Source organism: Eumetopias jubatus, unplaced genomic scaffold (genome assembly GCF_037043125.1).
Source record: "Eumetopias jubatus isolate StellerSeaLion01/CBP00866 unplaced genomic scaffold, mEumJub1_p1.0 scaffold_4, whole genome shotgun sequence".
Taxonomy (NCBI): Eukaryota; Metazoa; Chordata; class Mammalia; order Carnivora; family Otariidae; genus Eumetopias; species Eumetopias jubatus.
Genome location: NW_028274810.1, coordinates 184,206,107 through 184,278,195, shown reverse-complemented (window position 1 = coordinate 184,278,195; position 72,089 = coordinate 184,206,107). Strand labels below are relative to the sequence as shown.

At 38.8% G+C, this 72,089-nt stretch overlaps 1 protein-coding gene across 1 annotated transcript; it reads left to right on the top strand.

Moving 5' to 3' along the window:
• The first annotated feature begins 44,756 nt into the window (after nucleotides 1-44,756).
• NPBWR1 (neuropeptides B and W receptor 1) lies at nucleotides 44,757-45,776 on the top strand. The gene has a single exon (XM_028118965.2). The coding sequence runs from the start codon at nucleotides 44,778-44,780 to the stop codon at nucleotides 45,774-45,776; it is 999 nt and encodes a 332-aa protein (XP_027974766.1). The 5' UTR covers nucleotides 44,757-44,777.
• The last annotated feature ends 26,313 nt before the right edge of the window (nucleotides 45,777-72,089 follow it).

Here is a 72,089-nt window from a genome sequence, read left to right as displayed (position 1 = left end):
AATAGTTACCCTGAATGTAAATGGGCTAAATGCCCCAATCAAAAGACACAGGCTATCAGATTGAATTAAAAGACAAGACCCATTAATATGCTTCCTGCAAGAGACTCATTTTAGACCCAAAGACACCCCCAGATTGAAAGTGAGGGGGTGGAAAACCATTTATCATGCTAATGGACACCAAAAGAAAGCTGGGGTGGCAATCCTTCTATCAGACAAATTAGATTTCAAATCAAAGACTGTAATAAGAGATGAGGAAGGACATTGTATCCCACTTAAAGGGTCTATCCAACAAGAAGATCTAACAATTGTAAATATGTATGCCCCTAACATGAGAGCAGCCAATTATATAAGGCAATTAATAATAAAAGTGAAGAAACACATTGACAACAATACAATAATAGTGGGAGACTTTAACATCCCCCCTGACTGAAATGGACAGATCATCTAAGCAAAAGATCAGCAAGGAAATAAAGACTTTAAATGACACACTGGACCAAATGGACTTCACAGACATATTCAGAACATTCCATCCCAAAGAATGGAATACACATTCTTCTCTAGTGCCCATGGAACATTCTCTAGAATTGATCACATCCTACGTCACAAATCAGGTCTCAACCGGTACCAAAAGATTCGGTTGATTCCCTGCATATTTTCAGACCACAGTGCTTTGAAACTAGAACTCAATCACAAGAGGAAAGTCAGAAAGAACTCAAATACATGGAGGCTAAAGAGCATCCTACTAAAGAATGAATGGGTCAACCAGGAAATTAAAGAAGAATTAAAAAAATTCATGGGAACAAATGAAAATGAAAACACAACTGTTCAAAATCTTTGGGATACAGCAAAGGCAGTCCTGAGAAGAAAGTAAATAGCAATACAAGCCTTTCTCAAGAAACAAGAAAAGTCTCAAATACACAACCTAACCGTACACCTAAAGGAGCTGGAGAAAGAACAGCAAATAAAGCCTAAACCCAGCAGGAGAAGAGAAATGATAAAGAGCACAGCAGAAATCAATGAACTAGAAACCAAAAGAACAGTAGAACAGATCAACAAAGCTAGGAGCTGGTTCTTTGAAAGAATTAACAAGATTGATAAACCCCTGGCCAGACTTATCAAAAAGAAAAGAGAAATGACCCAAATCAACAAAATCATGAATGAAAGAGGAGAGATCACAACCAACACCAAAGAAATACAAACAATTATAAGAACATATTATGAACAACTCTATGCCAGCAAATTAGATAACCTGGAAGAAATGGGTGCATTCCTAGAGAAGTATCAACAACCAAAATTGAATCAGGAAGAAATAGAAAACCTGAACAGACCTATAGCCACAAAGGAAACTGAAGCAGTCAACAAAAATCTCCCCAGAAACAAAAGCCCAGGGCCAGATGGCTTCCCAGGGGATTTCTATCAGACATTTAAAGAAGAATTAATACCTATTCTCCTGAAACCGTTCCAAGAAATAGAAATGGAAGGAAAACTTCCAAACTCATTTTATGAGACCACCATTACCTTGATTCCAAAATCAGACAAAGACCTCATCTAAAAGGAGAATTACAGATCAATATCCCTGATGAACATGGATGCCAAAATTCTCACCAAAATACTAGCCAATAGGATCCAACAGTACATTAAAAGGATTATTCACCACGACCAAGTGGGATTTATCCCTGGGCTGCAAGGATGGTTCAACATCCGCAAATCAATCAACGTGATACAATACATTAACAAAAGAAAGAACAAGAATCATATGATCCTCTCAATAGATGCAGAAAAAGTATTTGACAAAGGACAGCATCCTTTCTTGATCAAAACTCTTCAGAGTATAGGGATAGAGGGTACATACCTCAATATCATAAAAGCCATTTATGAAAAACCTACAGCGAATATCATTCTCAATGGAGAAAAGCTGAGAGCTTTTCCCCTAAGGTCAGGAATGTGGCAGGGATGTCCACTATCACCACTGCTATTCAACATAGTATTAGAAGTCCTAGCCACAGCAATCAGAAAACAAAAAGAAATCAAAGCTATCCAAATCAGCAAAAAGGAAGTCAAACTCTCACTCTTTGCAGATGATATGATACCGTATGTGGAAAACCCAAAAGACTCCACCCCAAAACTGCTAGAACTCATACAGGAATTCAGTAAAGTAGCAGGATATAAAATCAATGCACAGAAATCAGTGGCATTCCTATACACCAACAACAAGACAGAAGAGAGACAAATCAAGGAGTCGGTCCCATTTACAATTGCACCCAAACCCTAAGATACCTAGGAATAAGATTAACCAAAGAGGCAAAGAATCTATACTCAGAAAACTATAAAATTCTCATGAAAGAAATTGAAGAAGACACAAAGAAATGGAAAAACGTTCCATGCTCATGGATTGGGAGAACCAACATTGTGAAGATGTCAATGCTACCTCGAGCAATCTGTACATTCAATACAATCCCCATCAAAATACCATCCACTTTTTTCAAAGAAATGGAACAAATAATCCTAAAATTTGTATGGAACCAGAAGAGACCCCGAATAGCCAGAGGAATGTTGAAAAAGAAAAGCAAAGCTGGCGGCATCACAATTCCGGACTTCCAGCTCTATTACAAAGCTGTCATCATCAAGACAGTATGGTACTGGCACAAAAACAGACACATAGATCAATGGAACAGAATCGAGAGCCCAGAAATGGACCCTCAACTCTATGGTCAACTCATCTTCGACAAAGCAGGAAAGAATGTCCAATGGAAAAAAGACAGTCTCTTCAACAAATGGTGTTGGGAAAATTGGACAGCCACATGCAGAAGAATGAAACTGGACCATTTCCTTACACCACACACAAAAATAGACTCCAAATGGTTGAAAGACCTAAACATGAGACAGGAGTCCATCAAAATCCTAAAGGAGAACACAGGCAGCAACCTCTTCGACCTCAGCCATAGCAACTTCTTCCTAGAAACATCACCAAATGCAAGGGAAGCAAGGGCAAAAATGAACTATTGGGATTTGATCAAGATAAAAAGCTTTTGCACAGCAAAAGAAACAGTCCACAAAACCAAAAGACAACCGACAGGACGGGAGAAAATATTTGCAAATGACATATCAGATAAAGGGCTAGTATCCAAAATCTATAAAGAACTTATCAAACTCAACGCCCAAAGAAGAAATAATCCAATCAAGAAATGGGCAGAAGTCATGAACAGACATTTTTCCAAAGAAGACATCCAAATGGCCAAGAGACACATGAAAAAGTCCTCAACATCGCTCGGCATCAGAGAAATCCAAATCAAAACCTCAATGAGTTACCACCTCACATCAGTCAGAATGGCTAAAATTAACAAGTCAGGAAATGACAGATGTTGGCGAGGATTTGGAGAAAGGGGAACCCTCCTACACTGTTGGTGGGAATGCAAGCTGGTGCAACCCCTCTGGAAAACAGTATGGAGGTTCCTCAAACAGTTGAAAATAGAGCTACCATACGATCCAGCAATTGCACTACTGGGTATTTACCACAAATTACAAATTTAGGGATCCGAAGTGGTACGTGCACCCCATTGTTTATTGCAGCAATGTCCGTAATAGCCAAACTGTGGAAAGAGCCAAGATGTCCATCGACAGATAAATAGATAAGGAAGATGTGGTATATATACACAATGGAATATTATGCAGCCATAAAAAGGAATGAGATCTTGCCATTTGCAACGACGTGGATGGAACTGGAGGGTGTTATGCTGAGTGAAATAAGTCAATCAGAGAAAGACATGTATCCTATGACCTCACTGATATGAGGAATTCTTAATCTCAGGAAACAAACTGAGTGTTGCTGGAGTGGTGAGGGGTGGGAGGGATGGGGTGGCTGGGTGATAGACATTGGGTAGGGTATGTGTTATGGTGAGCGCTGTGAATTGTGCAAGACTGTTGAATCACAGATCTGTACTTCTGAAACAAATAATGCAACATTTGTTAAGAAAAAAGAAAAAGAAGAAGACAGCAGGAGGGAAAGAATGAAGGGGGTAACTGGAGGGGAAGATGAACCATGAGAGACGATGGACTCTGAAAAACAAACTGAGGGTTCTAGAGGGGAGGAGGGTAGGGGGATGGGTTAGCCTGGTGATGGGTATTAAAGAGGTCACGTTCTGCATGGAGCCCTGGGTGTTATGCACAAACAATGAATCATGGAACACTACATCAAAAACTAATGATGTAATATATGGTGATTAACATAACAATAAAAAACTTAAAAAAATACTATTGAAATCGCTTTGGTTTTTCAGAGTACTCTTACATACTTCTAGGACAGTGTTGTCTTATGACAACATGCTTTGGTGCTCAGGTCTCTTTAGGGGGCAGCCAAGGTCTTGTGTGCCTGGCACCATCTTTGATTCTTTGATGCAATATTTTAAAAGGTCAGAGTTGTCTGAGGACAGCCTACTTAGCACAGCCCCATAACTCTTTCTAATCACAGCAAAGAGGGAGGGGAAAAATCCCATTTTATAGATGGTAAATTCTGTTTCATAAATTACCATATATATATAACAATGGTTATTATGCCATCTTCTACCTTTCCAGTTGTACATTCCAGTACTATATTCTAAGTACCTAAATAAGAACCTCACGAATTACTAATATTACCTCTGTGTTTCTCACATAGAGCCATAAAAGAAACCAGATGAATGATAATAGTCTTTAGTTTTTTTATTAAAGTTCTGTGACCTTTAAGTTGTAGGAACTTGGGCTATACATAAATTTCCTGCAAGCCAAGCTGACAGAGTTAAGCTATAAAAATGGTCAATTGTACAGACAACCTCACAAATTACTAGGCTGGACAAGAATAATGATGGAAAAACCATAAATAATGATGCACAGCTAGGACTACTTCTAAGTGTATGCAATAAAGATAGCACATAGTGGCTTGATTTGAGAGCCAACAGAGGCATCCTTGTAGCAAATATTCCTCAACTAGCCCCCTCAATAACTGAAAATCTGAAGACTTTCCTTGGGTTGAAATATCTTTTTTGAAATACTTAAAACAACAAGCATTACCTGAGAAGGTTCATGATTAACTCAGAAGTATCTTTTAGTATAGTAACTTGAGTTTATTGTTTCATTCATTAAACATTTATTGAGCACCTATCATGTGCTTGGCATTGAAAATACAGAGGAAGGCAACTACACCCACCTCCTTCAGTCAGCACCCTGTCTAGCCAGAAATGTGAAAGAGTAATCAAACATCAGAGTCCAGGGTGCAGAAGGCTATGGAGAAGATGTTAAAATGCCATGGGGACACAGAGGAGGGACCCCTAAACTTGTAAGGAGTTAAGTATGGATGATGGGTTAAGGTGTTTGAATTCTCTCTTACAGTAATCAATTCAACTGAAAGATTTTCACATTCGGGTTTGAGAACTGTTACCCAAGCAACACATAAAATAGTGATTAGGGCCCTGGGGCTGGTGAAGTAGAAATAAGGAATCCAGGAAGTTACTGTGATTCTCTGTGTAAGATATGATAAAGACCTGAAACTGCACTAGGTTAGTAGAAAATTAAAAGGGATTGGATTCAGGAGGTATTTAGGAGTTAGGATCAGCAGGAGTTCTGATTTGATATTTAGATAAGAGAAAAGGTTTCTGGCTAGTGTGACTGGATATGCATGTTGGTGCCATCATAGAGAATTTGATGATCATGTTTGAGGGATGGGGAAGGGGACCAGTAAGGCTGTGGAAAGCTGAGTTGAAGTTACCTACGGATGCGCCAAAGGAGGTAGACACCAGGCACTTGGATGTAGATGCATGGACTTGGCAAAAGAGATCTGGGCTGAAGGGCAGAGCTACGTGCATCACCAATATGGAGAAGTAGCCAGAGCCATGAGTATTAAGTCCTTTTAATGTTATATTACCAAAAAAGGTGACAAAGTCTGGATAGTAAATAACATGTGCTACAAATGCAGTTACAAACATCATTTTATGAAAATATGAACACATTTTCTTATAATATAGAATTTACGGGAAATTATTTTTTCTATTTTTTTTAAAGAAAAACTGTGATAACTTAAAAACAAATAAAATGTAAGAGTTTGGAAAAAGACTATATGCATATTCCCCACAGTTTAACCATAGTGTTTTCTGATGATTTTGTTAATGCCATCTAGGACTCTTGAAGCTTAATGCTATATTATAAAACTCCATATTTCTCTATATTTACTATCTTTACTTCTAACTATTCTAAGGGATTCTAACTTAGTTAATCCTTTAAAATTTACTATCTATTCATTCACATTGTAAGCAGTCAAGGTATATGATTCAGCTATGATGACTTCCAATAGAAACAGCCATTTCTACTTCAAGACTATGTGTATAATTACATGATTCATTGAAAATATGTCTCTTTTCCTCCTGGAAAGAAGTCCTCTTTCTTAGGGCTCCATGTTAAAAAGGGACAAGTGCTATTTTACAGAATATTGTAAGTGCAGAAGTTACAGATTATAACTTTTAGTTATTTTTGTATGTTTCTTAAGTATAACCCTGAAGCAAAATATACAACCAGTGTGCCCTGAAAAGACAATTTGCTTGTACTTATAAGGTTCATTTACTAAAATTTAGTTGGTTATATCAGGATCTTAACCAGTATAAAAATATATATATAATTTAAAAGGCATAATCAAATCAGAAAATAAAGTTTCTAAAACTATTTTTATTAAAAATATTCTTATTTTGACAATTTTTGGTGGGCCCACCAAGTTAAAATTTGATATGGATTATTTTCATTGATATTCTCATTGTTAGGCATACAAATGTGCTCTTTCTTGTTTTCTCTGTGAAGACATGGAGTTTCATATAATTCCCAGAATAATTCTAAGGGACTTTTGGAAAGCATCCTCAAGGTTGGATTTAGATTGGCTTTTGTTAGTTGCTGTATGTTAATGCTCTCACCCTTGAAAAAATATCACCATATATAAAAATTACATATTCATAAAAAGCTGGAGGAGATCAATGAAATTATTCTAGTTGAAATATTATAGATAAAAAATCATAAGATAAAAACATTAAAAACTGTCTATAATTAGACAATTAGAATTCACTATCTCTTATCCTTATTCATAAAACATATGGCTGAATTTTTTGAAACATTAGACAGCAGAAAAATGAATAGTTAATAATTATTTGTACATATTTATTTTCTTCTATGTTATAAATGTATTGAGTAAAATGGTACCAAGAAATCCTATAAAATCACACATTTATCCAAAAAATATCTATTGAAGGCCTATTCCAAGCATTCTTCTGGCTAGATGTCCAGGACAAGTCCCTGCTCTCCTGGGGCTTACATTCTAATACATCAGCCAGACAATAAACTCAAAACAAACAATATAGTATAATGTTAGGTGGAAAAAAAGAGTAGGCTAAGGAGAGAGAGAGATGTAGAGAAGTTTAATATAGATAGAATGTCCAGAGAAGGCCTCTTTTGGGAGGAGATATTGGAGTCAAATTTGAATAAAACCCACTGAAAGAATTTGGGAAAGGCATCATAGGGAGAGAAAATACCAAACCCAAGTACCAAGAGAAGGGCTAAGCTTGGGTGTCTGAGGAATATCAAGAAGACCTACAATGTAGTGGAGTGAAACAGATGAAGTAGGTGATTAAAGATGAAGGTGTGGAGGGACAGAGGCCAGACCATAGAAGGTCTTATTGGTCTTGCAGAGGAATATATCTTTTAGTTCCATTATAAAAGGAAGACTTCAGAAGCTTTTGAGTGAGGGAAGACTTTATATGATTTATATTTTTATTTTATTTTATTTTTTTATTATGTTCAGTTAGCCACTGTATAGTACATCATTAGTTTTTGATGTAGTGTTTCAATGATTCATTAGTTAAAGGGTCACACTAGCTGCTATAAAATGCAGACTCAAGAGCAGTGATTCTCAATGGTGTGTGTGTGTGTGTGTGTGTGTGTGTGTGTGTGTGTGTGTGTGTGATTTTGTCCCAAAGAGATATTAAGCTATACCAGGACTTTGTCTGGGATATTTTTGGTTCTCACAAATGCAGGAGTGTGGGGATGCTACCAGCATCTATTGAATAGAATCCAGGGATGCTGATAAACATCCTACAAATTACAAGACAGTTCCCCATGACAAGGAATTATCTGGCCCAAAATGTCAAATGTGCTGCTGTTGAGAAACCCTGCTCTAGAAAGACAAAGGCAAGGTGAGGAGATCAATTACAAAGCTATTGTAATAACAAAGGTGTAAAGTGATGATGGCTTAGCTGAAAAAGTGAAGGATCGTGGGATTTACATTATATTTTGAGAGTAGAATCATTAGGACTGGCTTATAATATGTATATGTGCTGAGAAGACAAGAGTGTCCTTAGATTTTGGCTTGAGAAATTGGTCAAGTTGTGCTCTTATTTACTAAGATGTGTCCAGATGGGCTAGAAGCAAATTTGGGGCTAGAGAGAATCAAATCAAGACTTGATTTTGTAAATGTTAAATTTGAAGGACCTCTTGTAAGGTAAGGGTGTTGAGGCTAACCAGAGATTCTCAAACCCAAGAGGGAAACACTGGAGATGTAAAAGCCATCAGGGTAGAGGTGACATTGGAAACCATGAGACTGGATAATGTCACATAGCAAGTGAGTATAGATGAGGAAGAATGACAACTGGGAGGTGAGAGAATCCAACACCGAGGCTCAGGAAAGGAAGAGCCAGGAAATATGGCCAAAGACATGCAGCCAGTGAGGCAGGAGGAGAACTAACACAGCAGGGTGGTACACAATCCAAGAGAAGAAAATATTTCAAGAAGGCAGTAGGAGTCAACAGTGTTAAATTGCTATGGAAACGTGCATGCTAAAAGCAGTCTGATCATATTTCTTTTTTATATCAGTTCTGAAAATCAAATGCATAAGCATTAGAAGATGTGTTTCTCTACATTTTAAAGTAAGTATTACTATTAAATCAGGAAGGTCATGAAGTGGAGTAAATTACATGTGGGGCTACTGAACCATAGAGATACAGAAATGTAGGGGAATGGGGGAAAAAAGAAATATAGCTCAACTAAATACAATAGGACTCTATGACAAATGGTAATGAATAGTGTCATTTAAAGTGGAAGCCAGTCATCAGTTTTTAACAGCAAAAGCGTTTATTAAAAACCAGCTTTGCATATAGCATTGCAAGCAAAATGGAAAACTTACATTATATTGTGGTTAGATAATATTGGTCATTGACTTTATCTTCTCTTTTATTCTCCAGATTTTTTGGTGCATTGATCTAAACTTCAAGGGTTGTCTATTTCAGCGTGTGTGTGTGGACAGGGAGGGTGGTATATGTTGTAGTCTAGGAAGTTCTCAGGAAGGCTTAATTTGGTCCTCATGAATTAGGCAGGTACTATGGAAGAATCTCTATGATTAAGTTTTATTTTTTGTGTGTTTTTTTTTGTAGCCATATTCTCTCTCTATATTTTTTTTTAAATTTTATTTTACTATGTTATGTTAGTCACCATACAATACATCATTAGTTTTTGATGTAGTGATCCACGATTCATTGTTTTCATATGATACCCAGTGCTCCATGCAGTACGTGCCCTCCTTAATACCCATCACTGGGCTAACCCATCCCCCCAACCCCTCCCCTCTAAAACCCTGTTTGTTTCTCAAAGTCCATAGTCTCTCATGGTTTATCTCTCCCTCCAATCCCCCCCTCATTTTTCCCTTCCTTCTCCTAATGTCCTCCATGCTATTCCTTATGTTCCACAAATAAGTGAAACCATATGATAATTGACTTTCTCTGCTTGACTTATTTCACTTAGCATAATCTCCTCCAGTCCCATCCATGTTGATGTAAAAGTTGGGTATTCAACCTTTCTGATGGCTGAGTAATATTCCATTGTATATATGGACCACATCTTCTTTATCCATTCATCTGTTAAAGGGCATCTCAGCTCTTTCCAAAGTTTGGCTATTGTGGACATTGCTGCTATGAACATTGGGGTGCATATGGCTCCTCTTTTCACTACATCTGTGTCTTTGGGGTAAATACCCAGTAGTGTGATTGCTGGGTCATAGGGCAGCTCTATTTTTAAATTTTTGATGAACATCCACACTGTTTTCCAGGGTGGTTGTACCAACTTACATTCCCACCAACAGTGTAAGAGGGTTCCCCTTTCTCCACAACCTCTCCAACATTTGTTGTTTCTTGCTCTGTCAATTTTTGCCATTCTAACTGGTATAAGGTGGTATCTTAATGTGGTTTTAATTTGAATTTCCCTGATGGCTAATGATGATGAACATTTTTTCATGTCTGTTAGCCATTTGTATGTCTTCAGAGAAGTGCCCGTTCATGTCTTCTGCCCATTTTTTGACTTATTTGTTTTTGGGGTGTTGAGTTTGAGAAACTCTTTATAGATCTTGGATACCAGCCCTTAATCTGTAGTGTCATTTGCAAATATCTTCTCCCATTCTGTGGGTTGCCTCTTTGTTTTATTGACTGTTTCCTTTGCTGTGCAGAAGCTTTTTATCTTGATGAAGTCTCAAAAGTTCATTTTTGCTTTTGTTTCACTAGCCTTTGGAGATGTATCTTGAAAGAAGTTGCTGTGGCTGATGTCAAAGAGGTTATTGCCTATGTTCTCCTCTAGGATTTTGATGGATTCCTGTCTCACATTGAGGTCTTCCATCCATTTTGAGCTTATCTTTGTGTGTGGTGTAAGAAGATAGATCTGGATCTATGATTAAGTTTTTACTATTTGTTTTAGCATCCATGAATTTGCAAGATTCTGGATTTAACCCAATTTTCCCCTTGATATCTCAAATAAATCCATTCTCTTCAGTGAGAAGTTAAAATGCCTCTCTTCTTTTCTGATTCTCTCCAACACTCATCAAAATACCTTCTATCACTTTGTAAAATCTCCAGTAAGATATTTAAAAAAACAAACAATCAAGGAAGGAGTTTAACTAAATTATGGATTCTTTCAAATGGAATATGATAGATATTAAAATTATACAATGAAAAATATATAGCAACATAGAAAAACATCTATTATATATTATTAAGAGAAAAAAGCAGAATAGAAAATTCAATCTGTATCATTATATGTGACTGTTCCTTTTGTTTCAATGCAGGTTTATAAAGTGAAAATTTCTTTGTATGAGGTAAATAAATGGGGGGATAAAATTATGAAAATGCAAAATCTGTTAACTCATACGTGATTTTTCATGGGGTGATTATACTCTATGCTATCAAGTAACAATAGTATATGCATAATACGCTATAATATATGGTATAATGAAACAATTATAATTATATATTATAATTATATTACATATTAGTTATAATTATATATATTATCTATAATATAATAAAAAATAAATGCAAAAAATACTAACCATAGGAATGAAGGACTCTAAGAAACAGCATATCAAATGTACCCTCCTCCTCTTTCCTTTTCTATCCCACCTTATCTACATGAGATGTTCTATGAATGAGCATTGTAGGGTTATTCTCTTGAATTTTACTTTTCTTGATAAAAATATTTGTATAGCATACCAAACATAAGTAGCCATGTAATAAGACTCTAATTGGAGAATGAAAAAGCAAAGATTAAATATTGAGAAGCTTTGTATCAATCATTGTGCAATCAGAAACAGAAACCACAGCAATAATTTGGTGTGGGGAACATCAACATTAAGATTTATTAACTAGAGATAGGTGGTTAACTACTAAAGGAGGTTTAAAAAAAAAAAACCTAAGGAATGCAGCAATAGAAACTGAATGAAGCAGGCCTAAGAAAATAATGAATTAATGATAACTTGAAAAAGGGCCCTCCCTGAGGTTGAATTCAGACCTCATCAGAGAGGCTAGTGGCTGCCACAAGTATATGCAGCCTTCACGGGGTGAAGAAGTGTACTCGGAGGACACAGGCTGCAGGTCTCCACAAAAAGTGAACTGCTGCTGGCAGAGAAACTCAGTGGAGGGTGCTGGTTGGCCAGGATGGTCTGGTAGTGTCACTGAAGTGGGGCTGGCAGCCACACCACAGGAAAAGGCTCGCCGAAACCAGGAAAAATCCTCCATGTTGCTTTGTCCAGGTAGAAGCTCTTTGGTACCTTCTATTGACAAAGCCTATCATTATATCTGCTGGCACAGAAGAAATTTTATAAGATCCAACTAAAATATCACAATAGATGGCAAAGAAGGGTTGATTTGATATCTAGAAAGAATGAATTGACAAGTGGCTCTGTCTACCCCTTTGGTTCCTCAGATTCCATATGTTCCCTTCCTCATACATTTAAACTTCCAGATGGCAGTAAAACCACTTATGTTTCCACCTAACAAGATGCTGCTGTCCTTACTACAAGTGATATTCTTACCCTTTCCCCCAAATGAGGAGAAACACATTTCCAGCAGTGATTGTATCTGTCACCGACCCTTTTAACGACTCCTTGAATTCAGTCATCTTCCACTGAAAGTTCTGCTACCCAAAGACTGATTTGTAAAGTTAACATCCAATGAGGATAAATCAATGCCTCTTTCATGATGGAATAGATCCTAGATACAACTAGGTAGCTGGTTGTTCCTCCTGGAGAATTGTTCCATATTTGAGGCTAAAGTGTTTTTCTCTGCTATTGGCAGATTATATAGCAGTGGTAGCCAGGTCAGTTATTGTAACAAGTGTGTGTTATTGAGCCCAGGAATAGTCTCCATCCTTATCACCAGGGACACTGGGGGAAGATGGAGCACACCATTGTCCACCTGATTATTGAAGGCCTCCTGTGTGGTGGGTGTCCATTAATGAGTCTTTACATGAAATGCTATGGTACACAGTCTCCCAAAATAGGTCCTCATGACATTTGGATATTTATGTCCTTGTGTAAACCCCTCTCCTTGAGCGTGGGCTGGATCTAGTGACTTACTTCTAGGAATTGAAATATAGCAAAAGTGATGATATACCACTTGAAGAGTAGGTGATAAAGACTGTGACTTCTCTCTTGCTGGCATTCTCTCTCTCATTCTTGTCTTGATGGAGAGGGCTACTTGTTAAGCAATGAAGGGTGGCCTCTCTCCAAAATTCAGTGAGGAATTGAGGCCTTCAGATTCAGATTCAGCCACCATGTGAGTGAAACTGGAAGTGGATCCTTTTCTGATTGAGACTTCATTGAGACTGCAGCCCTGGCTGACACCTTGTTTGCAACCTTATGAGACCATGAAGCAGGGGACTTAGCTAAGCCATTACTGGGTTATTGTTTTAAGCCACTAACTTTTGGGGGAGTCTTTAACTACATAGAAATAGATAACTAGTACGGAAGCAAACTTCACAGTCTATACTCATTTTGAGAGATCTATCCACACATCTTTTTCCCTGACTTCCTTGTCACTAGACTTTCAATCCTGTCCTTTCCATATCCCTTACCGTTCAACCAATCCATTAGCTACTGCTTGTGAAATAATGTAGATTGATACTTCTAGTCATCTGTCAGTCCAGAGAAGGTAGACCTGTTTTCTTTCAAATGCCATGAAAGATGGCTAAGAAATAAGAGATTAGGATTAAATTTTACTATAATTTTTGAGGGTGCACCGTTTGACCATGCTACATGTTCTATGATATAAACAGAGTCATTTCATCTTTAAGAAGCTTACATACATGAGGCTCAGAAGTCTCATCCTCTGTCATATAAAGATGGACATGATTTTGATATCTTTATCAAGTAATTTGCTCTCTGAAATGTAAGGAGTCTTGTCACCAATGGCTGATCTCCAATAGGCTACTTTATTCTCATATTTTGGGATATTGCTTATAGGAGAAGATCCCATCAATCTTTATTATCTCAGGGCTCTCTTCTAATATGCAGGATCAGATTTCCAATTTTCTCTCAAAAGCTTCATCAAGAACTTCATCACACATTTAACAAGTCCAAAAGAACTCCTGACATCTATCTTCTGCATACCACTCCCTTCATCTTCCAGCTTTTTCTGATCAAATGTTCATTTTTCTTCTTTTCCATCATTGGTAAATGGCTCCATCATTCTCCAAATCTTTTTGGACTGAAATGTCAAAATCACTCTTTTGAAAAAAAATGCACTTTCATGTCTTCATTCTTTTTCTTATGCTTTCTCTTTGACCAGAGATATCCTCATCCTCATTTTACCCATAGGATATCCTTCAAAAACTAGCTATAATGTCACATTCTCAATAAAGCCTTCCCTAATTTCCCCCTTATGTAAAGTACAGTCCCTTTCTATGGACTTCCACATCAGTTGGCCTGAATACTACTTTGCCTTTATTCCACTTTATTTTGCACTGCCTTTTCTAAAGTGTGTTCTGAAGAATGCTTATCCCTTGGAAGCATCCACGTTTAGGTAATGTAAGTCTAGAGAATTTTGCCTACTGTTATTTGTCTTGGAGTTTCCTGATTGATGTTAGCCTGCTGAAGATTCTGAGAGCACCTGCAATAAAGAAGCTGATCCAACCTCAACTTACCCTGTTTTACTTTTTTACTTATTACTTACTATTCTCTTGCAGAACACTTTTGCGCTGTACATCTGTGTGCTTTCTCATTCTCATATTTCTTAGCATTATGCATTATGGTTACTTGTTGATTGTTGGAAGTGCTGTACATACATCCACACTCTGAGGCAGATACATATCAGACATGTTGGTGATATTTTCTTCTAGGCAACTCCACTACAACTTTAACCAGTCCATCAGGAAGTAAAGGAAATAAATGATTAAACTACCACCAGAGGGAGCTGACTGAGAAATCAGAACCGCTCAAGGCTACTGTTAGTGAAAAAAGTAAGGAAGATGAATAAACTACATCACAGGATTTTAAATGGAACAGTTATAAACTCTTGGAAATATTATCACTGATTTAATGAAAGTGGATGTAAAAATGGTGAGATCCACTATTCAAATTAAATATTACAGCATTGGATTATATGTTAAGAAAAAAAAAAGAAGAAGATAGCAGGAGGGGAAGAATGAAGGGGGGTAAATCAGAGGGGGAGACAAACCATGAGAGATAATGGACTCTGAAAAACAAACTGAGGGTTCTAGAGGGGAGGGGGGCGGGGGGATGGGTTAACCTGGTGATGGGTATTAAAGAGGGCATGTTCTGTGTAGAGCACTGGATGTTATGCACAAACAATGAATCATGGAACACTACATCAAAAACTAATGATGTAATGCATGGTGATTAACATAACAATAAAAAATTTAAAGAAAAAAATTACAGCATTGGTTGTGTTGAATAAAGTTCTGATGAGTCAGCCCAGTCAGAGAAGCATCAACCTCCTACAGATGGTCCATTCATATGCCATCTTGTGATGACACACAATTTGCCACAACTTGTCTGGTAGTGGTATAAGACCATGTAGGTACTGTATTATAAGAAATTAAATCTATTGTTACATGAGTCAGTATTGTTACACGAGTCAGAGGAATAATTTTTCCTGAGATTTGATTAATAAACTTAGTGACCACTTTGCTGTGATCACTCTTTCCTTTAGTGCATCCCTCAGAAACAAAATGCAGAGAAACTGAAAGTGCTGTCATCTGTTTAGTGTCATCAAAAGCATTTCATTTCGAAATAGTCATAACCGAGCAGCTCTAAGCAGCTTTATTCCAAAAAAAAAAACCAAACACAGATAAATGTTGCAACTTATTTTATTATGTGAAATGTCTTCCAAGGAACATCTGTGTAAACAAAGCAGAATTATGCATACACTTTTGCCCTCAGTCTTGAGGCTGACAGTACCTTCATTGTCCATTATTCAGTCCTAATGATGTTCTAGGCACACAGGGTTCCAATATGAAGACATATTTTGTGGTGTTTTAACCAATTTGTGTTCATCATCTTAGCTTTCTAAGCTGTAAAAACAAACTGATGTCAGAGTGATTTCTTGCATCTGTTTCAGCCTCAAACTTCAATCCTGTAAGTAAACAATGATCTATTAACATTAGTAAAAAGTAACCTTTGACAATGGGACTAATACCTCCAAAATATCAAAAGCAGAAATTTGTTTGCAGAGATTGAAAAAGATCATTTCCTTACACATGAGAACTTCCTCCATCCTGAAGCTATTTGTCAGAAGTGTGACTAGGTTTAAACATTAAAGTGAAATAGGAGATCAGCCATCAATGGACTGACTGCTAAATTTCTTAAGGAAAATGTTTAACCTAAGATTGATTGGCTGGTTACAAATTACACTTCTCTTTCCTTTGGCTCTCATGAAAGAAATGGATGAAACCCTAATTATAATTCTAAAAACTAGATAGATGTATTTCACATTTGAATCTGAATGTTGGCTTGGCACTGAAATGGAATATAATAAAGCAATTAGCAAGATTTAACTTTGACAATTCTTGATTGATCATCCAATTTAAATCATCTTTCTTGGAATTTATTCCTTCACTTATAATTTTAGTGTTCACAAAATCAAAATCAATGAAAACATGACAAATGATATGGCCTGTGTCATATATATAAATATAAGTTCACTATGTTTTGTAACAACTCATTAACTCAAATACATTTACAGTTTTCTGGAAAGGGTTTTCTTTCTCTTTCTTTTTAATAGTCTTATTTTTTAGACCAGAAAAATTGAGCACAAAGTACAGAGAATTGCCATGTATTCCACTGCCACCATAGTTTAACCTATTATTCATATCTTGAATTAGTGTGGTATGTTTGTTATAATTGATTAACCAATACTAATAAATTATCAGCAACTAAAGCCAATAGTTTAGATTAGGGTTCATCTTTTGTGTTTTACATTTCTTTGGGTCTTGACATATACATAAGGTCATGTATACACAGTTATAGTATCATACAGAACAGTTTTACTGCCTTAAACATTTGCTGCACCTCTCCTATTCATCACTCTCAGCCCCTCTCTCTCTAAACCCTCCTGGAGATCCCTCACCCTTTTACTATTTCTATTGTTTTGCCTTTTCCAGAACATCATATAGTTGGAATCATATATTATGGAGCATTTCCAGCCAGCCTCTTTTATTAAAGAATATTCATAGAAGTTTTCCTCCATGTCTTTTCATGGCTTGATACCTCATTTCTTTTTAACACTGAATAATATTCCATTGTCTAGATGTACCACAGCTTATTTATCCACTCACCTATTGCAAGACATCTTGGTTGCTGCCAAGGTTTGGCAATTATAAGTAAAGCTATTATAAACATTGTGTAGGCTTTTGTGTAGATATAAATTTTCAACTTATTTGGCTAAATACCTAGAAGTGTGATTGCTGGATTGTATAGTAAGATTATATTTAAATTTGTAAGAAACTGCCAAACTGTTTTCCAGTGTTTGTATCATTTTGCATCCTCCTCAGCAAGGAATGAGAGTTCCTGTGGCTCTACCTTCTCTCCAACTTTTGGTGCTGTCAGTGTTTTACATTTTAGCTATTCTAATAGGTGTGTAGTGATATCACTGGTATTTTACTCTGTAGCAAATACACTGATATTTTACTCCCTGATAACTTACAGTGTTGAACATCTTTCCATATGCTTATTTGCCATCTGTATGTCTTCTTTGGTGAGATTTCTGTTTAGATCTTTTGTCCATTTTTTTAGTGGTTTGTTCTTATTTTTGAATTTTAAGGGTTCCTTTTACATTTTAGATACAAGTCCTTTATCGAGTATGTGCTTTGCAAATATACTCTCCCAGTGTGTGGCTTATATTTTCATTCTCTTAACACTGTCCTTTGTAGAACAGAAGTTTTCCATTTTAATCAAGTCCAACTTATCAATTTTTTCTTTCTTGAATCTTGTGTAATGTACCACATCAACAAACTAAAGAAGAAAAATCACCTGATTATATCAATATATGCAGCAAAAGCATTTGACAAAATCCAACACCCATTCATGATAAAAATCTCAGCAGGAATAGGGTGTAACTTCATCAACTTGATAAGGAAGATTAACCAAAAAACCCTCCAGTTAACATCAGAGTTAATGATAAGCTACATGCTTTCCCTTTAAGTTTGGAAACAAAGCAAGGATGTCCTCTCTCACCACTCTTGTTTTAATATCATACTAGAAATCCTAGTTAATGCAATAAGAAAGGGAAATAAAAAAGTATATAGATTGGTAAGGAAGATTTAAAACTGTCTTGTTTCACAGATGACATGATGGCCTATGTATAAAATCCCAAATAATCAACAGTAAAGTGATTATAGCAAGGTTGTATCCAAGGTTAGTATTAAAAATTTAATTTATTTCCTATATACTAGCAATGAGACATTAGCATTTGAAATTAAAAACAGCACCATTTATATTAGCATCAAAAATAAAATAACATGGAATTAAAAATTAGGCAAAAATCTAATATAGTATATATAAGATCTATATGAGGAAAACTATAAAACTCTGATTAAATAAACCAAAGAAGATCTAAATAAATGGATAGGAAGACTCAATATTGTTAAGATGTCAGTTCTTTCCAACTTAATCTATAGATTCAACTTAATCTATAGATTCATTTCAATCCTAGGAGTAAAATCCCAGCAAGTTATTTTGTAGATATCAACAAAGTGATTCTAAAGGTCATATAGAAAGTCAAAGACCCAAAATAGCAAACACAATATAGAAGAACAAAGTCAGAGGATTGACACTTCCTGACTTCAATATTTACTATGAAGCTACAGTAAAAAAGATAGTGTGGTATTGGCAGAAGAACAAGTAGATCAACAGAACAGAATAAAGAGCCCAGAAATAGACTTACACAAATATAGTTGGACGATCTTTGACAAAGGAGCAAAGACAATTCAATTGGGAAAGGATCATCTTTTCAACAAATGGTGCTTGAGTGACTAGACATCCACATGCAAAAAAAGGAAAAAAGAAGAAAAAAAGAAATTTTTAAGATCATCTGGAGTTTCTCCTATATAAATTGCTAGAAATTTTATGGTTTTACATTTTACATTCAGGTCTATGATCCATTTGAGTTCATTTTGTGAAGGGTATAAAATCTGTGTCTGTGTCTAGATTCATTTCTTTTTTCTTTTTTCTTCATTAATTCTGTTCACAATGTAGTGCAACTGTCACCACTATTTCCAAAACTTTTTTTTGTAGTCATGGTTTTTAATTTTTCCTACTTTATTGAGGTATAATTGACATACACATTTTATAATTTAAATGTGTACAATGTGTTAATTTGATATACTTATATAGTGCAATATGATCACCATTAGCAGTGTTAGCTAATATCTCCAAAATGTTACATAATTATCCTTTTTAGTTATGAGAATATTTAAGATTTACTCTCAGCAACTTTCAAGTATATAGTACAGTATTATTATCTATAACAATACTATCTATCCCCAGAACTTATTCCAACTTATTCTAACTGGAAGTTTGTACTTTTTAACTAATATCTTCCCATTTCCCCCATACCACAGCCCCTGGTAACCACTGTTTTACTGTTTCTGAGATTTGGGCTTTTTCAGATTCTACATGTGAGAAAATGCAGTATTTGACTTTGTCTGATTTATTTCATTTAGCACAGTGCCCTCAAGATCTACCCACTTTGTCAAAAATGGCAAGATTTCGTTCTTTTTCATGGCTGATTAGTATTCCATTGTGTGTGTGTATACATACATGTACGTATCACATTGTGTGTATATATACATATGCATATCACATCTTCTTTATCTATTTGTGCCACAATTTGTGCACATTTTATCTATCCTCTATCATCTATCATCTATATCTATCTATCTATCATCTATCTATCTATCATCATCTATCATCATCTACCTATCCATCCCACATCTTCTTTATCCATTTATCATTGATGGGCCCTTAGTTTGTTTCCATGTCTTGGCAATTGTAAATAATGCTGCAATGAACATGGGGGTGCAGTTGTACCTTGGACATATAGATTTTATTTCCTTTGGATATGTATCTAGACATGGGAATGCTGGATCATATGGTAGTTGATTTTTAATTTTTCAAGGCATCTCCATATTATTTTCCATATCAGTACGTACAGTGACTGTACTAATTTACAATTCCACCAACAGTGCTCAAATGTTCCTTCTTCTCTAGATCCTTATCAGCATTTGTTATTTCATCTTTCTGATGATAGCCATTTTAACATGCATGAGGTAATATCTCATTGTAGTTTCAATTTGCATTTTCCTAATGATATAATATTGAGCACTTTTTCATGTATCTGTTGGCCATTTAAATATCCTCTTTGGAAAAATGTCTCCTCATGTCCTTTGCCCATTTTTAATTGGATTATCTGTGTGAGTTTTTTTCTCTTGAGTTGTATCAGTTCTTTTATGTTATGGATATTAATCCCTTATCAAATAAGCAATTTGCAAATATTTTCTCCCATTTTATAGTTTGCCATTTTATTTTGTTGGTTGTATCTTTTTCTGTGCAAAGTTTTTTGTTTGATCTACTTCCACTTGTTTATTTTTGATTTTTATGGCTTGTGTTTTAGGTGTCATATCCAAAAACTCGTTGACTCATTGCAAAAACCTATGTCCAGAAATTTTGTCCTATATTTTATTCCAAATATGTTATGGTCTCAGGTCTTACGTTAAAGTCTTTAATCCATTTTGAGTTGGTTTTTGTGAGTAGTGTAAGATAGGAGTGTGGCTTCATTCTCTAACATGTGGATACCCTGTTTTCCCAGCACCACTTATTGAAAAGACTATCTTTTTCTCCATTGATTAATTTTGGCTTGGGTATTATTTGACTGTACACATGTCAGTTTATTTCTAGGCTCTTGATTCTGTTCTATTGGCCTATGTGTCTACTTTTTATGCCAGTGACATACTGTTTTGATTACTAGAGCTTTGTAATATAGCTTAAAATCAAGAAGTATGTTGCCTCCTGCTGTGTTTTTCTTTCTCAGGATTGTTTTGAATATTTGAGGCCTTTTGTGGTTCCATGTAAATTTTAAGATTGCTTTTTCTACTGTAAAAAAAAAATTGGTATTGGAATCTTGTAAGGATTGCATCAAACTTATAGATGGTTTTGAGTAGTATGACCATTTCAACAATATTAATTATACCAATTGATAAATATGGGATATCTTTCCATTTATTTGTGTCTTCTTCAATTCCTTCATCAATATCTTGTAGTTTACAGCACAGAGATCTTTTACCTCCTTGGTTAAAATCTTTAAGGTTTGACAGTTTTATTGTAATGTGTCTTGGAGAAAATCATTTCAAATTAAAATAATGGAAGATGTAGCTTCACAGACTGGGATTTCCAAATCTCTCCCCAAGTTTGGGAAGTTCTCAGTCATTATTTCTCTAAATAAGGTTTCTGCCCTCTTCTGGAACTCCAGTGATATGGATACTGGTTTTCCTGATGGTGTCCTATAGATGATGTAGACTTTCTTCACTCTTTTTCACCTTTCTTTTCTCTTTTCTTCTCAGACTGGATTATTTCAAAGTTTCTACCCTCTATTTCTCTAATTCTTTCCTCTATTTGGTCTACTCTGCTATTTATTATCTCTATTGCATTTTTTATTTTACTTATTGAATTCTTCAGCTCTAGGATTTCTGTTGGTTCCTTTTTGTAGTTTCTATTTCTATTAAATTTTAACTTTTTTGTTAAATTTTGATGTGTCTTGTTTACCTGATTTTGTTCACTTGTTTCTGTTGTCTTTTTGCTTACTGAGTTTCCTTAAAATAGTATTTTGAATTATCTATGGAAAAAAATCACAGAATTTGTTTTTTTTTTAATTTATTATGTTATGTTAGTCACCATACAATACATCATTAGTCTTGATGTGGTGATCCACGATCCATTGTTTTCATACAACACCCAGTGCTCCATGCAGTACGTGCCCTCCTTAATACCCATCACTGGGCTAACCAATACCCCCAACCCCTCCCCTCTAAAACCCTGTTTGTTTCTCAAAGTCCATAGTCTCTCATGGTTTATCTCTCCCTCCAATTCCCCCCCCTCATTTTTCTTTTCCTTCTCCTAATGTCCTCCATGCTATTCCTTATGTTCCACAAATAAGTGAAACCATATGATAATTGACTTTCTCTGCTTGACTTATTTCACTTAGCATAATCTCCTCCAGTCCCATCCATGTTGATGTAAAAGTTGGGTATTCAGGGCGCCCGGGTGGTTCAGTCATTAGGCGGCTGCCTTCAGCTCGGGTCATGCTCCCAGGGCCCTGGGATTGAGTCCCACATCGGGCTCCCTGCTCAGCAGGAGGCCTGCTTCTCCCTCTCCCACTCCCTCTGCTTGTGTTCCCTCTCTCACTGTCTCTCTCTGTCAAATAAATAAATAAAATCTTTAAAAAAAGTTGGGTATTCATCCTTTCTGATGGCTGAGTGATATTCCATTGTATATATGGACCACATCTTCTTTATCCATTCATCTTTTGAAGGGCATCTCGGCTCTTTCCAAAGTTTGGCTGTTGTGGACATTGCTGCTATGAACATTGGGGTGCATATGGCCCTTCTTTTCACTACATCTGTGTCTTTGGGGTGAATACCCAGGAGTGCAATAGCTGGGTCATAAGGTATCTCTATTTTTAATTTTTTGAGGAACCTCCACACTGTTTTCCAGAGTGCCTGTACCAACTTGCATTCCCACCAACAGTGTAAGAGGGTTCCCCTTTCTCCACAACCTCTCCAACGTTTGTTGTTTCTTTCCCTGTCCATTTTTGCCATTCTAACTGGTATAAGGTGGTATCTCAATGTGGTTTTGATTTGAATTTCCCTGATGGCTAATGATGATGAACACTTTTTCATGTGTCTGTTAGCCATTTGTATGTCTTCTTCAGAGAAGTGTCTTTTCATATCTTCTGCCCACTTTTTGACTTGATTATTTGTTTTTTGGGTGTTCAGTTTGAGAAGTTCTTTATAGATCTTGGATACCAGCCCTTAATCTGTAGTGTCATTTGCAAATATCTTCTCCCATTCTGTGGGTTGCCTCTTTGTTTTATTGACTGTTTCCTTTGCTGTGCAGAAGTTTTTTATCTTGATGAAGTCCCAAAAGTTCATTTTTGCTTTTGTTTCACTAGCCTTTGGAGATGTATCTTGAAAGAAGTTGCTGTGGCCGATGTCAAAGAGATTACTGCCTATGTTCTCCTCTAGGATTTTGATGGACTCCTGTCTCACATTGAGGTCTTTCATCCACTTTGAGTCCATCTTCGTGAATGGTGTTAGAGAATGGTCGAGTTTCATTCTTCTGCATGTGACTGTCCAATTTTCCCAGCATCATTTATTGAAGGGACTGTCTTTTTTCCATTGCATGTTTTTTCCTGCTTTGTCAAAGATTATTTGACCATAGAGTTGAGGGTCCATATCTGGGTTCTCTATTCTGTTCCATTGGTCTATATGTCTGTTTTTGTGCCAGTACCATGCTGTCTTGGTGATCACAGCTTTGTAATATAGCTTGAAATCGGGCAACGTGATGCCCCCAGCTTTGTTTTTCTTTTTCAACATTTCCTTGGCGATTCGGGGTCTTTTCTGATTCCATACAAATTTTAGGATTGTTTGTTCCATTACTTTGAAAAATGTCGTTGGAATTTTGATTAGGATGGCAATGAAGGTACAGATTGCTCTGGGTAGCATAGACATTTTAACAATGTTTATTCTTCCGATCCGTGAGCATGGAATATTTTTCCATCTTTTTGTGTCTACTTCAATTTCTTTAATGAGTGTTCTGTATTTCCTAGAGTATAGATCTTTACCTCTTTGGTTAGGTTTATTGCAAGGTATCTTATGGTTTTTGGTGCTATTGTAAATAGAATCGTTTCTCTAATTTCTCCTTCTACAGTTGCGTTGTTAGTGTATAAGAAAGCAACTAATTTCTGTGCATTGATTTTTTATCCTGCCACATTATTGAACTGCTGTATGAGTTCTAGTAATTTGGGGGTGGAGTCTTTTGGGTTTTCCATATAAAGTATCGTGTCGTCTGCGAAAAGAGAGAGTTTGACTTCTTCTTTGCCAATTTGAATACATTTTATTTCTTTTTGTTGTCTGATTGCCATTGCTAGGACTTCTAGTACTATGTTGAACAATAGTGGTGAGAGTGGGCATCCTTGACGTGTTCCTGATCTTAAGAGAAATGCTCTCAGTTCTTCCCCATTGAGGATGATATTCGCTGTGGGTTTTTCATAGATGGATTTTATGAACTTGAGGAATGTTCCCTCTATCCCTGTACTCTGAAGAGTTTTAATCAGTAAAGGATGTTGTATTTTGTCAAATGCTTTTTCTGCATCAATTGAGAGGACCATATGGTTCTTCTCCCTCCTCTTATTAATGTGTTCTAGCACATTGATTGATTTGTGAATGTTGAACCACCCTTGCATCCCAGGGATAAATCCCACTTGGTCGTGGTAGATGATCCTTTTAATGTATTGTTGGATCCTATTAGCTAGGATTTTGTTGAGGATTTTGGGATCCATATTCATCAGGGATATCGGTCTGAAATTCTCCTTTTTGATGGGGTCTTTGCCTGCTTTGGGGATTAAGGTAATGCTGGCCTCATAGGATGAGTTTGGAAGTTTTCCTTCTGTTTCTATTTTTTGAAACAACTTCAGTAGAATAGGTATTATTTCTTATTTGAATGTTTGGTAGAATTCCCCAGGGAATCCATCAGGCCCTAGACTCTTCTTTTTTGGGAGGTTTTTGATCACTGCCTCAATCTCGTTACTGGTTATTGGCCTATTCATGTTGTCAATTTCTTCCTGTTTCAGTCTTGGCAGCTTATAGGTTTCCAAGAAGGCCTCCATTTTATCCAGATTGCTCAGATTGTTGGCATATAGTTGTTGATAATAATTTCTAATAATTGTTTCTATTTCCTTGGTGTTAGTCGTGATCTCTCCCCTTTCACTCATAATTTTATTAATTTGGGTCCTTTCTCTTTTCTTTTGGGTAAGTCTGGCCAGTGGTTTATCTATCTTATTAATTCTGTCAAAGAACCAACTTATAGTTTCATTGATTTGATCTACTGTGTTTCTGGTTTCTAATTCATTGATTTCTCCTCTAATTTTAATTATTTCTCTTCTAATGTGTGGCTTAGGCATCGTTTGTTGCTTTTTCTCTAGTTCTTTAAGGTGTAGAGTTAGTTAGTGAATTTGGGATTTTTCTGTTTTTTTGAGTGAGGTTTGGATGGCTATGTATTTCCCCTTTAGGACCAGCTTTGCAGTATCCCATAGGTTTTGGACCGACATGTTTTCATTCTCATTGATTTCCATGAATTGTTTAAGTTCTTCTTTGATTTCCTGGTTGACCCAAACATTCTTGAGCAGAGTGGTCTTTAGCTTCCAAGTGTTTGAATTTCTGCCAAATTTTTTCTTGTGATTGAGTTCCAGTTTTAAAGCATTGTGGCCTGAGAATAAGCAGGGAATAATCTCAATCTTTTGGTATCAGTTGAGACCTGATTTGTGACCCAGTATGTGGTCTATTCTGGAGAAAGTTCCATGTGCGATCAAGAAGAATGAGTATTTTGTTGTTTTAGGGTGGAATGTTCTGTCTATATCTATGAGGTCGATCTGGTCCAGTGTATCATTCAAAGCTCTGGTTTCCTTGTTGATTTTCTGCTTAGATTATCTGTCCATTGCTGAGAGTGGAGTATTAAGGTCTCCTACAATTAACGTATTGTTATCAATATGACTCTTTATTTTGGTAAACAGTTGGCTTATGTAGATGGCTGCTCCCATGTTGGGGGCATAGATATTTACAATTGTTAGATCTTCTTGTTGGATAGACCCTTTAAGAATGATATAGTGTCCTTCTGTGTCTCTAACTACAGACTTTAGTTTAAAATCTAATTTGTCTGATATAAGAATTGCTACCCCAGCTTTTTTTTGAGGTCCGCTGGTATGGAAGATGGATCTCCATCCCTTAACTTTCAGTCTTGATGTATCTTTAGGTTCAAAATGAGTCTCTTGTAGGCAGCATATGGATGGATCCTGTCTTTTTATCCAATCTGCAACCCTGTGCCGTTTTATGGGAGCATTTAGGCCATTCATGTTGAGAGTGATTATTGAAAGATATGAATTAATTGTCATCATGTTGCCTGTGAAGATGTTGTTTTTATAGGTTGTCCCTGTAAATTTCTGTTGTGTATCATATTTGGGGTCTTTATCCTTTTATAGAACCCCCCCTTAATATTTCTTGCAGGGCCAGCTTAGTGGTCACATATTCTTTCAGTTTCTGCCGGTCGTGGAAGCTCTGCATCTCTCCATCCATTCTAAATGACAGCCTTGCCGGATAAAGTATTCGCGGCTACATGTTCTTCTCATTTAGTACCCTGAATATGTCTTTTTTTTTTTTAAAGATTTTATTTATTTATTTGACAGAGAAAGACACAGCGAGAGAGGGAACACAAGCAGGGGGAGTGGGAGAGGGAGAAGCAGGCTTCCCGTGGAGCAAGGAGCCTGATGCGGGGCTCGATCCCAGGACTCTGGGATCAAGACCTGAGCTGAAGGCAGACGCTCAACGACTGAGCCACCCAGGCGCCCCTACCCTGAATATGTCTTGCCAGGCCTTTCTGGCTTGCCAGATCTCTGTGGATAGGTCTGACGTTATTCTGATGTTCCTCCCTCTGTATGTAAGGAATCTCTTCCCCTAACTGCCCTTAAGATGGTTTCCTTGGTTCTAAGATTTGCAAGTTTTACTATTACATGCTGGGGTGTTGGCCTGTTTTCCTTGATCTTGGGGGGGTCTTCTCTGCCTCTAGGACGCGAATGTTTGTTTCATTCCCCAGATTAGGGAAGTTCTCAGCTACGATTTGCTCAAATACATCTTCTAGTCCTCTCTCTCTCTCCACTCCCTCCGGGATTCCAATTATTCTGACATTGGAATGCTTCATGGTGTCACTTATTTCTCTGATTCTATTTTCATGGATTCTGAGTTATTTTTCCCTGGCCTCCTCTTTTCCCTTTTTATCTATTATATTGTCTTCCAGGTCGCTCATTCATTCTTCTGTCTCAATTACCCTAGCTGTTAGATTATCTAGATTGGATTGGATCTCATTGATAGCATTTTTAAGTTCTGCCAATTCAGCTTTCATTTCTGCCCATAGAGACTCTTTTGCCATTAATTGATTTCTCCATTCTAGCCATTGTCTTCACAATTGCTAGCCTGAATTCCATCTCCAATGTCTTGGTTATATCTTCATCCATTTGTAAATTTGCAGCATAAGTCATAATCTCTGAGTCTTTTCTATTTTGGGGGTTCCTCCTCCTAGTCATTCTGTTGATGGGTGTTTGAGGGAACGTATAGAGTCCAAATTATTGGCTAGAACCCAAGCAAGATGCACCTGTTTTCTTGGGACCTTAGGGTTGCTGGTCTCTTGTTTTCCCAGCCTGTCTTCTGGGGGAGGGGCCTGCTGCACTGTTACTCAGGCAACCCAGTTTGGGCAGAGTTGCCCTGCCCCCCTGTGGCAGGGGATGGGCTCAGCGGGAATCAGTTTTTGGGGCCTTTGTTCTCTGGCGGCTTACCCTGGCGGCTTTCTCTGTCTCTTCTGCGAGTCAGAGCTGAAGAGACCTTTCCAACCCTTTGCCTCAGAGCAGAGAGACCACAGTCTGTTCTTCAGTGAGCTCTCCAGGCCACACTGTCTCCATTTCTGTCTGTGCTGCTATAAACTGCAGGTCCTGTGTTGTACACCCTCTGCAGCACCCCCAGTCCTGCCTCCAGGTCCAGGCACTTCTCTGCCCTTTGTGCTTCTAAAACCGCCAGCCTCTCCTAGTCGCGCGCGTGACCCCGCGACTCCGGGTTTTTGCCCCAGGGGCTGCCCTAATGTCCTTTCCCTGCAACTAACGGTCTGTGAGTCTGTGCCCCGTCCCCAGCGCACGAGGCTGTTGCTCACCAAGGGTGTAGGATCCCCATGGCCAGGCACCCTCCCATTGCGGTTTATTGTCCAATATCTGTCCACAGAATCAGGGATCCCTGCTTCCTACCTCAAAACCAACTGCCTGTGATATTCTGTTTGTAAAGATCCAGATCTTCTTATATCTCAAGCTGGTTTCATGGTGCTCAGAGTGGTCTGGTAGATATCCAGCTCAATTCCGGGAACCAGTTGAAATAGGGTCCCCTACTCCTCCGCCATATTTACTTCTCCCCCACAGAATTTCATGTTTGCATTCAGTTACTGGGTGATTGTCATGTTTTCTTTCTGTGATATAATGTTTCTTTGATTTTTCATGTTCTTTGGAGTTTTGCATTGTTGTATTCAAAGATTCAGTTATCTCCTCCAACTTTTACTAACTGCCTTCAGGACAGAAATACCTTTCGTCAGTTGTGCTATGGATCCTTTTATTATTATTATTATTATTGTTATGTTAATCACCACACATTACATCATTAGTTTTTGATATAGTGTTCCATGATTCATTGTTTGCATATAACACCCAGTGTTCCAGCAGAACATGCCCTCCTTAATGCCCATCACCAGGTTAACACATCACCCCATCCCCCTCCCCTCTAGAACCCTCAGTGTGTTTTTCAGAGTCCATAGTCTCTCATGGTTCATCTCCTCCTCCAATATCCTCCCCTTCATTCTTCCCCTCCTGCTATTTTCTTCCTTTTTCTTTTTAACATATAATGTATCATTTGTTTCAGAGGTACAGGTCTGTTATTCAGCAGTCTTACAGAATTCACAGCACTCACCATAGCACATACCCTCCCCAATGTCTATCACACAGCTGCCCTATCCCTCCCACCCCCCACCACTCCAGCAACCCTCAGGTGTTTCCTGAGATTAAAAATTCCTCATATCAGTGAGGTCATTATGATACATGTCATTCTCTGATTGACTTTTTTCGCTCAGCATAATACCCTCCAGTTCCATTCACATCATTGCAAATGGCAAGATTTCATTCTTTTTGATGGCTGCATAATATCCCATTATATATATATATATATATACCACAAATTCTTAACCATTCATCTGTCGATGGACATCTTGGCTCTTTCCAGTTTGGTTATTGTGGATATTGTGGCTATAAACATCGGGGTGCATGTACCCCTTCGAATCCCTATGTTTGTATCTATGGGGTAAATACACAGAACTGCAATTGCTGGATTGTAGAGTAGCTCTATTTTCAATTTTTTGAGGAACCTCCATACTGGTTTCCAGAGTGGCCGCACCAGCTTGCATTCCCACCAACAGTGGAGGAGGGTTTCCCTTTCTCTGCATCCCCGCCAACATCTATTGTTTCCTGACTTGTTAATTTTAGCCATTCTGACTGGTGTGAAGTGGTATCTCATTGAGGTTTTGATTTGGACTTCCCTGATGCCGAGTGATGTTGAGCACTTTTTCATGTGTCTGTTGGCCATTTGGATGTCTTCTTTGGAAAAATGTCTGTTCATGTCTTCTGCCCATTTCTTGATTGTATTCTTTGTTCTTTGGGTGTTGAGTTTGATAAGTTCCTTATAGATTTTGGATACTAGTCCTTTATCTGATATGTCATTTGGAAATATCTTCTCCCATTCTGTCAGTTGTCTTTTGGTTTTGTGGACTGTTTCTTTTGCTTGGCAAAAGCTTCTTATCTTGATGAAATCCTAATAGTTCATTTTTGCCCTTGCTTCCCTTGCCTTTGGCAATGTTTCTAGGAAGAAGTTGTTGCGGTTGAGGTCGAAGAGGTTGCTGCCTCTGTTCTCCTTTAGGATTTTGATGGACTCTTGTCTCACATTTATGTCTTTCAACCATTTGGAGTCTATTTTTGTGTGTGGTGTAAGGAAATGGTCCAGTTTTATTCTTCTGCATGCGGCTGTCCAATTTTCCCAACACCATTTGTTGAAGAGACTGTCCTTTATCCACTGGACATTCTTTCCTGCTTTGTCCAATATTAGTTGACTACAGAATTGAGGGTCCATTTCTGGGCTCTCTACTCTGTTCCATTGATCTGTGTCTGTTTTTGTGCCAGTATCATACTGTCTTGATGATGACAGCTTTCTAATAGAGCTGGAAGTCCGGAATTGTGATGCCGCCAGCTTTGCTTTTCTTTTTCAACATTCCTTTGGCTATTCGGGGTCTTTTCTGGTTCCATACAAATTTTAGGATTATTTGCTCCATTTCTTTGAAAAAAGTTGGTGGTATTTTGATAGGGATTGCATTAAATGTGTAGATTGCTCTAGGGAGCATTGACATCTTCACAATATTTGTTCTTCCAATCCATGAGCATGGAATGTTTTTTCATTTCTTTGTGTCTTCCTCAATTTCTTTCCTGAGTATTTTATAGTTTTATGAGTATAGATTCTTTGTCTCTTTGGTTAGATTTATTCTTAGGTATCTTATGGTTTTGGGTGAGATTGTAAATAGGATCAACTTCTTAATTTCTCTCTCTTCTGTCTTGTTGTTGGTGTATAGGAATGCCACTGATTTCTGTGCATTGATTTTATATCCTGCTACTTTACTGAATTCCTGTTTGAGTTCTAGGAGTTTTGGGGTGGAGTCTTTGGGTTTTCCACATAAAGTATCATATCATCTGCAAAGAGTGAGAGTTTGATTTCTTCTTTGCTGATTTGAATGCCTTTGATTTCTTTTTGTTTTCTGATTGCTGTGGCTAGGACTTCTAATACTATGTTGAATAGCAGTGGTGATAGTGGACATCCCTGCCATGTTCCTGACCTTAGGGGGAAAGCTCTCAGATTTTCCCCATTGAGAATGATATTCGCTATGGGTTTTTCATAGATGGCTTTTATGATATTGAGATATGTACCCTCTATCCCTATACTCTGAAGAGTTTTGATCAAGAAAGGATGCTGTCCTTTGTCAAATACTTTTTCTGCATCTATTGAGAGGATCATATGATTCTTGTTCTTTCTTTGATTAATGTATTGTATCACATTGATTGATTTGCTGATGTTGAACTAACCTTGCAGCCTAGGGATAAATCCCACTTGGTCGTAGTGAATAATCCTTTTAATGTACTATTGGATCCTATTGGTTAGTATTTTGGTGAGACTTTGGCATCCATGTTCATCAAGAATATTGGCCTATAATTCTCCTTTTTGATGGGGTCTTTTTCTGGTTTGGGGATCAAGGTAATGGTGGCCTCATAAAACGAGTTTGGAAGTTTTCCTTCCATTTCTATTTTTTTGAACAATTTCAGAAGAAAAGGTATTAATTCTTCTTTAAATGTTTGGTTGAATTACTCTGGGAAGCCATCAGGCCCTGGGCTTTTATTTGTTGGGAGATTTTTGATTACCCCTTCAATATCCTTAGTGGTTATAGGTCTGTTCAGGTTTTCTATTGCTTTCTGATTCAGTTTTGCTAGTTTATACATCTCTAGGAATGCATCCATTTCTTCCAGTTTATCTAATTTGCTGGCATAGAGTTGCTCATAATATGTTCTTATAATTATTTGTATTTCTTTGGTGTTGGTTGTAATCTCTCTTCTTTCATTCATGATTTTATTTATTTGAGTCCTTTCTCTTTTCTTTTGGATAAGTCTGGCCAGGGGTTTATCCATCTTGTTAATTCTTTCAAAGAACCAGCTCCTAGTTTTGTTGATGTGTTCTACTGTTCTTTTGGTTTCTATTTCATTGATTTCTGCTCTGATCTTTATTATTTATCTTCTCCTGCTGGGTTTAGGTTTTATTTGCTGTTCTTTCTCCAGCTCCCTAGGTGTAGGGTTAGGCTGTGTATTTGAGACCTTTCTTGTTTCTTGAGAAAGGCTTGTATTGCTATATACTTTCCTCTTAGGACTGTCTTTGCTGCATCCCAAAGATTTTGAACAGCTGTGTTTTCATTTTCATTTGTTTCCATGAATTTTTCTAATTCTTCTTTAATTTCCTGGTTGACCCATTTATTCTTTAGTAGGATGTTCTTTAGCCTCCATGTACTTGAGTTCTTTCCAACTTTCCTCTTGTGATTGATTTCTAGTTCAAAGCATTGTGTTCTGAAAATATGCAGGGAATGATCCCAATCTTTTGGTACCAGTTGAGACCTGATTTGTGACCTAAGATGTGATCTATTCTGGGGAATGTTTCATGGGCACTAGAAAAGAATGTTTATTCTGTCGCTTTGGGATGGAATGTTCTGAATATATCTGTGAAGTTCATTTGGTCCAGTATGTCATTTGAATTCTTTTTTTTAAATTTTATTTATTTATTTGAGAGAGAAAATGAAAGAGAGAGAGAAAGAATGGGAGGGGGGAGGGTCAGAGGGAGAAGCAGTCTCCCTGCTCAGCAGGGAGTCAGATCTGGGACTCGATCCCGGGACTCCAGGATCACCTGAGCCGAAGGCAGTCACTTAACCAACTGAGCCACCCAGGTGCCCCCAGTGTGTCATTTGAAGTCTTTATTTCCTTGTTGTTCTTTTGCTTAGATGATCTGTCCATTTCAGTGAGGGGGTGTTAAAGTCCCCCACCTTTACTGTATCGTGGTCAATGTGTTTCTTTGCTTTTGTTATTAATTGGCTTATATAAGTGGCCGCTCCTGTGTTAGGGGCATAATTATTTACAATTTGTAGATCTTCTTGTTGTATAGACCCTTTAAGTAAGATATAGTGTCCTTCCTCATCTCTTATTACAGTCTTTGGTTTAAAATCTAATTTGTCTGATATAAGGATTGCCACCCCAGCTTTCTTTTGGTGTCCATTAATGTGGTAAATTGTTTTTCACCCCCTCACTTTCAATCTGGGGGTGTCTTTGGGTCTAAAATGAGTCTCTTGCAGACAGCATATCAACGGGTCTTGTTTTTTTTTTATCTAATCTGATAGTCTGTGTCTTTTGATTGGGGCATTTAGCCCATTTACATTCAGGGTTACTATTGAAAGATATGAATTTAGTGCCATTGTATTGCCTGTAAGGTGACTGTTACTGTATATTGTCTGTGTTTCTTTCTAGTCTATGTTACTTTTAGGCTCTTTCTTTGCTTAGAGGACCCCTTTCAATATTTATTGTAGGGCTGGTTTTGTGTTTGCCAATTCCGTTAGTTTTTGTTTGTCCTGGAAGCTTTTTATCTCTCCTTCTATTTTCAGTGACATCCTAGCTGGATACAGTATTCTTGGCTGCATATTTTTCTCATTTAGTGCTCTGAATATATCATGCCAGTCCTTTCTGTCCTGCCAGGTCTCTGTGGATAGGTCTGTTGCCAATCTAATGTTTCCACCTTTGTAGGTTGCTGATCTCCTCTCCTGAGCTGCTTTCAGGATTTTCTCTTTTTCTCTGAGACTCGTAAGGTTTACTATTAGATGTTGGGGTGTTGATCTATTGTTATTGATTTTGAGAGGTGTTCTCTGTGCTTCTTTGATTTTGATGCCTGTTTTCTTCCCCAAATTAGGGACGTTCTCTGCTATAATTTGCTCCAATATACCTTCTGCCTCTCTCTGTCTTTCTTCTTCTTCTGGGATCCCAATTATTCTAATGTTGTTCGTGTTATGGTATCACTTAACTCTCGAATTCTGCCCTCATGATCCAGTAGTTGTTTTTCTCTCTTTTTGTCAGCTTCTTTATTTTCCATCATTTGGTCTTCTATATCACTAATTCTCTCTTCTGCCTCATTTATCCTAGCAGTTAGAGCCTCCATTTTTGATTGCACCTCATTAATAACCTTTTTGATTTGATTTGGTTAGATTTTAGTTCTTTTATTTCTCCAGAAAGGGTTTCTCTAATAACTTCCATACTTTTTTCAAGCCCAGCTAGTATCTTTAAAATCATCATTCTGAACTCTATTTCCAACATCTTACCAATGTCCATATTGATTAGGTCCCTGGCAGTCTTTACTGCCTCTTGTTCTTTTAGTTGAGGCGATTTTTAGATGAATGAGAGAACAAAATGCTAACAGGTTAACGACATCCCCAGAAAATACACACTAAACAAATCAGAAGAGACCTGAAACTGGGGGAAAAGAAAGGGAAAGAAAGAAAAAAGAAAAGAGAAAAAAAGAGAAAAACAAAGAAAACAGAATATGATCAAATATGATCAGGCTGGTGCATAGTAGATTTTGGGTGTATTTTGGTCTGTTAGAAGAAATTGCCTCCCAATATTTTAAAGAAAGGAAAACATATATGTACAAAAATAAGGGTTAATATGATTAAGAGATGGAATATGACTGTAAAAACTAAAGAATCATGGGGGAAAAGCCATGAATTCTATTTGCAGTATTCCCCTAGCCCTGGAGTTCTGCCATTCTCATTGATTGGTTAACTCGATCTTGGCTGACTCTTCTTGCTGATCTTCTGGTGGAGAGGCCTGTTGCTGTGGTTCCCAGATGTTTTTGCCTGAGGTGGAATTGCCCCGCCCTTGCTGGGGTCCGGGCTAAGTAATCTGCTCGGGTTTGCTCTCCGGAGCCTGTGTTCCCTGCAAGCTTTCCGTACAGCTTTGGAGGACAAGAGTGAAAATGGCAGCCTCCCAATCTCTGCCCCAGAGGAGCCGAGAACCCGGGGCCCCACTCAGTGAGCCCCCAGAGAAAAGCAGCCAGTCACTCCCATCTCCCTGGTCTCTGGCTGCACTCCGTGCTCGCCTGGCCTGTGACTGAGCATTTCTCTTTCTGGCACACGACCCCATGTGGCATCTCCAAACCCAGCAGATCCCTGAAGTGTGCTCCTGCGCCGCTCCTCCCAGGGGAGGAAGGGGAGTCTCCCCAATCTGCCGCTTGTTGGGTCCCTGCTGGAGGCGCAGTGGCCTGACTGTGCCGTGGATCACAGTTTATGGCAACCCCAAGCTGAGGCCCACTCCTCTGCTCCGTCTCTGCAGCCAGCTTCCCTGCTCTGATACCTGGGAGCTCTGCTACACTCAGGCACCCCTGGTCTTTCTGTGACCCCGAGGGTCCTGAGACCACACTATCCCAGCGAGGGTTCCATCTCCTGCTTAGCCACTGGAGTGACGTCCCTCAGCAGAGCTGACTTCTAAAATTTCCGATTTTTTGCTCTGCTGCTCTGTCACTTGCCAGTAGTGGCTGACGAAGGCCCCCTCCCCCACCATCTATCCTCCCGAATATCGCCTCAGATTCACTTCTCCACACATCCTACCTTCCAGAAGGTGGTCGCTTTTCTGTTCAGAGCGTTGTTGCTATTCTTTTCTTTGATCTCCTTTTGAGTTCGTCGGTGTTCAGAATGCTTTGATCCCTCTCCAGCTGAATTCCTGGGACCAGATGAAATCCAGGTCTCCTAGTCCTCCTCCATCTTGCTCCTCCACCCCAGTTCTGCTATGGATTCTGAGGCATTCTCTGACCTTGTATGGATACACCTACTCTTCATTTCCTTATCCGTCTTATGGAAGAATTATTAATGTTGTACATCTTTTCTGGATCCTACAAATCATACTGGGTGCTAACTTCTGTTATGTTTTCCTGAAGGTGGCACTGTAGCTCAAGTGTGTGGTTTCTCCTTTGCTCACAGACCTTGGCCTGCTTTCTGCCTGTGCTCCTTGCCTGCCAGAGCTTGCTCACCTTGCATCCCTCAGGGGTATGCACAGGGAGCCAGCCAAAGAGTGGGAGGAAGTGTGTGTTTGGCATGCAGTGAGCTGGGGGTGCTTGCAGGACAGTTGGGGGGATCTGCAGGTGAGATTTTTCCCTGTGTCTTGTGAAGCTTTCTGACTGAGTCTAGAATGTCATCATCAGGAACCATATCCCTTTAATGCCTTCTGAGAATCCTACATGCCATGCTGCTCTTCCTATCTGCTCCCTCCCCTATCACAGAGCTTCTTTTTTAATGCTCTGGATGCTGCATGAGAGAAAGTAGTCTCCTAAGCATTATCCCAGATAGTTCAGGAAGTTGGATGTTCATTCATTGGCTTTCAGTTTCCCCGTGAGAGAAATCACAGGTCATCTAGTTTAGCTGTAAGCTGTACTGCCTTGGGTGAGGAGTGATGCCAGCAAAGACAAGCTGTTCCTCTTACCTATTCCAGTAAGTCCAAAATTTACTCCAACAAAATACTGGACTTTTCCTTTGGAAACCTATACTGCTGGACTTCCACAAAAATTTTCTTGTCCTAAGGCCACCACCCAAGTCAGTGTGGTGTACACACTCCCAGATGGTGGCCAAGAGGGGCAGAACAAGTTCATGGTTTCTTGTAGTTCCATAGCTAGTGCTGCCCTCCATTTGCCTATTAATTAATGCACCAATGGGCAAGACTCCTCCCAAGGCCCTTGGTGTATGGTCCCACAAATCCCACAGAAGCACTTCTGTTTGTGGATGGATGCCAAATTTTTGATGTCAAATGAAGGAAACAAAAAATGAGGGACATTTTTTTGTCACCATGATGCTAATGTCACTCTCTGTTCCTTTACTTTTACTCTATCTGTGCCTTTATGTTTAAAATGAGTTTCTTATAAATCACATATAGTTGGGTCTTGTTTGTTTATCCATTCTGACAGTTTCTGTCTTTTTATTGATATATTTAGACCATTCTCATTTAGAGTAATTATTGGTATAGATGGATTAATATCTACCATATTTGTAGCGGTTTTCTATTTATTGCCTTTGTTTTTTATTTATTTCTTGTTTAGTCTTCCACTTTATTTCTGCCACTTCTGATTTTAATTGTACATTTTATATTATCTCATTTTCTCTCCTCTTTTAGCATATTATTGTTCTTTAATTTTTTTTTTGTAGTTGCCTTAGAGTTTACAATTAAGTCTACTTTCAAATGGTACTATAGCCACTTATGGGTAGTATAGGTACCTTATAACAGAATACTCCTAATTCCTCCCTCCCATTCTTTATATTTCTGTCATTAATTTTACTTATCTCTAAGCTATTATCATTGAATACAATGTTCCTAGAATTGCTTTGAACAACCAATTATTGCCAGCCAAAACTCATATGATCTTAAATTTTAAAATTTTGTAAAAATTTCCAAATAATTTTTGGGTGAAAAAAAATCATGGAAATGACAAAATACTTATATATGACTGATGCTAGCAGTACATATGAGAACTTGTAGGATGGAGGTTGATTGGTACAATGATATATCATCTCACACCTGTTACAATGCTTGTCGTTGGGGTGCCTGTGTGGCTCAGATGGTTGAGTCTGCCTTTGGGTCAGGTCATGATCCTGGGGCCATGGGATCAAGCACCGTGTCAGGCTACCTGCTCAGCAGGGAGCCTACTTCTCCCTCTCCTTCTGCTCATCACCCACCCCCACCCCCCACTCATGCTCTCTCTCTCTCTCAAATGAATAAATAAAATCTTAAAAAAAAGAATGCTTGTCAAAAAAAACAGCAGTGGATGAGTATTGGAAGCAGTGCGGAGAAAAGGGAATTCTATGCACTGCTGTAAATTATAATTGTAAAATGTAAATTAGTGCACCACTACGGGAAAAAATATATATAATGGAGTAATATTTGGCCATGAGAAAGAAGAAAATCCTGCCATTTGCAACAACAAAGAAGGACCTTAGGAGCATTATGCCTAGTGAAACAAATTAGAAAGAAAAAGACAAATACTGTATGATCTCACTTATATGTTTTAAAAAATATAAAGTTTACATTTAAAAGTTAGAAAGACAACTGAACCCATACATACAGGGGACAGATTGGTGGTTGCCAGAGGTGGGGGGTGAGGGGTGAGCAAAATAGGTGAAGGTAGTAAAAAGGTACAAAATTTCAGTTATAAGATAAATAAGTCCTATGATATAATGTAACATACCGGATGGTTACTATAGTTAGTAATACTGTTACATATTTGAAAGTTGTCCAGAGAGTAAAACTTAAAACTTCTTGTCACAAGAAAAAAATTTGTAACTATATGAGGTGAGATGAATGTTAACTAAGCCTACTGTGATAGTCATTTTGTATTATATACATATATTAAATCATTATGTTGTATACCTCAAATTAATACAATGTTATATGTCAATTATATCTCAATTTAAAAAAAGAGAAAGAATAGGATGAATAACAAAAAACTGAACCTTGGAAAATAGTCTAGCAAAATTCTTAAGAAAAAATAAAGTACAAATAAGAATATTAGGAGTAAAAGTAATGAAATTAGGAATGGGAAGGATGAAAGGAATATAAGGAATAAAGGAGGGTCAGGGATAGAGATAAAATGCATTTTTAAGACAAGCTATGGCATTTGCATGTAAGAAAATACTATAAAGGATTAAAACTGTAGCTAAATAATAATGTATCAAATAGGGAAATCTGGGTAAAAGCATAGTGAAGAAATATACCTAGATGAAAGAATTTGTGTAAATGTTTAAGATATTCAAAGCAATATAAGATGCATTTTGGGTACAAAAAATGTACAAAAAAGTATGAAAACATGGATGAAAAAGACATGCATCAGCTTCAGAATTATGGCTACTATTTTGGATGGAGAGCAGAATTCATACTGATTTCAATGCATAGAGATTGTTGGAAATGGTTAGGGCAAATCTGGACTCCAGATCCATTTGAAATAAGGGTTGGAGTATACTGTTTGGCGTAGGTTTTTGTTTCCTTCAACTAAGTTAAAAACAATTTTCCTTTCCTGTCTTCTGAATTGCTGGGTGGAGTTTTTGAGAGCCCTCTGCAGCGGTTGTATGTGTGCAGGGGTCTCAGTTTCAACTTCTTGCCCTAGATGACCAAGTCCCATCTCCTGTCTTCCCATATGTTATTTTCTTTTAAAAAAATATTTTATTTATTTGTTACAGAGAGAGAGAGAGCACGCACATGAGAGAGAGAGAGAGAGAGAGAGAGAGAGAGGGTGCAAACAAGGGCAAGGGGAGAGGGAGAAGCAGACTCCCCATTGAGCAGGGAGCCCAATATGGGGCTCAATCCCAGGACGCTGAAATCATGACCTGAACCAAAGGCAGATGCTTAACTGACTGGGCCACCCAGGCACTTCCCCATATGTTATTTTCTAATTAGTTTTATTAAGGTATTATAATTGACACACAATAAACTTCCCTGCATTCCTTTGTAATCCTGCTCTCCTGTCCCTCCCTGCCCGGCACTTTCCATCTCTTTCCTCAAGCAAAAACTTATCTGGTTTCTGTCACAATAGAGTGCTTGAATTTTCTAGAGTTTTAATAAATACAATCATATAGAATGTACTTTTTTTTTTTTTTTTTTGGCCTGGGCTCTGTCACTTAGCATACTCATTTTTAAATTTATCCATGTTGTAGTGTGTGCATCTTTACTTTATTCCTTTTTATTGTTGAATAGTATTCCATTGTATGGTTATATTATAGTTTGTTCATCCATTAACATGTTGATGGGCATTTGCATTGTGTCCAGTTTTTGGCTATTTTATGTAAAGCTACCATGAACATTTATGTGCAAGGCTTTGTATGAACATACAGTTCCTTTTCTTTTTAATAAATACCCAGGAGTAGAATGGCTCAATTACATGATAATAAGTATTGAAATCAAATAGTTTTGGCCTTCTGAATTTGTTTTTCTTTTTCAGAATTGCTTTAGCAATTATCCTAGATAATTTATTTACAAATGAATTTAAAATCAGTTTATCAACTATATAATTTGTTAATTTATACATTCTTTCTCCACCAAACAACAATAGTAAGAAAGCTGATAAGATTTTGAGTGGGATTGCATTGATCTAAAGATCAATTTAGGGAGGACTGACATCTTAACAATACTGAGTCTTTTGACCTATGAACATGGACTATCTCTCCATTTTTTTAGGTCTTTAATTTCTTTAAGCAATGTGTTGTAACTTTCAGTGTATAAATCTTTCATATCTTTTGTAAGATTAATCCCTAGGTACTGTTTGATACTATGGTAAATGGTTAAGGAGTGCATGTGTTGGGATAAGCACTGGATGTTATACACAGCTAATGAATTGTTGAACACTACAATAAAAACTTATGATGTACTATATGTTGGCTAACTCAACATAATGAAAAATTAAAAAAAATTAAAAGAAAACCCTGCCCTCCTGATGCTTGTATTAAAATTAAAATTAACAGAAATCTTTGTATATTACCCTCTACCCAAATAAAACACAACCCTACCCTAATATATATATATATATATAAATTCACAGAGTACAATCACTTTACATTGCCTAACTCTCTCCATGTACCCTGCCTGCATTGTCCTCTCTCTCTATATATATATAAATTCACAGAATACAATCACTTTACATTGCCTAACTCTCTCCATGTACCCTGCCTGCATTGTCCTCACTTGCACTCTCCTTCCCATCACTTTCCATCTGATATATTCCTAGGTCCTCATCTAGGAATGACCACTTGTCCCAGCTTTCTCTGACACTTCTGGGCTGATTCTTTATATCTACTGCATACATTGTATATTCACTGTTGGTATTAAAGCACATATCACATTAAAAAAATTAAATAATTTTAAACTTCTGATCATATTAGTATATAAAAATGCAATAGGTCTTTTTAATGGTACCCTGTATTCTTACTAAACTCATTTTAGTTTTATTGGTGTTTTTGTAGATTCCATGGGATTTTCTTAATAGACAATTATAGTATCTTCATATAATGATAGTTTTACTTCTTTGTCCCCAATCTGAATGTTTTTTATTTTTCTTTCCTCATTATACTGGCTAGAACCTGCCATATAAAGTTGAATAGAAGTGTGGAGAGAAGACATCCTGGTCTTATTGCTGATTTTAGGAACAAAACATTCAGTCTTTCACCATGACAAGTTCTATGAGTTTGATGTTTCCACCTTTTCATTTCTGCCTTGAATACCCTTCTTTTTCTGGGCTGAGGAAAAACAATTTTGAAAGTTTTAGTAACACTAAACTAGGACACTGTGATTATACTAGATATTAATATTCTTAGTACTCATGATTCAAATATTTAATTGCATACTTTTTAAAATAAGAGGTTGGAATTTAACATTTTCTTATTAATAAGGAAATTGCTTCAAGCAGTACAAATTGCTATTGGAAATCTCTTTTGGGTTAATGTGAACTTCAGAGTATATAAGGTATGTTTCTAAATAAAAATATATTTTATAAATCTGTTTATTCACTGCTTGTGTGTGTATGTGTGTTTATAGTAATTTCACAAGTGCTGGAAGAAATATCTTCCCTATATATTCTTAATTTATTCTCAATAGTCAGTATTTTATGACCACAAAGTACTACTGTGGTGATTTTTACAAATATTATTTTCTTACTAATATAAAAGTAATATGTCTTCACTATAAAAAAATGTTTGGGAAATTCACAAAAGTACAGAGAAAATAAAAATCACTGCCAAATTTATATTCTACCAAAATATCTTTTAACATTTTAATGTATATGCTTTCATAATTACACATATCTACACATAATTATGTATATGAAAACACACATACACATATATTGTGCTGTATAGAAAACTTTAGATATTAACTTCTACTCTTAGCTATGATGAATTAGCTGTATCATACAAACCCTCCTGTTATGAGCTACCATAGAAATTGAGGAACAAAACTGACAGCCGTTTGAAGACACTGGGGAACGATCAAGAAAGCCAGGACTTAAGGGACCAGATTGAAGTAGAGAGGGGGAGAAGGGTAGGAAATGCAGAAAAGAGCATGAAGATCTAACACACATGTAATTGGAGTCCCAGTAGGAGGGAAGAAGACAAAGCAGTAACTTGAAGAGAGAATGCTAAGGATTTTCCAAAATTGAATACAAAAAAAGATCAAGTTACAGATTTAGAAATCTTAAAAATCCAAACCTACATAAATGGAAAGAAAATCACTCCTAGCTCATCTTATTTGCCTGCCAAAAGACAAAATCAGAGACATAATTTAAGAACAGTTATAGAAAAAAGGAAAAATACCTTCAAAAAAGCTACAGTAAGACTGGAAACCACTTTTCCAATAGAAACAATGGAGGCAAAAAGAAAATGGAATGTCATTTAAACTGCTGAAATAAAAATACTGAAAATCTAGAATTTCATATCCAATTTTTATTTCAACCATTTGAATAAAGGAATGTAGGAGTGGGAAACTGAATAATGAAACAATAAATCTTAATCCAGAAAAAATAAGAGAGGAAAAAAAGGGTGAAAACAAGATAGGAGAAACAGAGAACAAAGAATAACATAGTAGGTATACCCTAATATTATCTATGACTACATTAAATACATTATGAGCTAAATACTCCAACTCAAAGACAAATATTGTCAGATTGGATCAAAAAAACCTGTATCATGTTTACATGGGACATGTTTTAAACATAAGGACAAAGAGAAGTTTAAAGTAAAAAGATTTAAGAAAGGATATTCCATGATAATACTAAGAGAAATAGCTTTAATAATACCAAACAAAAGAGACTACATACAAGTAGTAACCCAGTTAAAGAAGGATATTTTATAATGAGAAAAGAGTTCAGTCCACAAAAAAAATAACAATCTTAAATTTGTGTGCATCTAATAAAACACCATCAAATTATGCAATCAAAAATTAACAAATTTAAAAAATAGAGAAATCTAATTATTGATTGGTATTTTTTAACAATATCTCTCAGTAACTCATAAAACAATCAGATAAAGATACCAATAGAGAGAGAGGATTTAAGGAACATAATAGTAAATTTGACTAGTTGACATAACCTAGAGTTTGGCACCCAACAAATACAGAACACACATTATTTTAAAGTATACATGAACTAATTAGAAAAATAACTACTGTAGGGCAGTGTTTCAACAAATACCAATGAATTGAAATCATATTGATTATGTATTCTGTTCACAGTGTAATTAAGCATTAAGCTAGAAATCAATAATTTAAAAAACTGGAAAATCTCCAAATATTTGAAAACTAAGCAACTATATAACTATATACATATATATGTATGCATACACATACATACATACCCACAGATATACATCCATGTTTATCTGTATGTATTATATATACATTTTATATATTTTATGTATAAGCTTTCTTTTTTGTTTCACTTAACATTATATGATGCTTTCTCACATATTTTACCTCATGGACATAGCCTGACTTTCCTGTCATTTTCTTTATACAAAGTGCAAAACTGCAAGGGAGCCGATTTATGCAGATCCCAGTAAAAAGAGAATGAGTGGGTAAAGAAAAGCATTTGTATTTCTGCCCCCAGAGGCTTCTTCTACTGGCTACTTCCAGTCTCCTTCTGAGTGTCTTAGGACCACTGCTCTAAAAATGCTTCATAAAGACCAAAAAATGCACTTTATTTGAACTTTTGCCTGCTTTTGTGGGAAAGAAATTTGTTTGAGGGAAGTAGATTAGAATCCTGTGTTTTGATTTGCTGCTCTCCCAAAGGGAAGGTGGAGGAAGAAAATAGGAACGGGAGAACCAATATTGAGTTAATTTCATTCTGTCCTCAAAGGTGAGGTGCCTTCGGTGAGTTCCCCTTTCTGTAGTGGAAGGACTCCAGCTCTGCCAGATGGGAAGATTGCAGCCCAGATCTGCCCCATATCTGCCCTGCTCTGCCTCGCTTGGCCACTGCTACTACTGCAGAGTAGTTCTCTTACCGGGAGAATCAGGAATTTGTGTATAAGACTCAGGGCAGTGTGTTGAACAACCTGAACATTTTACAAAATATGCATTAAGTCGTAGTACACTAAAAGGCTTTCAGAAGCAGTTTGTCTTGGTTAATAATCATTATTTATATGTATATTTATAGACTAAAGTATCTCAAATTGTCCACCATTATTTGTTATTAACGATTTTATAATCCTGAGAAGACCAGAGTATTAGAAAACGGGTGATTTCCATTTTTAAAATTACATTCACTTCTCCCTTCTGTATAGCTATGTAGAATAAATGTAACTTAAAATTTAAAATTACATTAGCCCATTTGGGCTATAGTGTTTTAAAAAATAGAATGGGAGGGGCGCCTGGGTGGCTCAGTGGTTGAGCGTCTGCCTTTGGCTCAGGTCATGATCCCAGATTCCTGGGATCGAGCCCCACGACCGGCTTCCTGCTCAGCAGAGAGCCTGCTTCTCCCCTTCCCTCTGCCTGCCGCTCTGCCTACTTGTGCTCTGTCTCTCTGCCAAAAAAATAAATGAATAAATAAATCTAAAAAAAATAGAATGGGAGCCTCAACTACATTGCTCTATTAAAAGAGACCACCACCAATACCCCTGTTTTGTTTCTCTTAAATTTAATTCTTAACAGGAGAGCTTTTTATTAATTCAAATGGAGTGACGTTCATATGGAAGGAAAAAAGGATTTATGAGTAATGCGGTTCTCTGTCCCATCTCTGGGGTGGGGGTGGTGGGGGAGGCGGTCGGGTCAGCGGAGAACAGTTGCGGCTGCGCCATCCCTAAGCTTCCAGGAGCGCAGGCTGGACCCGCGGAGACGCAAACTGCCGCCTGGGGCAGAAGCAGGAAGGGGGACTTCCGGCTGGCTGCCGCCGCAGCGGTCCCCGCAGCCGGCGGCCTCCTCTCCTGACCGCTCCAGAAAAGGAGCCCCTTCCCTGGGCCAGCTAGGTGAGAGAGAGACTGCTACTGAACTTGCTACTAGGGAGGGACCACCGAACCAAGGGAGACCCTTGTCGGCCAGGGGCGTCTTAAAGAAGAGGACACTGGTTTGTAGTTTTCCTATAAAGGGTAAGGACTCTTTTTCTCTGTAGCACTTTGTTCGATGTATTCATCTGGTTAGAATAAGATTTCAACAGGTAGCAGAGAACGATCACGTGGGGGCAGATTTGGGGCGCCGCGCCACCCCTCCCCACCCCTCGGACCCGCACCTCTGGATATAGTTGCACGTCGATCATCGTAACCCGTGCTTTCAATTCTGTTTTGCAGCCCGGGAGTGCGCGGCGACGGTGGGCTAAAAAGACTGCCAGGAACAAGCCTCCCGCGGAGAAGTCACAGAAGGACTTGGAGCGCAGGTCAGCGCAGACGCCGGCTGGGGAAACTGCGAGCCTCGCAGGGCGTTGGTGGAGGAAACGGGGTCGCCGGCCCCACTGCCCTCGCCGACATGCACAACGCATCATTCTCGGAGCTAGGGCCCGCCAACACGTCGTGCTTGGGCCCTGCGCTGGGCTGCCCCAACGCGTCGAGCCCGCCGCCGCCGCCGCTGCCACTGCCGCCGCCGCTGGCGGTGGCGGTGCCCGTCGTCTACGCGGTGATCTGCGCAGTGGGGCTGGCTGGCAACTCGGCAGTGCTGTACGTGCTGCTGCGGGCGCCCCGCATGAAGACCGTCACCAACCTGTTTATCCTCAACCTGGCTATCGCCGACGAGCTCTTCACGCTTGTGCTGCCCATCAACATCGCTGACTTCTTGCTGCAGCAATGGCCCTTCGGGGAGCTCATGTGCAAGCTCATCGTGGCCATCGACCAGTACAACACATTCTCCAGCCTTTACTTCCTCACGGTCATGAGCGCCGACCGCTACCTGGTAGTGCTGGCCACAGCCGAGTCGCGCCGGGTGGCTGGCCGCACGTATAGCGCCGCACGCGCTGTGAGCCTGGCCGTGTGGGGGCTCGTGACGCTGGTCGTGCTGCCCTTCGCGGTGTTCGCCCGGCTCGACGACGAGCAGGGCCGGCGCCAGTGCGTGCTGGTCTTCCCGCAGCCGGAAGCCTTCTGGTGGCGGGCGAGCCGCCTCTACACGCTTGTGCTCGGCTTCGCCATCCCCGTGTCCACCATCTGCGTCCTCTACAGCATCCTGCTGTGCCGGCTGCGCGCCATACGGCTGGACAGCAACGCCAAGGCTCTGGACCGCGCTAAGAAGCGGGTGACTCTCTTGGTGGTGGCGATCCTGGCCGTGTGCCTCCTCTGCTGGACGCCCTACCACCTGAGCACCGTGGTGGCGCTCACCACTGACCTCCCGCAGACGCCGCTTGTCATCGCGCTCTCCTACTTCATCACCAGCCTGAGCTACGCCAACAGCTGCCTCAACCCCTTTCTCTATGCCTTCCTAGACGACAGCTTCCGCAGGAGCCTCCGCCAGCTGCTGGCCTGCCGCGCTGCCGCCTGACATCCTCCCGCCCCCCTCCGCGCGCCCTGCGCCCCAGTCCTGCCCGCTCTAGCCCCGGCCGGTGCAGAGGGAGCGGGCGCCCGCGGCGCTCTGGAGGCTTCCCTGAGCTGCAGTCTCCTGTCCCCAACCCCGAAAACTTGCTAAAGATGCAGATTCTTGGGCTCCGGTTCAGACATAGGGAATCGGACGCGCTAGGGCTGCGCCCTCAATTTGAATTTGCCAAGCCCTCCAGATGATGCAAGAGCACACTAAGTATAAGGACTGTTGAGTCTGAGAACCCAGGCGGAACTCTCTCTAATGCCAAAGGCCACCGAGTTGACCCCCGAATTTGACAGGGGAGGGCAGGAAGAGGGGAGAAGGGCGGCAGTGGTCCTGGGAACCCCCTGCCGGTCCCCCCCCCTCCACCCGCCCAGAGCCTTCGCAACCCAGGCTCTAGGTGGAGCCCTCTGCGCTATCCCGGAATGCGGGGAGGCGGGGATGGGGGTGGTGTCTAGAAGAGGCTCGAGGATACCCCCAGGCGTCGGCTCCGCGCTCGCCCTGCACCTTGCTACTTCGGTTTCCGGCAGCGACTGCCCGCGCCTTTGCTCAAAACTGGCGAGCAGCCTGGTCAGGACCTTTAGCGCCTCTCCGCTCGTCCTAATCGCTGGGGAAAAGGGTCAAGGCTCCTGGGTTCGGCGCCCAGCGCTCTAAGGTGCAGGGGGTCTCGTGGAGGGCGCGGGAGTGTATGTGCATGCGTGTGTATCTAGCGGGATTGGGTGAAGGTGGTTGGAGCTTGGCTGTGACTACCTACAATGGTGAGGAGAACAGTGATAATCCCCCCTTCCTGTTTTAGCTCCTTTTCTCTCTGCTTTTCCTTTTCCCTACTCCTACTTTTTGTTGAAAATGCTCCACCACTCTCAGACTTTGGGGGAACCCAGCTCGCACTGCTAGGAAAGGCCTGGAACCGGGAGTCTCCCAGGCGCGCGGTTGTGGCGCCCCCTTGCGGGGCCTGCTGCCCGGCCCCGAGCCTCCGAAAATAGAGCTCTGCACACGCTAAATGGCATCTTAACACCTCTGGGTTACCAGTCCTCGCCGCTTTCCACAATTGACCAGTACTGCTATGTCCCTTTGCCCCAGGTGATCTCTCATACGGCTTGGACCAGTTCGTTGCAAATCTTCGTGCATTGTTTTTCGGACTGAGAACTTTATAAATATATATATGTCCTAATCTCACAAGTTTCTGTGAGGACCACATGAAAGTGAAATGTGTATCCGTTCCTTCTATCCCTTTCTCCTCATATTCTTCATCCCTTTCGCCTGAAGGAGAGCCAGGAAGCTGAAATGACTGACATCTTCATATTTTCCTCTATTGGGTTCCTTTCCACAGGAAGCTATTCCTTAGTGCTAGTCCGGTGAATCTGGTAAATAATCTAGTTCTGTAATCACAAGGGAGCCTGGCCAGCACCCTATCTTTATTTTTATCTTCACTTAAGGGAGACAAAAATGGATTAAGAGAGGACTGAGGCTTAGGTTTACCCAACCATCTGCAGTTTACACCTCAGACATGAGAGCAGAGCCTTAACCAGACTATAGCCCTTGATTACAGTGTTTCAAAGGGTTAGTTTTTCTTTGGGATTAATTCCAAACAGGAATGAAAATTTATAGAAATGCTTGTTTCTTATAGTGCAGTGTTAGGTGCGAAAAAGAGTGTGAGTGTTCCCGGCAGGTTTTGCTTGCTTTGTTTGATGTGCGTGACTCAATTTCTCAATTATTTAGGTACAAAATATCTTTTAAAGTCTATAGAAGGAACTGAATGGAGCACCAGGTGTTATACGCAAACAATGAATCATGGAACACTACATCAAAAACTAATGATGTTATGTGTGGTGATTAACATAACATAATAAAATAAAAAAATAAAAAATAAAAATAAAGTCTATAGAAGGGAAAAAGTCTCCTTTGGGTGGGAGAAAGCAAACTCCCTTTCTGATTTTAGTGAATGAGAATTGATTCCTTAGCCCTCAGAGTTATTAGTAACAGTAATTCATAGCTATCAGTTAAAAAATGTAAATTTAGAAACCTTCTACCTCTAGTAATCAATAATAGTAAATTGTGCAAAATACAGCTTTGTTTTTTTATGTCTCCATTGCATTTTGAATGTTGTACCTTTGAGCAGTCCTTTGCTGGTGGGCTTCAGAGACCTCTTGGAATTCATTGCAGTATCTTTCAAATTTCTTGGAAACATTTTATTGATTTTCTTTATGATTCACAAAATTCTTTTATGAATCAGTACTTTTTTTAAAATTAAAGTTTTAAGCTTAGAGTAACTGCCACATTATCTAAGGTGATGGACAAAGAGTCAAGTGGATATTTGGCCACAAACACAGCCAGTTGCAATCATGAGGATTTGAAACCTCATCTGTTTTCATAAACAGATAGCTGTACTTTGATATTCTCTGGACACAGAGTGGGGGACAGCTGAGTGATCCATCTGTCTACTGTGTCATCCTGGCCACAGATTCACCTGGGGGCTGTCTCAGAATCTTGGAGAGGACTGTTGGAAAAGATGGACTGACATCGCTGTGTTGGCTACAGCGAGGCATGGGTAGGGGTCCTAGTATGGTGTGTGGGGGATTAGGACTCAGTTCAGTTTCACCCCGGCTTTCTAAGTCATTGTATAAACTATTGTGTTGTCATTTCTAGGTTGTTGCCTTCATATTAGCATGTAGAAATCCAAACTGTATGTCTCAGCCTTCCTTTTTATGCCTTAGGTACTAGGTAGAATAAAAAACAGCCATGTACAAATAGATTTTACTTACATCATTCTATTGCAAATGATGTCTTAACTCTGTGTGGAATTCTTGCAGTCTTTGTGTAAACTATGTTGTTTGGTTATACCATTTCTGATGTTTAAAAATGTTTATTTGGTTTTAGTTATCTTTTACTAAGATATGTAACTACTTTACTAGTTATGTAATGTGTGTGCTTCATCTTTCACTTGAGAAATGCAAACATGCTGCTAGTCCATACTGAGAGAAGCTCAGTTTAAAATAAAAGCTGAAACATTCTGGGGAAAAAAGCTGAAGTGTTATGTGTGATAAGTGAATATTCTATTGCTTGAGAACATGGGATCCATAAGTTAGTCACCTTAGTGCCTTTGAGGAAAAGTTATCTCATGGGTAAGCAATGAATAAATAGAAGTATTCGACAGGGAAAGATTAAGAATGAACTCCCCCCGCCACTGATTTTAGTTGAGTGTGAATATGGTGTTTAACTGCTGATTAGCACAAAAACTCTGCGACATATGCCGGCAGAAAAAGCATGATAAGCTTTTACATATAATCATAAACCTCGTTTGTTTAATATTTGAGCAACTTATATAGAGAGTGAAATGGGAGAGAAATTGCTTATGTTATTAGCACACCGTTACTATTTCAGTTAACAGTAAGCACAGACATGGTTCACATGTGTGTAAGGTGAAGGGGGCTAACCAGAAAACCTTTCACATTTAGGGAAAGCTTTCGTGGGTGACTCGGTTGAGCATCTGCCTTCAGCTCAGGTCACAATCCCGGAGTCCTGGGGTCGAACCCCACATGGGGCCCCTGTCTTGGCAGAAAGCCTGCTTCTCCCTCTCCCTCTGCGCCGCTTCCCCAGCTTGTGCTTGCTCTCTCTCTGTCAAATAAATAAATAAATAAAATCTTAAAAAAAGAGAGAGAGAGAGAGAGAAAGCTTCCCTTCCCTCAGTAACAGGCTTGAAAAACAAGAAACAATATCCCACCACGGATGGCACTCATCTATGCTTATCCAGAGTAAGGAAGGAATCAGAGAATGCTTCACATAGTGGTCTTTACTAGGATAGCTTTGGGTCTGGCATTTTAGTCCCATTTTATATAGAGGAAAACTGAGATGCAAGGAACTGGGTCCATTTGGCTAGGCACACAAAGACTAATCAAGACCAATCAGAGCCATCTGTTTCCTCTTTTAGGCATTGTCTCATCCTGTTCCAGCAGAGATGAAATTGGTTGCAGTGTATAATTCAGAATTATTAGACCATAGAAAACATCGATGTCTTTGAAATATTTAATGGATTAAACAAGATATACCTACTATTTCATCATGTGATACAAAGGGAGGATAAGGGATAAGATTTACTAATAGAACTTCAATCCTAATTCAGAATCTTGAAGGTGCATGGTGTTGCTTAAAGGTTATATAAGAATAAAAATTTCTGGACCAGGGCTGGCTGCATTCTTCCCTCAACTGACTGTAATCTGCATGCTTTATACATATGAACTTGTGCTCTAGGATGCACCATTTATGAAAAATAGAATGTCAATAGTACTTCTGTTTATATAGAATAGAGTTTTGCAATGGATGGCACTGTCCTTCAGTTTAGGGCAAGGTGCATTTATTTATTTATATCATATCTTATAAGGTTACATGAAAATATATCACATCAATTTAAAAAATGGGGAAAGGGAACAAAAGTTAAAATGATATCTCTGAGAAACTGTTAAAATGGATGAACTGCATGCTTCCCACAATCCAGCACAGGCTTTCTCTTTTGACAAATACCTACTGGCAGCAAGAGTAGTTTGCATTCCCAGCAAATGCCTCAAATGCCATCTTTGACCAGATGTCCCATTGCACCATGGCCTGGGGAGTCAGCTCAGCATGTTTTTGTGCACAAAGCATCTTTTTCTCTCTAACAAAGACTGGGTTATCAGCAGAGGTGTTCAGGTGTTTTTGTTTGTTTGTTTGTTTGTTTGTTTGTTTTGTTTTGTTTTTGAACGGTATCTCCCGTTCTCCCATCCACCTCCCCTCTGGCAGCCAACAGTTTGTTCTCTATATTTAAGAGTCTGGTTTATGTTTGCCTCTTTTTTCTTTGTTTCTTAAATTCTACGTATGAGTGAAATCACATGGTGTTTGTCTTTCTCTGACTAACTTATTTCACTTAGCATTATACCCTCATGTTGTTGCAATTGGCAAGATTTCATTCCTTCTTATGGCTCAGTAATATCCCATCACATATATATCACTTCTTTATCCATTCATCTATGGATAGACATGGGTTGTTTTCATATCTTTGCTATTATAAATAATGCTGCAATAAACATAGGGGTACATATATCTTTAAAGTAAAGCTTGAAATCAGGAAGGGTCATGCCTCCCAGTTTGTTTTTTCTCATGATTGCTTTGGCTATTTGGGGTCTTTTGTGGTTCCATTTAAATTATAGGATTGTTTTTTCTACTATAAAAATGGCATTGGATCTTGATAGGGATTGCATTGAATCTACAGATGACTTTTGGGTACTATTGACATTTTAACAATATTAATTTCCAATCCATGAATATGGGATACCTTTCCATTTATTTGTACCTTCTTTGATTTCTTTCATCAATGTCTTGTAGTTTTCAGAGTAGAGATCTTTCACTTCCTTGGTTAAGTTTATTCCTAAGCATTATATTGTTTCTGATGCTATTGTAAGTGGGATCATTTTCTTTATTTCTTTCTCAGATAATTCAGTGTTAGTACATAGAAATGCTACTGATTTTTGTCTGTTAACTTTGTATCCTGCCACTTTACTGCATTTGTTGATTATATCTAACAGTTTTTAATGAACTCTTTAGGATTTTCTACATTTAAAATCATGCATATACAAATAGGACAATTTGACTTCTTTCTTTTGAATTGGAATTCTGATTCCTTTTAATTCTTTTCTTGCCTGATTTCCCTGGCAAGGACTTCCAGCTCTATGATGAAGAGTAGTGGTGAGGGTAAGCCCACTTGTCTTGTTTCTGATCTCACAGAAAAACCTTTCAACCTTCCATCATTGAGTATGGTATTAGCTGTGGGCTTATCATATATGGCTTTCATTATTTTGAGGTGCATTTCTTCTGCACCTAATTTGTTAGAAGTTTTTATCATGAACAGATTTTGAATTTTGTCAGATACTTCTTATGTGTCTATTGAGATGATCATTTTTTTTCATTCTATTAATATGATGTATCACATTGATTGATTTACATATGTTGAGCCATCCTTACATTCCAGGTATCAATCCCACTTGATCATTGTAAATAATCCTCTTAATGTGCTACTGAATTTGGCTTGTTAGTATTTTGTTGAGAATTCTTGCAACTATATTCACCAGGAATGTTGGTCTGTATTTTTATTTTCTGGTAGTATCCTTTTCTGGCTTTGGTGTCACGGTAATGCTGGCCTCATAAAATGAGTTTGGGAGTTCCATACTCTTCAACTATTTTGGAAGAGTTTGAGGAGAGTTGGTGTTAATTCTTTAAATGTTTGGTAAAGGGTGCCTGGGTGGCTCAGTTGGTTAAGCGACTGCCTTCGGCTCAGGTCATGATCCTGGAGTCCTGGGATCGAGTCCCACATCGGGCTCTCTGCTCAGCAGGGAGTCTGCTTCTCCCTCCGACCCTCTTCCCTCTCGTGTTCTCTATCTCTCATTCTCTCTCTCTCAAATAAATAAATAAAATCTTAAAAAAAAATAAAAATAAAAAAATAAATGTTTGGTAAAATTCACCAGTGAAGCAGTTTGGCTCTGGACTTTTCTTCATTGGAAGATATTAAATTACTTATTGAATCTCCTTACTAGTAATTATTTTGTTCAGACTTTCTATTTCTTCATCTCTCCTTTCTTTATAGTTTGCATGTTTCTAAAATTTTTTTCATTTCTTCTAGATTTTCCCGTTTGTTGGCATATAGTATAGTTGTTCATAGTAGCCTCTTATGATCCTTTCTATTTCTCTAGTTTTGTGTGTAATGTTCTCTTTTTCATTTATAATTTTTTGGGGGGTTCTGTCTCTTTCTTGCAGTCTAGCCGAATGTTTGTCAATTTTGTTTTTTTCTAAGAACCAGCTTTTAGTTTGGTTAATCTTTTCTATTGTTTTCCTGTTTCTTATTTCATTTATCACTGCTGTAATCTTTATTAGATTACTTTGCTAACTTTGGGCTCAGTATCTTCTTCTTTGTCTAGTTCCTTAAGGTATAAAGTTAGGTTGTTTATTTAGATATCTTTGTTGCTTCTTAATACAAGCATTTATTGCTATGAACTTCCCTCCTAGAACTGCTGTTGCTGCATCTCATAAGTTTTGGTATGTTGTGTTTCCATTTTTATTTGTCTCAAGATGCTTTTTGATTTCCTCTTTAATATCTTCTTTGATCCATATGTTGTTCAGAAGAGTGTTGTTTAATTTTAATGTATTTGTAATTTTTCCAGTTTTCCTCTTGTCATTAATTCTGGTTTCATACCATTGTAGTTAGAAAAGATACTTGGTATAAATTCAATATTCTTGAATTTGCTAAGACTTGTTTTCTGCCCTAACATATGGTCTATCCTAGAAAATGTTTCTCATGCACTTGAAAAGAATGTGCATTCTGTTGTTGTTGAATAGAATGTTCTATGTATGTCTGTTAGGTCCATTTGGTCTATATCATTCAAGTGTGCTGTTTCCTCATTGATTCTCTTTCTGGATGATCTATCTGTTGTTAAGAGTGAGGTATTAAAATCCCCAACTATTATAGTATTGTTGTTTATTTTTCCTTTTAGCTCTGGTTAGTTTTGCTTTCTATATATAGGTGCTCTGATGTTGAGACCGTAAATATTTCCAATTGTTATATCTTCTTGATGGAATGACAACTTTATCATTAAATAATGACATTCCTTGTCTTGTTTTGCCATTTTTAAAGTCTGTTTTGTCTGATATAAGTATAGCTACCCTTTTGTAGTTGTTGTGTCGTTGTTACCATTTGCTTCAAATATTTTTTTCTCTCAATCTTTATGTGTCTTTAAGGCTAAGTGAATCTCTTGTAGGCAACATTATCACTGGGTCTTGTGTTTTTATTCTTTCAAACATTCTATGTCTTTTGATTGATAAATTTAATCTGTTTACATTTTAAGTAATTATTGATAAGTAAAGACTTAACTATTGCCATTTTGTTCCTTGTTTTCTGGTTGTTTTGTGATCCATTGTTTCTTATTTCTTATCTTGCTGTCGTGTGTGTGTGTGTGTGTGTGTGTGAGTGTGTGTGTGTGTGTGTGTGTGTGTGTGTGTGTGTTTTGATGTCTTTTGAAATCAGTATGGTTTGATTTCTTTGTCATGTTCTTTTGTGCAATACTACAGATTTTTCCTTGTGGTTACCATGAGACTTACACAAATATTTTCACATTATAGCACCTCATTTAAATTAATAACTTAACTTCAATGACATTCTTATCCACTTTACACCTTTCCTTCTCCCCACCTCACATTTAAGGTTATTGGTGTTTCAATTTACTTATATTTTATATTGTGTAATTAACAACAGGTTTTTTTGTTGTCATTATTATTTTTACTACATTTGTTTTTTTTTAATTTTAAGCTAGAGTTGTAAGTGAATTATGTGTCATCATTACTATATTACAGAATCTAACTTTGACTTTATGTTTGCCATTATCAGTGAGTTTTACACTGCCTTCTTATGTTTTTCTGTTGCCAATTAACATTCTTTTATTTTCACTCAAAGACTCTTTAGAATTTCTTGTAAGGCAGGTCTAGTGGCAATAAATTCCCCCAGCTTTTTTTGGTCAGGAAAGTCTTTATCTCTACTTCATTTCTGAAGAATGGCTTTGCTAAGTATAGAATTCTTGGTTGACAGTTTTTTTTTCTTTCAATATTTTATAGATCTCATCACATTCTATCCTGAAATCTTTCTGTTGCAAAATTCACTGATAGTCTCATGAATGTCACTTTTCTCTTTTGCTGCTTTCAAAATTCTTTCTTTGTTTTTTGACAATTTAATTATAACATACCTTGGTGTTTGGTTAGCTCTATTCCGATTTAACCCATTTGGGATCCTTTGGGTCTTTTGGATCTGGATGTCTATTTCTCTTCTCAGGTTTGGGCAGTTTTCAACCATTATTGATTTAAATATACTTTCTGTCCCTTTTGCTTTCTCTTCTCCTTCTGGAATTTCCATAATATGAATATTGTTTCCTTTCACTGTGTCCCATAAGTCCAGTGGGCTTTTTCCATTCTTTTTCATTCTTCTTTTTGTTCCTCTGACTGGCTAATTTCCAGTGTCCTATTTTGCAGGTCACTGATTCTTCTGCATAGTAGAGCCTGCTTTTGAAATTGTCTGTTGAATTCTTCAGTTCAGTTATTGTATTTCTTAGCTCTAAGATTTTTGGTTGTATTTTTTGATAGTTTCTATTTCTTTGTTGAACTTCTTGTTTTATTTTGTTTCTTTTTTCATTCATTGTTTTCCTAATTTTATTTAAATGTCTCTCTGTGTGTTCCTGTAATTCACCAAATTTCCTTAAGGGGATTAGTCTGAATTCTTTGACAGTATATAAATCTCTATTTCTTTAGGGCCAGTTATTAGAACTTTATTTGTGTGTGTGTGTGTGTGTGTGTGTGTGTGGTGTGTGGTGTGTGGTGTGTGACATTTACCTGATTTTTTTGTTATTCTTGATTTCTTACATTGGTATCTGAATATTTGAGTAAGTGATCTCCTCTTCCAGACTTTGCAGTTTTGTTTCAGTGGAGACAGTTTTTCACCAGGCAGTTAAGTTTGGGTTTCTCGATGTGTCTGCTGGCATCATCTTTGTGCAAGAGGGCCTGCTATTAGGGTCTATTTTTGGGCAAGGCAACTGTTCAAGCTCTGAGGTTGGAGGTGGGAGAGTGTGCCACTAGTTGAAAATAGCTGGATAGAATTGCTGATTTGGTTCCCTGCCCAAGTGAAGCTGTAGGATGGGCTCCATGGTGGCATGGATTCTCTGGTCTGGCTCTATCCAGTTGGGACTCAGTGGTGGGTGGGTCTATGAATTACCTTCCCTTCCCTGGCAGGGCAGCAGGATGGGACCCAGGGCCTATACAGCTTGTTGTTTGGTGACCCACATCAGGCAAGAGTGTGCACTGAATACCATGATCAGGTAAAGCTACTGGGTTTACCCTGCAGAAAGGGAAAGCTATGGGCTGTGCTCTCTATTCTGACGCTATTGTAAACAGCTCTGTTGGATGGGCTATACAGTTTCCTGTGTGTTCTGGTAAGGTTCCGTGGTTGGACAGGCTGAAACTGTATTCAGCAGCAAGTGGGACTACAAATTAGTTTCCCTTCCCAGTGCAGCAAGAGAAGCATCTCCAAAACCACTAAGCCTCTCTGTGGCCTTTAGTCAAGCTGACCCATGCCACAAGTTCCCTGGCCAAACAGGGCCATTGGCTTTGCTCTGAGGATGATCAGCTCTGCCTGCTGACTTTTCAGATGGAATGTTGCTGGATTATACAGCAGCTTCCAGGTATTCTTGTCAGCCCTTCTTATCAGCTGGAGCCAGGACCATACTCTGCAGCTAGTGGAGCTATGACTCAGCTCTCTTGCCTTCTCAGTGCTGGAATAGCCTACTTCAGGCAACTCCCAAGTTTTCTTAAACAGACTTTCTGGCTGGGAGGGGCTGGGAACCATCTCCACTGAGGTGGACTATGAATTAACTCTTTTACCTGGGCATAGCAGGGAAACCTCTATGCCTGTTCCTAGTTTTGCTCTGAAGGAGATCATCTTTACCTGCTCACCTCTTGGCTCTAACACCACTGTGTTACTCAGCTTTCATGTGTCCTTGCCAGCCTTTCCTGTCAGATGGGGCTGGGGCCCACACTCCACAGCAGGTAGGACTATGACTTAGCTCTTCTGCCTGGGCATGGGCAAACCCGGACCCAGGACTGGTAAAATCCCTCCTTTGAGGACCCAAATCAGGCAGACCTGCACTCCCACTCAGTTCCCTGGTCAGACTGCACCACTGACTTGGTTTTGTAAATGAACGAAGCTGCTGGTTGGGACTACTACTTGGACTCTGTAAGTATGAACTTCATCTGCTAAGATCTGAGTGCTGGTAGTAGGAAGTCCCTTCCCCATTCACAGACACAGTCAGATTCCCAATGATCGACCTTACAGATCCCCCTTAGATCCCAGGGGACAAGACCAGAGTAGAGGCACCACAAAGCAACCCACAATGCTGATTTTTCCCTCTGGTTTCTCTTTTCCCTCTGGAGGAGCCATAGACTGAGACCTCTCTGTGTGGAGCTACAAAGCCTATGGGGGGGAGGGGCAATGCAGTCAGCTTGTAGCCATTTCTCTTACCTTCCAATGTGGTTTGTCTTGGTCTCTATGGTGCAGGGGGTGCCTCAACCTCACCCCCATGTGCTAGGATTCTCTCAGTGGTGTCTTGTCCAGGAATAGCTGTTAGTTCTTCTTGTGAGGAGGTGCAAAGTCACAAATGACCTGTGTCACCATCTTTGTGACATCATACTCCCATGTAACAGACTTGATGAAATTTTAGTGAATCTTCTTATTGACCTGAAGAATTCAGTAAGAAATCAGTAACTTGGGAAAAGCTCAGTGTATAAAAGTAGATACATCATCTAAAATGTCATAAAATGTCTGGGAATGCTATGATAAATTCAAGTAATATAAAATATTAGGTATCTCTGACAACAAGCATCCTGCTATTTGAAGATACCTACATGCAGTCTTGTAAACAAACACCAACCCCTGGGACCAAGTGGGATTTATTCCTGGGCTGCAAGTTTGCTTCAATGTTTCCAAATCAATCAATGTGATACAATACATTAATAAAAGAAAAAACAAGAACCATATGATCCTCTCAATAGATGCAGAAAAAGAATTTGACAAAGTACAGCATTCTTTTTTGATTAAAACTCTTCACAGTGTAGGGATAGAAGGTACGTACCTCAATATCATAAAAACCATCTACGAAAAACCCACAGTGAATATCATTCTCAATAGGGAAAAACAGAGCTTTTGCCCTAAGGGCAGGAACATGGCAGGGATGTCCACTGTCATCACTGCTATTCAACATAGTATTAGAAGTCCTAGCCTCAGCAATAAGACAACAAAAAGAAATAAAGGCATCCAAATCAGCAAAGAAGAAATCAAACTCTCCCTCTTTGCAGACGATATGATACTTTATGTGGACTCCACCCCAAAACTGCTAGAACTCATACAGGAATTAAGTGAAGTAGCTGGATATAAAATTAATGCACAGAAATCAGTTGCATTTCTATACACCAATGAGACAGAAGAAAGAGAAATTAAGGAGTCAATCCCATTTATAATTGCACCCAAAACCATAAAATACCTAGAAATAAATCTAACCAAAGAGGCAAAGAATCTGTACTCAGAAAACTATAGAATACTCATGAAAGAAATTGAGGAAGACACAAAAAAAAATGGAAAATGTTCCATGCTCATGGATTGGAAGAACAAATATTGTGAAAATGTCTATGCTACCTAGAGCAACCTACACATTTAATGCAATCCCTATCAAAATACCATTCACTTTTTTCAAAGAAATGGAACAAATAATCCTAAAATTTGTATGGAACACGAAAAGACCCTGAATAGCCAGAAGAATATTGAAAAAGAAAAGCAAAGCTGGTGGCATCACAATTCCGGACTTCCAGCTCTATTACGAAGCTGTAATCATCAAGACAGTATGGTACTGGCACAAAAACAGACACATAGATCAGTAGAACAGAATAGAGAGCCCAGAAATGGACCCTCAACTCTATGGTCAACTAATCTTGGACAAAGCAGGAAAGAATGTCCAATGGAAAAAAGACAGTCTCTTCAACAAATGGTGTTGGGAAAATTGGACAGCCACATGCAGACGAATGAAACTGGATCATTTCCTTATACCACACACGAAAAAAGACACAAAATGGATGAACGACCTAAATGTGAGACAGAAATCCACCAAAATCTTTGAGAATATACACAGGCAGCAACCTCTTTGACCTCAGCCATAGCAACTTCTTCCTAGACATATCACCAAAGGCAAGGGAAGCAAGGGCAAAAATGAACTATTTGGACTTCATCAAGATAAAAAGCTTTTGCACAGCAAAGGAAACAGGCAACAAAACCAAAAGACAACCAACAGAATGGGAGAAGCTACTTGCAAATGACATATCAGATAAAGGGCTAGTATCCAAAATCTAGAAAGACTTATCAAACTCAACACCCAAAGAACAAAGAATATAATCAAGAAATGGGCAGAAGACATGAAAAGACATTTCTCCAAAGAAGACTCCAAATGGCCAACAGATACATGAAAAAGTGTTCAACATCACTTGGCATCAGGGAAATCCACATCAAATCCTCAAAGAGATACCACCTCACACCAGTCAGAATGGCTAAAATTAACAAGTCAGGAAATGACAGATGTTGGTGAGGATGCAGAGAAAGGGGAACCCTCCTACACTGTTGGTGGGAATGGAAGCTGGTGCGGCCACTCTGGAAAACAGTATGGAGGTTCCTCAAAAAATTGAAAATAGAACTACCCTGTGACCCAGCAATTGCTCTACTGGGCATTTACCCCAAAGATACAAATGTAGTGATCTGAAGGGGCATGTGCACCCCAATGTTTATAGCAGCAATGTCCACAATAGCCAAACTATGGAAAGAGCCTAGATGTTCATCAACACATGAATGGATAAAGATGCGGTGTGTACACACACACACACACACACACACACAGGAATATTATGCAGCCATCAAAAAATGAAATCTTGCCATTTGCAATGATGTGGATGAAACTAGAGTGTATTATGCTAAGCAAAATAAGTCAATCAAAGAAAGAAAATTATCATATAATCTCACTGATATGTGGAATTTGAGAAATAAGGCAGAGGATTGTAGGGGAAGGGAAGGAAAAATAAAACAAGATGAAACCAGAGAGGGAGACAAACCATAAGAGACTCTTAATCTCAGGAAACAAACAGGGTTGCTAGAGTGTAGGGGGGTGGAAGGGATGGGGTGGCTGGGTGATGGACATTGGGGAAGGTATGTGCTATGGTGAGCACTGTGAATTGTGTAAGATTGATGAATCACAGATCTGTACCCCTGAAACAAATAATACATTATGTGTTAGTAAAAAAAATAATAATAATAAAATAAATTAAAAAAACCCACCAACCCACTTGAAGCAGAACTGCATCTCTATAATAATTCAGTGCTTCCCACATGCTGAGTCACGGCTGACCTAGACAGTTTTATTCAGACACTCCCAGGCGGCCTCTGAGACCTGCCAAATCAGGTTCTCTGCAAGTGTCAGCATCTTTAAAACTCCCTGAGTGGATTTCATAATGAGACATGTGGAGCAGAGCTACTCAGGTGACATCTCTCTGGAGAACGAATGCTTGTCATGTATGCCATTGAGCTGTGTGACATTAGTAGTAAAACTGAGGTGCTGGACAAGAGTTTATATTCTTACCTATCATTATGTAAGTCTTTTTCAGAAGCTTTCACTTTTTCTTGCCTGATCATTGTTTAAGTTCTGTTTTATAATAATACAGTAGGATCATTTGAATAACTAATAATAGTGTCTAAAATATCAAAGTATTGACTGTTTAGACTTCCCAGAGCAGAGGCATCTCTTGATTGTAGAGATTAAAAAAAATCATTTGAGAATTATTCCTTTGGCCTGCTGGCATGCTTCAAAGGTCTATTCCCCCCCGGTATTAATATATTGAAATAGAAATAACCTTAAAAATAATATTCTCTTTGTATTGAATAATAGTTAATGCTTAGTAAGTGAAAAAGTAAACTGGTTCTATTAATTTTATTTGTTATTCTCAATAGGAGGAGCCACACTGTTAAAATAAACCTACAAGAGTTTTCCTCTCTAGTTGTTTAAGGTGCTTGTGCAAAGTGGACTTGCCTGCCACCTTCAGGATGATTTATGCAGAAAAAAATCCACTGTGTTAAAAAATTGTAGCTTATTTTTTAAAATGAGAATGTACTCATCAGAAAACTTCAGAAAAAATATTGTTTTTTTTTCACTTGCTGGGTTCCTATCTTTCTGACAGATTTTTTAATTATTATTTTTTAACCTTTTTAAAAAATTTATTATGTTATTTTAATCACAATACATTACATCATTAGTTTTTGATGTAGTGTTCCATGATTCATTGTTTGCGTATAACACCCAGTGCTCCATGCAGAACGTGCCCTCTTTAATACCCATCACCAGGCTAACCCATCCCCCCCACCCCCTCCCCTCCAGAACCCTCAGTTTGTTTCTCAGAATCCACAGGCTCTCATGGTTCGTCTCCCCCTCCGATTTACCCCCCTTCATTTTTCCCTTCCTACTATCTGTTCTTCTTCTTCTTCTTCTTCTTCTTCTTCTTCTTCTTCTTCTTCTTCTTCTTCTTCTTCTTTTTAACATATAATGTATTATTTGTTTCAAAGGTACAGGTCTGTGATTCATCAGTCTTACACAATTCACAGCGCTCACCATAGCATAATATTTCATAGGCAGTGAAAATATAAGAGCTTCTACTGTTTCTTTATTGTTGTTCCTTTACTATTCTTATTTTTAAAAAGATTTATTTATTTATTTGAGAGAGAGGGAAAGAGAGAGAGTGAGTGGGGAGAGGGTCAGAGGGAGAGGCAGAGAAAGTCTCCTCAAGCAGACTCCCCGCTCTGACATGGGGCTGAATCCAGCCCTCTGAGATCATGACCTGAGTAAAAATCGAGTCAGCCGCTTTACCTACAGAGCCACCCAGGTGCCCCTACTATTCTTATTTTAAATATTTTTTCTTATTATTACAATGGGCATCAACTTCATTCATGTTTTATATTTTTTAAAAAATTGTTTCCTTACAGTATGGCTAGAAGTAGAATTACTCTCTTACTTTTTCACATCTAAGCTCTACACTCCTACCTCCTCTTCTTCCTGCCACATGAAGGGGGTGTCTCCTCCATCAAACACCACCACCTGCATTGTGTGCACTCTTGAATCCTTTCTTTCTCACCTTGTCAAGTCGTTACTTTTGGCTATCTCCAGCCTCTTCTAAATTACCTACATCCACCTTCTACTACACAACGCTTATTGGTGTTTAAAGGTTCTAGTAACATCAACACTTAAAAAAATGTTTTCCTTAAATTTTTCTTTGTAGATGAATGCCATCTAATAGATGTAGAAAGAATGACAGAATTAGAAAAGTCACCATTTTGCAGTTAGACTATCAACCACTTTGCAATAATTGATTCAGGCAAGGCTTATGAATAAATACCAAAACCACTGGGTAGAAGATTTATTGGAAACAAGGATATTTGCATAGTACCAAGACAGCACTCCAAAGATTACTTGTTAATTGTGAAGGATGTGTCTTTCTAAAGGAGAGATCTGATTGGATTATCAAGTAACCAAATTAGCATGACTAATGACATGACAGCCTAATATTAAGTGCTGTCCGATACCATGGATTGTAATGTATCCATGTACATATACAGACACATACACATGTACATATTCCAGGCACTAAAATGTATACCATGTAACTGAAGGATTTGACTAACTCCTGGTTAACAGAGAAAAACTAGGGATAAGGGAAAAGGAAAAAGATTATCATGAAGAAATAATCACACAAATCTAGGATGCGGGGCATTTCTATAAGTCTTGCTGAATTCTCTAAAAAAGTCAATGTAACACACATCCAAAAAAGATGGGGGAATGTTCCAGGTTAAAAGAAACTGAAGAGAAATAATAACCAAAGGCAATGCATGCACCTCAACCAGATCATGATTTGGAGTACCAGCTCTAAAGAAGCATTCACAAACAACTGGGAAAACTAAATATGGACTAGATTTTAGAAATTATCAGGGATTTTTTTTGTAATTTCTTTTGTTGTGGTAATAATATTGTGGTTTTAGAGGAGAATTTGTCTATCCTTAGGCTATGAAGACGTAAACATTTCAGGGTGAAGTGTCATGATATCTGTCATTTACTTTCAAATTATTTGGCACCATATCTATGTATATGTACATGTATCTATACAAACAAAGCAAATACATCAAAATATTTACTGTTTTTTTAAAAGATTTTATTTATTTATTTGAGAGAGAGAGAATGAGAGAGAGAGAAAGCACAAGAGGGGGGAGGGTCAGAGGGAGAAGCAGACTCCCTGCTGAGCAGGGAGCCTGATGTGGGACTCGATCCCGGGACTCCAGGATCATGACCTGAGCTGAAGGCAGTCGCTTAACCAACTGAGCCACCCAGGCGCCCTCAAAATATTTACTGTTAGAGGGAAAACAGGTACTTGTACTCTTCTTTCAACTTTTCTGTAAATTTAGACACTTCCATAAGCCTTTCTGTTTGTCTACTTTTCATATTTTGCATGTTTAAACACTTCTTTTTTTTGGAAAGAGAATACAAACTTATGAAGAAATAGTCTCTGACCATGTTTCCTCTGAATCTATTGACCCTTTATATGCATCCCTCTACAGCCAGTCTTGAAAGAGTTGCACCCCATTTTGTCTGCACTTCCTTCCCTCACCGGCTCTGCAGGCCCCTCTAAACTTATCTACCTATTCTGCCAATCCACTCAAACGAGCTCTGTATGTCCTCCTGGATGAAAACTGTCCTCCTCTTACCCAATTTTTCAGCAGTCCATCTTGAAACAGTATCTTTCACCCTAACAATTTCCTCCTAGCTTACTCACCCTTCCTTGTTAGTGTAGATTCCTGGGTCTTTCTATCTTATTTGACAGAGTATTGCCGTTCCTCTGTTCTAGCTTCTCATTCTTTATACCCCTCTGCCAGTGATCTGAATGAATCTGTCAAGTACCTCAGTTCACTGATTCTGCTCAGATTTCCTGTCCAGCAAACACTTCCCCTGATCTTTAGACTTGTATGTCTGACATCTACCTAACATCTTACTCAGATGTCTCAAAACAATCTTCTGTGTAACAAGCGCCCTAACAGAACATTTGTCCCCACTCCAACCCCATCCTAAACCCGTGTGCTTCTGCTTTCCCCACATCTATATGTAGCTCTATCTGGACATTTAGTTTCAGTTTCTTGCCCTTTTTCTGCCCCTATATCCAGTTTATCAGCAGGGGGTTTTGATTCTATCTTTAAACTAGATCTTGAATGAGTGCTCAGCTCTCTCTCTCTGTCTCTCTCTGTCCCTCTCTCTCTCTCCCCACCCTCTCCCTCTTAATGGAAATCACTGGAGCACAACCTACTGCCATGTCTTGCCAGCACTACAGAAATAATCTTGTAACTGAGATCCTGACTTACACTCTTGCTTCTCTCCCATCCACTCTCCATGTAACAGCAAGAGTGAACTGTTAAAACAGAAATTGTTTCATTTGTTGCCCTGTATAGTCTCTTAAGTCACAGTTTGACTGAAATTCAAATTCCTTACTATGTCCCAGAAGGAACTGCAGGATTCCACTCTACTTCATGAGCTGGCCACTTTTCACCTTAGCACACTCTAGCAGCTGTGACCTTCACCATGACCATGCCCAGCACCTCCCCACTGCTGTGTCTGCCACCTGCTCTTTGCTCTGCCAGGGAAGCCTCCTCAGCTCTCACATGGGAGGACACAAACCTTCTGAAGAGCAGAAGGGAAAAGCTCACCTGATCTTGATTTTCAGTACAAATACAGACCGTGAAATCAGGGCCTCACGGTCCTTCTGACTTTTTGGGTTTGGCCAATTTTTTTTCTTATCCTTGAAGTCGACTTAAATTTCATCTCCTTAGAAAGAAGATCTTGCCATAATAGTTGTTCCTATTCTCTATTTTGACTCCTTGCTTTTTTCTATTACAATTTCTAGGTATTTTGTTTCTTCATTTACTCAACTTTTGTCTGTCATTCCCACCAGCATGTGAGCCCTCTGAGGGTCGGTATTGCACTTTCCAGATTACCACTGAATCCTGACACCTAAAATAGAATCTGAGGCATAGTGGTGCTCAATTAATTAAGCAAAGAGGCCGTTAGACTGAGGTGCTTATAATGCCTTAATAGCCTAAGTGAGCAAGCAAATCAAAACCTCAGCCTGTTAATGCCTCAAAGTTAAGAAGTCAAAACAATCACAAACAGCCAAACAGGCTTTCCCAAATAGAGTAATTGCTTAAGCTATACCCAATCAAATGATTTCCTTGCTTTACTTCTACCTCTTCTCCATATGAGTTTTCCCCCTACCTCCTCTTGGTGGAGTGCTCTTGACCACCTCCAGGTTGGTACTGCCTGATTTAAGAATCTACTTAAATTTGTGTTTCTCACATAAGCTCTTAAACTTTTTATTTATTTATTTATTTATTTTAAAGATTTTTTTAAATTTACTTATTTGACACACAGAGAGAGCACAAGCTGTGGGAGCAGCAGAGGGAGAGGGAGAAGCAGACTCCCCACTGAGCAGGGAGCCCAATGCGGGACTCGATCCCAGGACCCCAGGATCATGGCCTGAGGCAAAGGCAGATGCTTAACGACTGAGCCACCCAGGTGCCCCTCTTAAACTTTTTAATATGCCCCAGTTTATCTTTCAACAATAGGTACCCAATGACTGCTTTTGAATAAAGGACTGAATATCTTAAAATCCAGACATTAAGGGTTAAGGCAGCTTCCCTGCATGGTTTGTCATTCATACCAAGAATTTAAAGTTTTGGTAAATTTTCTTTGAAATTTTAAGAAGTCCTGAAAATGATTTAAATTCAGAGTAGATAAAAGTCTGTTTTTGAGAGTAACCACCAGAGGGAGCACGGAGACAATTTTTCTAAGAAAAAGTACTCCATTATTAATTATTCCAGCTGGTTGGCTCTTTTATATAAGTACACAAGGTTTCCTTCAGAAGAGAAAATTTTCTCATGATTGTGTAGCTATGTCCGATTTATTAAAGCCAAAATTACAAAGTTAAATTAACCCCACCAAAATCAAAACATTGATAGTCATAGATAGACTCTTAACCCAGATATCTGTAATTAAGATAATTCTGACCTGTAACAATTCCAGTAATTATGTTAATATTCTCTATTGTTTCAAATTTGATATATGTTTGGATACAACTGTTAGGAAACTTAAATGTTAGTTCTATACTTATGTCCACATGATTAAAACATCAGGACTTAAATTTATCAACAGCTTTATTTAGATGTTATTTTTACATTACCTCAAACATTTGGACTTATCCAAATACAATCAATTTAAACATAACCTCCTTTTAATTATGTTATGTGAATGTTGATAAACCTGGGTGATTAACTACAAGATAAATTCGCCTATTAGTAATTGATAAATGGTAAACCAAGTGGGTAACGTTATTCTCCGCAGAACTCCTTTTATGGATGGGAATTTTTCTCACAGGTCTGGAGGCTGGCAGCTCAGAGTTGATGCAATGGCTCTGTGATGTTGTGAATGTTCCAGGTCCTTTAAACTCTTCCCTCCCTATCATATGCCCTTTGTCTTGCCATGTCATCATCTCAAGATGGCTGCCGCAAATCCAGCCTGTTTTCTATATTCCCTTCAGGAAGAAAGGAAAACGAGGATGAGGTCATACTCATAGAAAAAAATCACAGTTTTCCTGGAGATCTCCAGTGGATTTGTACATATGTCTCGGGACCATTTCCCATGGTATCCTTAACTGCGAGGGAGTCTGGGAAGGTGCATGCTTTAGCTATGCACATCTTTACCTGGAATAAAATCAGTGCCTTGAAAAAGGAAGAGGGAATTGACATGTGGGGGCAGCCAGCAGCTTCTGCCATGTTTTTGTATGACTGACCACCGTACCAGACATTAGGGACACAGAGATGGTTAAGACTGGCTCTTTGCTTCTGGTATGCTTTCACAGAGTATACGAAATAATCAAGATTCAGTAAACTGCATCATGCAAACCAATAATTAGCGTGTGTTATGTCCTGACCTAGGAGTTTTACATGCATATATCTTTTTTCCCCATATAATATCCCTATGCAGATAGTTTTACTAGACCTGTTTTAGAAAGGATAAAACCAAGGCTTCAAGTTAGAATACCTTATTAACCAAGGTTACATAGGAGGTAAGACCCGGCGATCATTTGCCTTTAGATTGGCACAATTACCATCCATGGACTCCCCCAGGTGAGTATTCAGTCGCACCTGGAAATCCGTTTGTGTGATCACAGTCACCCCACTTCCATTGGCTTCAGGGGATTTTCTACACCTTTATTTTTATTTTATTCAACAAGTATCTACTAAGTCCTAACTATGTGCTGGCACTGTGCACTGTGCTGGGATGCAGTAGTAATAGGTTGACGTCATTCCTGCTATCTGGGATCACATTCAGAGTATAGCAGATAATCACATTTTTGAATTGATAATTATAATCTGAAAAGGGTTATAAAAAAAAGTCTAGCTCTATTCCCAACAAACAAACAAATCCTGATCCAACATCTCATCCCTTCTACCTGTAACTAATGGTCTTTCCTCTAATTTCCATTAAATTGTGACCATTAAGTGGGGATTCTTTCAATGTCTCACTCTTCCACAGCACTCCTCCATTTCAGCTTTGGTGTGCTTGTCGATGCCGTTTCCTTTCCCTGAGCTGACCCTGGTGCCGGTGCTATCGTCCCATGTCCATCATGAAACACTCTGGTCAGTTATCCTCACTCCTGTCTCTTCTCTCTCCTCTGCTGGTTCTTTCTCTTCACAGTCAAGGCGCGTTCATGTTTTCACTCGTTGTTATCTGGAACATAGTGGGAGACACATGTGGGTGTCGATTCACTGATTCATTCCACAAATATTATGGAACATATACTGGGATGTAGGTTCCACTCTGGGGACTGGGAATACACTCATGGACCAGACAGATATGGACCCAATGCACAAGGAACATATGTTCTAGACGAGAGAAACATAGAAAACAAATAAAGAAGAAATCAATAACAAGATAATGTTAAATCTTGGTAACTATTACAAAGAAAATATAGCCAGGCGATGTGATTTTTGTGAACATGTACACTTACAGTGTGTTTGTTGGTATGTGTGTGAGTATGTATGTCTGCATGTACATGTATGTTTGTATTTTGTATTTTCACTCTAGGCCTGATCATGTATGAGTTTTTCATTTGTTTTATTTTTGCTTCTGATTGGACATTCAACTACATTTTCCTCCTAAGGGCTGAGTGCCCTGGACACATTCCTTAGCCGGGAAGAAAGAGAATCTGAAAGTTATGAAAGTGGGTTTCTTTGGCCTGCCCAGAGAAGGCCCTGGATCACGTTGGGAGAGGCACTGCTCCCTCAGAAATGCATCCCCAGAAGTCAGGTTAACGTGTATGAATCCTGGTAGTGTCCTGGCTTGTTTGCCTCCTCAGCCCTCTGATGCCCCACACTTATGCAGATGAAGCCATCGATTCTGTTTGGTCAAAATGAGAGTCCACTGGACCTGGAGGTGGCCAGCAGCAGAAGTGGGGAGGCTACTGTACCTGGCCCTACATTTCCTCCTTGGCAAACACTGTGTGGGATTAGTATGTGTCCTTAGTGTTTGCACTGTGGGATTCTGAATCTGTAAACAGTTACCGACCGTAATCCAGTTGTCTCCATTTAGGCCCCTGTCAGGCTGTGTATCTTCGCCATTCGTCAACTCTCTTTATCAATCATGCCCTCCTTTTCCTTGTGAGTCATGGTTCCTGTTCCTGTCTAAATACCTGTAGGATCTTTTTTATGGAGAGTTGCAGTCTCTCTGGAGTTTTACTGAAGGGAAAAAGGAAGCTTTTCATTCTCTTGGCAACCCCTGTGTAATTCCTGGAATGTCCAATTTTTTTTCAACCCATAAATGAATGTCCTGCCTGGTCCCACTTTTATTCCTGGAGACATTGTAATGAGATGGTTTTTCCTGTGCCATGAGCAAGCCAGGAAAGGGCTGCTGGCCAGAGACCGCCCTGGGAAGCTGTGTTCACACAGTTGAGATCTCTCACCCATTCCTGATGGACGTCATCTTCTGTCAGTCAGGGTCAGGGATGCCTTGTGGGACTCCAGGCCATCCTGCCGGAGACTGTCCCTTCTGGTTAATTTCCATGTTCTGCTGAAATTCCCCACATTTCCTTGCACATTACCTGTCTTTCCTCTAGGTCATTTAACTTATTAATAAAAATGATTGTGAAGTTCCTGTCTGATAGTTCCAACATCTGGGCCGTCTCTGGGGTTTTTGGTCTGTTGATTGCTTTATCTCTTGTCAATGAGTCCTTTTTTTTCTTGCTCTTTTAGTATGCATTGTAATTTGTAAGTGAATATCAGATAATTGTGTTTTATAAAAAAGTAGAAACTGTGGTAAGTACTATTTGTACTTGGAAATAGACTTGCCTCTTCTCTGTCAGTCATTAGTGTGAGAGTTTGAGTCAACCTGGTCTGTAACTGAGCTGGATTTGGGATCGGTTGGTGCTTTATCACCTCCAGGGGGCCATAGATTTCCAATTTCTCCAGCCATAGGCTGCTGCTATACCGTGCTAAAATTGGAGCCGGAGTGCCGGAGGATTTTTCTCAGCTCCTGCAGGATCTCAGGATCTCAGCATCAGCCAGGCCAGCTCCCTGGTACTGCACACTTGTGTCTCCGAAAGTGATAGACTACTGAGGCATGTGCTCAGTGCAGTGCTTAGGGGAGTGGTGGGGTTTTCCTGGGTCTCTTCTTCCACCTCATTCTTAGGCAGGCCTGTGCACCTGGGCCTTAGGGACGGGTCTTTCTTAGTCTTCCTGCTTTGCTTCCTGTGGCAGCCACACTCTGCCTTGTACTGGGGGGCATCTTGGGCAGGAGCCAGTCTCCTGCTCCTCCCCAGCAGCAATGCACTCCTGCTTTGTGCAGTGCAGGACACTGGGCCCTCCCACAGCCACAGGCGGTGCTTTATTCTCCTGCACCCAGGTGACCGTGGGTCTTCACTCCGGACCAGGTATTGGGAGTGTTTCCTCACTGGAAAGCAGGTTGGTGTTTGCTTCCACCTTTCTCCAAGGGGCCATGTTCCTAAACCTGTAATTTGGAAGGAGGTGTTCCTGACCTCTCTCACCGGAAGACAGCTTTCTTCCCATGTGAACAGGGTCTGTGATGGGGGAGATGTCCCACGCCTGTGCTCCAACAAGGGTGGCTCTCTCAGGCCTGCTTAGGTGGATCCCACACTCTCTGGTGGACCTCTGGAGGATGCTGGTGGAAAAGGGATCAGAGTGACTACGTTGTGTTGGTCTCAGCCTATTGACAGTGATGCTATTGGCCAGAGATGCCTAAGGCACTCTCCTGGGACCATTAATAATTGTGGTGAGTACCCACAGACGTTTCCCTGACCAGAGCCAATGTTGTGGCTGCACTGGCCCTTGTTTTATTATGACTGCAGGATGATTTATTATGATCAGCAACAACCTTCAGGGTGTTTTGAAAAATAAGATTTATTACTCACAAGTCCTAGAGGGTACATAACATGCCTTAGGGCCACACAATTAGGTCACAGGTAGAAAGAGTGAAGGAATGTAGCCCTGGGGCTCTGCCTTTATCGGGTCAAGGGTAGGATCCTGAGCACTTCAAAGGGTCACTCTTTAGTAGCAAATCTAAAGCAGAAAGTGCCAATGAGGGCACAGGAAGGGAAAAGCAGGGTCACTCAAGCAGCCAGTTATCTAGATGGCTTTCTAAAAGGAGAACTTCATGTGTGGGCAGCCTGGTTTCTAACCTAGGTGTTTAGGTAGTAACTGTGTCATACAGCTGGGCAATATGTTTATTTGAGATGGAGGTCTTTGAAATGGATGACCCAGCAATCACAAGCTTAATGTCAGGTACTTACAGGAAAAAAAAAAAAAAGCTTGATATCAAGTACTTATACTACATAGTGCACTCTCCTCTTGTGTCCTGGCTCCCAAGGATTTAAGACTGTCAGTTTATCCCACACTCAGCTATGAAGAATTTGTTAAAATTTCAATTGTTTCCTTCTTATGTATTTTTATGACTGACTTGTTTTTCTCTGTGTTCTCCCAAAGATGAAATAGATTGTATGTCCTGTATCTCTCTGATGGCTTCAAATAAATTATGATTTTGTAGCTTATCTGGCTTTTTCTTTATTCTGAGTAGGGAAAAAAATTCTCTTACGAGTTTCTCCATCCTAAACAAATGTAAATACATACATACATATGGTATTATAGATATAAGACATATCATTCTTAGAGGAATTTTGATTCATGGCAACATTGAACCTGCTCCCACACATCCACAGCCTCTCCCAAGATCAACATCCTGTGCCAAAGTGGTACATTCGTTACAAGAGATGAACCGACATTGACACATCATCCAAAGTCCATAGTTTACATTAGGGGTCATTCTTGGTGTTGTCTATTCTATGGGTTTGGACAAATGCATAATGATATGTACCCACCATTACAGAATAGTACAGTAGCTTCACCACCCCCCAAATCCCCAGTGTTCCACCTATCCATTCCCCCCCTTCCCGCAAATGCAAGGCAACCACTGATCTTTCTACTAGCTTCATGGTTTTCCCTTTTCAGAATGTTATATAATTGGAATCATTCAGTATGTAGCTTTTTAATGCTGTCTTCTTCCAGTTAGTAAGTAATATGCTTTTACTTTTCTTCCATGTCTTTTCATGGTTTGATAGCTTATTTCTTTTTAGCATTGATGATATTATGTTGTATGGAGGTACCACAGTTTGTTTATTCATTCATCTATTGAAGGGTATTTTGGTTGCTTCCAAGTTTTGGCCATTTTGAATAAAGTTGCAATAAATAACTGAGTGCAGGTTTTTGTGTGAATATAAGTTTTCAACTCATTTGGCTAAATACTAAAGACTGTGATTGCTGGATCAAAACTAAACTTACAAAACTAGTAAGAAACTGCCAAAGTGTCTTCTAAAAAATGGCTGTATGCCTTTGCATTCCCACCAGCAATGAGTGAGAGTTTTTGTTGCTCCACATGCTCTCCAGCATTTGGTGTCAGTGTTTTGGATTTTAGCCATTATAATAAGTATGTAGTAGTATCTCATTGTTTTAATTTGCAACTCCTTATATGCTTATTTGGTATCTATATATCATCTTTGGAAAGGTGTGTTTGGTCCAGTTTTTAAATTGGGTTGTTCATTTTTCTATTGTTGAGTTTTAAAAGTTATTTGTAAATAATCTCTCCACACAATGTGGGGCTTGAGCTCATGATCCTGAGATCAAAAGTTGCATTTCTACCGGCTGAGCCAGCCAGGCACCTTCCTGAGTTTTAAGAGTTATCTGTATATTTTGATTAAGAGTTCTTTACTGAGTATGTCTTTGCAAATATTTTCTCTCAGTCTATGAATTATCTTCTCATTCTCTTGAAAGTGTGTTTTGCAAAATGCAAGTTTTTAATTTTAATGAGATGTAGCATCAATTATTTCTTTAATGGATCATGCCTTTGGTATTATGTCTAAAAAGTTATTACCAAATCCATATTCTCCTTTGTTATCTTCTAGGAGTTTTATAGTTTCACGATCCATTTTAAGTCAATGTTTTTATTAAGATATAATTGACATATAATGTGTAAGTTTAAG

Bases quoted from the DNA above. Each gene is read 5' to 3' on its own strand.
- NPBWR1 (XM_028118965.2), top strand. From the start codon at position 44,778: ATGCACAACGCATCATTCTCGGAGCTAGGGCCCGCCAACACGTCGTGC.